Below are 69,792 nucleotides of genomic sequence, written 5' to 3'. Positions count from 1 at the left end.
CGCTCCACTTTTTCCCTTTCAAAGATTCAAAGTTCATCCAATACTCAATACTCAAATACTCAAATCTTTATTGCATTTCACAGTGTACATTAGGTCTTAAATATATAATTGGATCACCATGAACCCTGTCGGGCACAACAACAATGGAGAGGAGGAATTTAAAAAATAATTATTATTATTGTATTAAACTAGATTCTTAAATATTATTAATTAGAATAAATATTAAATTATTGTATCCAGTGTATTATTATATTATAAGTAATATAATATTACTGTAATATATATTTAATTATAGGTTATGTAATTTGTTTTAATATTATATTTTTGTAGGGTTGAGTTTTTCGGCTGACAAGCGGGGTGATGGGCTCCAAATAACAACACCTTGTGTGATGCAAAAATGGGGTACTTTATTGGAAAGTACGGCAGTAGGTACAAAAATAGCGGGTGCGGGCGTCTCCCGTCCGTAGACCAATTCCCGCAAGGACGTTGGACACAGACGCGGGAGAATCGCTGGCAATTTGTAATTAGGCGTTCGGAAGTCCCAATCTGTGATTCCCCGAAAGAACGTCACAGTCGGATGCAACCTTGGCTTTTTACTTACGCCTCACAATACTTACTTTATTCAACATAATCGTCGGAAGGTCTATAAGGGAAAAAAAATCTGGACACCGCGGTGTAGAAATCGACTCTCAATGTGCTAGTGGCATCTAGCGGTGAGCGGCGCAAACATTTCCTAGACTGAATAGATCTTGCAATAAGCACGGTGATCCGCGGTGGCTTGGTAATGCAGGCGAACGCCACGAGATGGCGCTAGTAGTATTGATTGATAAATGTGACGTTGTTACAATATTTGTTTTAGATATTTAATTTTGTGTATTCTATTTGATATTTTTATCTTCTAAAAATTCCTTTATAGTGTAATAGCATTTTTTTATTAGTATATTTTTGAAATCGTTTTGAAAGTGTTTATTATCTTTTATATTTCTTAAGTAATCTGGCAGTTTGTTGTATATTTTAATGGACATTACTAATGGGCTAGAAGAGTGGTGTTTCATTATGGAGGCCGGTAGTGCTAATTTATTTCTATCGCGAAGTTGATATTTGTTAATGTTACCATCTCGTTTAGTATACAGATTCGGGTACTTGCGAACGAACTTGCATATCTCTAATATGAAGATACAGGGTAGTGTTAAGATTCGATGGAATTCAAAATGAGGTTTACAACTATCAGTGCTTTCTATGTTGACCAAAATTCGTATAAGTTTTTTTTGCATCGTTAGTAAACTGGGAGCTTCGGTGCTACTTCCCCATAGAATGACGCCGTAGCTGAGCCACGAGTATGCGTAGGCGTAGTAGGTAGTGATCGCAGTGGCTAAGTCAGTGGTTTTCTTTATTTCACGAAATGCGTATGTAAAGCTACTTAGTTTGCGGCGTATTTTTTCTATATGAGACTTCCAGTTTACATTGGTATCAATAATTATACCTAGCAGTGTATGTTCATTTACATTTATTAATTCAAAGTTGTTGTTGTCAATATTTAATGTTAAATTTAAATTCAATGGTGTTTTCTGGGATGGGTGAAAGGACATTATTTGCGTTTTCGACAAGTTTATTTCTAAGTTGTGTTCGGATAGCCAGTTTTTTGTTTTGTACAGAATATTACTAAGTATTTCGTTTATGTTTGTAGAATCTTGACTTTTGAAAAGAATAGATATATCATCCGCAAACATCACACAATATTCATTCAGAGCTTCGGCAAAGTCATTGATATAAATCAAAAATAATAAACACCCCAACACGCTACCTTGGGGTATTGAAGCGTTTACACTTATTGTATCAGATTTGATTCTTTCAATGTTTTTGTTTTGATTATTAAAGTGTTCAATTTCTATTGTTTGCTTTCTATTATGAAGGTATGATATCAACAAATCATGACAAGTACCCCTAATTCCTATATCATAGAGTTTATTTAATAATATATTATATTGCACTTTATCATAAGCTTTTGTCATGTCTATTAATATCCCAATTGCGTATTTCCTATCGTTAATCCGTTCATATCTTTCGGCCTAACACGGCCTAACGGCCTAAAAGTTGTTGTAAATGTAACATGAATAAATTAAAATAAATCCACACACTAGCGTATAGTAGACCTGTGAGCGATAGCTACACACGTTTTAATCTGTTATTTTTAGTGAGAACTTGTCCGACCAGACTGGCGGTACAACAGCTAAGCCTCCCCTCCTGCATATGACGAAACTTATAATCCTCTTACCTCAGCTTAGGGTGCTCCCAAATTAGTCCGGTTTTTTGCGGGCACTGGCACACGGGCAATCTGAAAGAGAGACATCTGTTCAGTCTTAGCCACGAAGCACATGCCACTATAAGGTCAAAGTTTAGCCGACTTTCAGCATGCAATAAGTAAAGCCTTTTTATGAAAAGACTGCACAAATATTGCAAAACAAGCTGTTACTTTATTGTATGGAAATTGCATTGATAACAAAGATATAAACCAGACTTGGATAGCTAAGTTGGAGTTGAAACAATCGGCTTGATTCGAGTCTGAATATTTCAGGCTGTTTAAGTAAAATGTCAGTAAGTAGAGTTTACACAAAAATATATTTCCATTGTGTGACTAAAGTAACCTGAACTTATATTATGGAAGCGTTTTCAGCGTAATTATTATCGCAAATATTACTCAAAATAAAGAAAATAAATAACACCAAAATCTAAGCATTCACAAACTAATTCAACTCTCGTATCGTATGAAAGCGGCCTTAGTAAAACACTAGCAATTAAAACAAATTCCTCCCCTACACTAATCCGGCCTGCTTATTCACATGTTATATTCGGCTGTTCCTTCAGGATTACCGTAAGCTTCACTAATTGGAGCGGGTTCTGTGCGAGCCAGAGGGAGAGTGATTTTTTGACGAACGGCGATAGCGTTAAAGCAAATCAATATCGCTCATGCACGCGGAGCTTAGCACGGTGTGAGCGAGTGGCAATCAAGTAATGAAATGTTAATGTTAAAGGTCGTGGTCACAAACTAAACCGACGGCTTGCGAGATATATTTGAAAAAAAAACACAATCAATAGTGTTTTTTCAAAATAGCATGACGTACCTCAATTGGAAATTAGCATGACGTACCTTAATTGGAAATTAAACCTCTACTTCCTCCTTCAGTCCAACTCTCTAATCGTTACAGCACAATCATTGCTAATCCACATTATATTTAACGAAACAGATGGCAAACATGACCAAAATGTAGTATTTCGTAATATTCTGGTTAGTTTCAATACAATTCGAATGTCAAATTATTAAAATTAAATGCTCCTTTCAATTAATACCTATTTTGCAATGACTGACTATTCAAAATATAAATAGAGAACATTTCATTTACAAAGCTACATAACGTTAGTCTCATTGTCCACTTGGTGCTAAGCTAAAGCGAAGCGAATTGTAAGAATTTAACCCTTAAATTGGCACTCATTGAACCCTTGCTTCAAAAATGGTCAAATTTGGGATTTAGGTATTGTTTTGATAGGTTAAGAAAATAATGATTTCTTTTTGAAAAAATTTCAATTAGTATAGAAGTTATGACATGTCACTCAAAACGGACATTGCCAATTATTTAGCATTACATCCATGTCACTTAGGGCGGACATTGCCAGTTTAGGAAAACAAACGTAAAACAACTTTTATTAATAACAATACAGGAATCCCTGATAATCAGCCTCTGGCTAATCCAGCGCCTTTTGCAATCCATCCGGACTATTTACTGTTGATTTTACATAAATTTATCAAAAAATACCCAGACATATAAAAAGAGAAACTGACTGCCTGATATATCAACATAAAACCCAAACCGGTGGGTATAAAGACACAAATTTTGGCATGTAGGTTCCTTATTAGGGTCTAGGGTGTTATGAGAAAGGATTTTTCCAAAATTACCCCCTAAGGGGGTGAAATGGGGGTCCAAAGTTTGTAGGGCGAAACAAAATTAGTTGCACTATTTAATTCGAAACTTCACAGGAGTACTCCTATGGATAAATTAATAAACACGTGTTTCAGGTTATTTCAGAATGCAACCCCTAAAAGGGGGAAATGGGGTAAAAATGACTAAAAATCAACATGAGTATTTATTACTGATACATGGCGTTGTCCGTTTTAAGTGACATAACATTTGTAACCTTGAAATGAATGAAAAAAAATCGATATTTTTTTACGGTTTTGGCAATAATCGTCAGTTTTATTCGTTAATATTCTAAAATCAGTCAATAAAGCACAAGAACAAGTGTATTACCCACAGTGTTGCCATGTTTATCAACAGCGAAAACTTGACCTTGCTGTTGCAGTTATTCAACTGTCTTAATTTTTAAAACTCGCGGTTTTTTATGGAACTACTGCCCCGTGTTTCACATAAAATATCATGCTTTTTATAAAATATCCCTTGAAAGTCGATAAATTGCTTTAATTTAGATTCTGTAGGCAATTGTTTGACATGTCCTTTATAACGGACAGAAACCATTTAAGGGTTAATAAATCAGGAAAAACTGGAATTGCAAAATCTATTTTCTTTAGCGGACCTTTCAGTAGGAAAGAGCCTTTTTAAAACAACCCAAAACCAAATCGCCACTAGTTCGGATCTTAGACCTTGCCTTTTAGCAGTTGAATTATTATAATACATTTATTGTAAACTAAGTTTAAACGACTAAAATATAAATTCAATAGACAAAATCCCTAATGTTACAACAAAAGCATTTTCAAAAGTACAAAAATTATACCCTTTAACTACGCACAGCACGCCAATGGTGGTTGCAAAAGGATGGATCAACACCTTTTGTTGTGAATGGCTTTCTCCATAGCCTAAGTGGAAAACCAGCCTTAACAGTAATAGGCAATAGGTACGGTATTTAGTAATGAATATTGCTAATCATCCGAATTAATTTCATAAATAATGAAAAACACAGAATGTTCAGTGCCACAGCGTATTTTGTACTATAAAATATGTGTAAGTATTGTGTTTTGCAGATTTGAATAGAAGTTATGTATATGCAAAGCTATGAATTCACGCTTACTTCTTTTTAATTCTGCTATTGGGTGGTAAATTTTGTAAAATACTATGTCATAATAACTGTCTGCGAGATGAATCCGTTCAGTGATTTGACCTTTAAAGTGATGACAACACTCAGTAACAATTTGTCTTACTTAGACTACAGATTTACTACTTCGAAATCAAACTTGTCGTTTTTTTTTCTTATTATATTTTATAACCAAAATGACCCAGTCCACATAGAATTTAAACCATAATTTAAGGTTTATTAACGAGCAAACTTACCCTTTCTACACCGAACACGATCCGGGTATAATCCGCACAATTTAGCACTCATTAGAGACGCGCGCCTAGGAAGGATTCTTGCAATTAATCAAGCTACAGATTTTAATTAATGAGTTTACATGCTAACGCTTCTTTACTCATTATGGTTTATGTTTCTAGTTACAGGCGATTTAGAAAAAAAACTGGTAAAAGTCACTATCAGAATATGGCTTTCCTTTCTTATTTATTTTGGATAAACTATACTTCTGGTTGATATTTCTAGCAACGCAAAAAATCCTTTTAAATAATCATCACCGTAGTTAGGGTGTTTCCTACTTCAGTACAAGCTATGGCTCGACCAAGGCCATACAAAATATTGATGTTGATAATATGAAATTTAAGTTCAAAAAGTTCTATAGTTTTAACGCGTCTTAGTAAGCACAATATGAGACGCCTTTAAAAAAATATGTAATTGAATAACTAGATGCGGCATTTAGTTTTAGGACACCTTTAAATTAGAGATTAGTAAACGCTGCAGTGCGTTGCTAATGTGCTGCTAGTTTTCATACAAATTGTAGGAGCGCAGCGCCACTACATATTTTGCGTTTGTCACGGTGGTGGCGCCGCAACTGCGCTTCTAGAAATTGTATGAAAAATAGCAAGCACGCCACAGTGACGAAACTGAAGCCCTTCCTTGCGCCTTTAATTTGAAGGAGCATAATTACATAAATAAACTAGCTTTTGTAGCAACTAGTCACATAAATAAAAGCCTTCGCCTGTAACACACACCACTCAGCACTTCTACACACGTGTTCCCGATGACGCTCATAAAAAGCTATATTTGTTCAGGAAAATCGCTTTATCGCAATCAGTGTTGGAACGGCAATCGTGTCGGCTGTTATAATTATTTTTATGGCTTATGCCGACGTTTTCATCTATGCGGAATTCATAAAATATTATTTTGAGGTTCTATGGCGCGCAAATAACGCCATTAATCAGGAATAAACTTCTCGAATGGAGTCAATGTGTTGGCAAACTGCTGGATAGACCGACGACCTCAAGAAGAAGTAATACTTAACATTATAAAGCAGTGTGGCAGGTAGTTGCTGAATGAAAAAGGGATACCTAACACTTTTTTGTAGCTTAGCGCTCTATGGTAGATGCCTTAATGCAGTACACTGCCATGATGATGATCTGCGTAAACGTGACGTAAACGTGGGATTCAAAAACGTGTCCTACATTTTTGTTTTATCGCTTGGGTAATAGAATAAACCCCTAGTGTAAGACTTAATAAACCATCATTAGGTGTCGATATGTTGGAATATGGTAGGTAAACTGATGATGACGATACTTAAAAACTACCAACTGAAATGATGATGCAAATAAATGCTTTACTATCTACGGAATCTGTCTATCCATCCAGCCCAATGTAAAGAAACTAGCAAAATAAGGATCTTATTTTTATACAAAAACTAGCTTTCCGCCCGCGGCTTCGCCCGCGTGGAATTTTGTCTGTCACAGAAAAACTTTATCGCGCGCGTCCCTGTTTCAAAAACCGGGATAAAAACTATTCTATGTTCTTTCCCGGGACTCAAACTATCTCTATGCCAAATTTCATCAAAATCGGTTGCGAGGTTTAAGCGGGAAAGCGTAACAGACAGACAGACAGAGTTACTTTCGCATTTATAATATTAGTTGGGATAAAGTTTATTTTCCAGCAAAAGAGTGCAACCCCACTGATGACTTTCTGACGAGCTCATAGCATGTCTTTAATGTCCACGAACTATGGGGTGTGTGATATTTTTAGTGCAACAGTTATTTGTTAACTTTATAATGTTTGTTTGGTTAAAACGAGCATTTTTATGCGGGATAATAAACTTTGTAGTTGTTTAATGACGTTGAGAACAACAATTACTGTTAATATTATTTGGATGATTTTTCCAATAAAAATTATCGTTTTAATAATTAAAACCAAACGCAGCCCAAAACTAAGCAAGGCCTATACAAATACAATACAAAGTATAAAAATAATAGACTCTGCTTTTTAAATGTCATTGTTCATCATTCAAACATTTGCTCCCAGTGGGGTCCAAACTAGCAACTGGCGTTGTACCTATTTCAGTACACGTACCTATTCATGAAGGAGCCATCAAATTACTATACATTGACATACATTTTCCGTGCAACTCAAATTCAAGATCGAACTCATTCTACTCAAAAAGTTGGGTTTACAACTTAACTACGTGTAACTAAAACCAAGTAAGCCTCGTTAACCCCACTGATGGGCAAAGGCCTAGAAATGGGGCAATTACATCATAAACATAGATCCGAGCCCTATTGGAAATAGCCAAAACAGTAGTGCCATTTGCAAATATCTTCATTCCAGTCAGTTCATTTAGCATTTACGTTGTGGTTTCTCAAGTACCTAGTTATTTCTATATCGTAGTAGAGAAATTTTTGTCAAAATTAAGTAGGGATGATGACTGGGTAATGAAATCGAATTTGTATTTAGTCCGTCAGACAGATAATTAGAAAATATTAGACTAATATTTTTTATTTTTTTCCATAATCGAATAATTACAGTATTTTATTGAGTTGAAATGTCGCTTGACATCACTTTTGAGTAAAAATTCTACTCGAGCGTGACGTATCGTGCCATTTCAACTCGATGTAGCACTGTTATTATTTAATTACGAAAGAAAATAAAAAATATGAGTCTAATATTTTCTTATTATCTGTCTGACGGACAAATAATTGAAATTTTGTCATCTAGCCTATTGCACATTATAAGCACTGTCGACCTTCCCACTTCCACTACTGCCCTTAGAGCATCAACCAGCTACTCCTGGCCTGGACCTACCGAATAGGCGAAAAATCGCCAGAGGAGGATGGTATCTACTAGTAGTTGAAGACTTTGTCCCTATACTAGTTTAGTTGATTTACTTAGCTTATTTTAGTACTTAGTTAGACCTCTTCTTTTCACCTAGGTATTCGTCTTTTTTAGAAAAAGTATTTTTCACAAAAAATTACTGTTTATAAGCATTCTATTGACTCTGAACTTACTGTAAATATTTTGTTCGTGTTACGCCAAGCATGGCTAGTAAAACACTCATTACGGGACAAACAAACACAGTTTATAACAAATAAATTCAGTTTATTGCCGACACAATAAATCTATGCAATAATAAGCGCCTAGTTAAATGTTTATAGCGCTGCAATTTGAAGGAATGTAAAATAAAGTTAATATACTGCTCATAACTCGATCAGTAAGCAAAGTTAGGAGCTTAAATAAATCTAAAAGATGTATCAAAGGGAACTGATATTTGCTGAGCTTTTTATGAGCTTTATCACTATTTTAATTTATTTCAAAATACAAAGTGCATTATAATGAACTGTTAGATCTGCTGCAAAATTAACTCGCAAAAGTACGACTTTTTACCCGAAGTAGACGAAGGAAGGTTATTTCATCAAGTCGCTGCAATATTCTTCAGGTCGTCAGTCCATTGAGCAAATGGGCGTCTTAAGCTACGTTTGCCGAGGCGTGGTTTTCATTAAATTTTCATGAATCTCCTATATTTTAAGTAACTAGAGTGCATTCGATTGCACCTAAATCAACATTATTATGACCTCGATAACCAGCGTGAAATTTCCCGGCAAGTATATTAAATTTTGCGGGAATTTCGAGGCCAGACCTACTCGATCGTTTTTAGGTCATGTAGCAATAAGGGTAGTCTACTTAACAACCTTTGAAATTATTAGTTTTCGGGTGAATAAATGCATAATAAACTAAGCTTTGCTAGAATAAAGAGGCTCAAAATTCACCCTTATGTAACCTTTACATATTCGCTTGAGGAATTTAACAATTTCCATTAAAATTCGTATGTTTCTAATATTTAGTTCTGAGTGATGTTTTATAAATATTATTTACTCAAAAAATAAAATAGAAAGACACGGATCTTTAGTCTATTTTCTAAATGGAACGCGAAAGTTTAAAATTTTAAGATTACATTATGTATGTTTTTCTTAGGTAATATCATATTTCATCCATATTTATGTACAAGTACCATACAGTCGTCAAAAATATATTCAGGTAAACACGTTTGATCAGGAGTATGATTTGAAAGATGAATGATAGGGAAACAGGTGATAGTTTAGTAGGAAGATACTACCTACTGATTTCGGATCCTACGTAGGTACTTTTTACAATAGTTTGATGTGTTGTCGACTGTCTGTACCCAAATAATGTTATGTAAATACAATAAAGGCAACAAAATGGCGTCCCATAACCGGTCCGAACCGGTCCGATCAACGGGCAAGGATGATTGACGACAAAGGCTCAGGTGCGAGCGCATAATGTGATATAAAGAATAATAATTCCGGGATGAACGTAGATGGATGTCCGAGGGGGTGACAAATCACTTTCGTGGACGATAAAAACCTTTTTGGGGGTGTAATGTAACGTGGGGCTTAGTGCTCGCTTTGTATCGATCGGTGTATAACTGTGTAACTTGCAAATAAACACGACGCAGTTGCGTGCGTTTCAAGAATTGGATCTTTTTTACCCGACTGCGCCAGTAGGAGGGTAATGTTTTTAAATGCAGAACAAGGCGTATTTCACCGCAATCAAACTTGATGTTAAGTGAGGTGCAGTTTAGGATGGTACATAACTTCCTCGTAAACCACTCACACCTTGAAGAGGTATTGTATCTGTAGTTGGTTATTTATTTAATCGCAGTATTTACTCGTAAACAACTGAAGTTACAATTCTGTCAGCAGACTTAAAACGTCTGAATAAGCTGGTTGAGCTGAAAGTTTTAGTTCTTTTTCAAGTCACGTAATCACACTACGTTGCAGAAAATGCTCTTTTTCCAAACAAAATGAAATATTCTTAGCAAACTGAGAAAAATTACACAAAGCGATTCAAAATATGAGCACCCAGAGGAGTCCAATTCAGTTCCTCCAGGTTAAGGGAGTTGAACTGTCCAGCTAAGGCATAAATAAAATTATTTTAAGGGTCCAACATCAACACCTACTTGTAACAAAGAACAGACTAAGGCTGGGTTGCACCATCTTACTTTAACTTTGACAAACGTCAAAAACCTGTCAAATTCCATACAAAAGCACCGGTTATCGTCATAGTTACGGTTAAAGTTTGATGGTGCAACCTAAGTACAGTACAAAAAGCTAAACATTTGTGGCTTCTTACATCGTTGTAATATGGGTTATTATCATCATCTTACGCGGTTTAGATTTTTTCATACAAATGTTTTTTCCCGTTAACTCCCGTTCCCGTGAGAATTTTGCAATATCCTGTTGTAACTAAGCTTTAAGTTTACTAAGATACCTGCATGCCAAATTTCAAGCGTCTTACTTAAGCGGTTTAGATTTTTTCATACAAATGTATTTTCCCGCTAATTCCCGTTCCCGTGGGAATTCCTAAGTATACTATAACCTGCCCAGGAGTATGAAGAATGATTGTACCAAGTTTCGTTAAAATCCGTCGAGTAGATTTTGTTTCTATAAGGAACATACAGACAGACAGACAAAAATTTTACTGATTGCATTTTTGGCATCAGTATCGATCACTAATCATCCCCTGATAGTTATTTTGAAAATATATTTCATGTACAGAATTGACCTCTCTACAGATTTATTATAAGTATAGATAACCAAATTCTGTAAACAATAGCAAAACACGCCATACATTAGCGCGGCGCGGCCTAACTTTGAGCCATGATTTAGAGGCCCATAAATAATAAGTATCCAATTAATGCTGCAGTTTTAGGTGGTTCGTTTTTAACCGATCCAGTTATGGGGAAAGTCGGGGTCAATAACATGGTTTGTGAGGGCAAATTTACTACCTTGTTTACTGTTTAAGTTGTAGAGAATTTGGAAGTTGAATACTGTTAAGGGCCTCTTGAATGGGAATAGTTTAGTGTAATCGAAAGATCGGAGGAAGACTGTATAGTAGGTATACCTATCGTACTTCAGTAAAGTTAGAATGGAGTATTACTATTCTGAGAAGTGAACAAACTTAATTCAAATATGGTTTAATGGTCAAACCGAATTATGTAAATACGATTTCCACATAATCTTAGGCAGGTATTAAACTTATAAAAAGTTAAAACGGGAAGAACTCTGGTTTAAAATGACATTTCTATACTAAATGTCAATTTAAACAGAGTTCACCAGAGTCTGACTTTTGGTAATAAAGCGGAAATTGTTTATTGGAACTAGTATAACACAAAGGGTGTTAGTCAAGAAAAATATTCAATCACAAATAAAGGTAAAAAGAGAAGGAATAATTGCAAACGTAACCAATGTCCAAAACTTTCGAATTCGTAGAAAATCATCGTGCAAAACGTCGTACATCGGACTTAATAATGTGGCTTCTTTCTGTAGCTGTAATAATTACTGTAAGTTTATAAATCTGCAATGATCTGATGTCATTAAATACTTAATACTTTAATTAATTCTTCATACCTTCAACAAGTTCCAAAGTACTAGTTTCCATTTAAAACCTCCAAAGTTAATTACAATATTAAATTAACCTGTCAGCTCTCAAGCTGCACGTCATAATACATACCGAACTGTCCAAGCTCATTCCAACTTGACTACAGGCCTTGACTTAGGGTTGACAATTTTGATATTCATTCGAGCTTATAAAGATGTCATGTTGAAACAACTTACTTTCAAACAAAATTTTAAAATCGAATTGCCTAAGGTGTGAATCGAATCCACTTCCCTTCACTTGCCGGGTGACTGCTCTTCCATCTGAACTACTTTTAAATATTTAATCAACCTGTCGAATGATTTCAAATCGAAACGTGTAGGTAAGTATTAAGAAACCTAGGTACACAGAAAAAAAATGCCGCGAGAAAAACTGACTGAATGAACAGTACCGTAGCTACACAGTACCGTAGCTACACAGTACCGTAGCTACACAGTACCGTAGCTAGACAGTACCGTAGCTACACAGTGCAGTAGCTAGACAGTACCGTAGCTACACAGTACCGTAGTTACTCGGTACTGTACCTATACATTGCCGTAGCTAGACAGTGCCATAGCTACACAGTGCCGTAGCTACACAGTACCGTAGCTACACAGTGTCGTAGCTAGACAGTACCGTAGCTAGACAGTACCGTAGTTACACAGTACCGTAGCTGGACAGTACCGTAGCTAGACAGTGCCGTAGCTAGACAGTGCCGTAGCTAGACAGTACCGTAGCTACACAGTACCGTAGCTACACAGTGCCGTAGCTACACAGTACCGTAGCTACACAGTGCCGTAGATACACAGTACCGTAGTTACACGGTACTGTACCTACACAGTGCCGTAGCTAGACAGTGCCATAGCTACACAGTGCCGTAGCTACACAGTGCCGTAGCTACACAGTGCCGTAGCTAGACAGTGCCGTAGCTACACAGTGCCGTAGATACACAGTACCGTAGTTACTCGGTACTGTACCTACACAGTGCCGTAGCTAGACAGTGCCATAGCTACACAGTGCCGTAGCTACACAGTACCGTAGCTGGACAGTACCGTAGCTACACAGTTCCGTAGCTAGACAGTACCGTAGTTACACAGTACCGTAGCTGGACAGTACCGTAGCTACACAGTTCCGTAGCTAGACAGTACCGTAGCTACACAGTACCGTAGCTAGACAGTACCGTAGCTACACAGTGCCGTAGCTACACAGTGCCGTAGCTACACAGTGCCGTAGCTACACAGTGCCGTAGCTACACAGTGCCGTAGCTAGACAGTGCCGTAGCTACACAGTGCCGTAGATACACAGTACCGTAGTTACTCGGTACTGTACCTACACAGTGCCGTAGCTAGACAGTGCCATAGCTACACAGTGCCGTAGCTACACAGTGCCGTAGCTAGACAGTGCCGTAGCTACACAGTGCCGTAGCTAGACAGTGCCGTAGCTACACAGTTCCGTAGATACACAGTACCGTAGTTACTCGGTACTGTACCTACACAGTGCCGTAGCTAGACAGTGCCATAGCTACACAGTGCCGTAGCTACACAGTGCCGTAGCTACACAGTGCCGTAGCTAGACAGTGCCGTAGCTAGACAGTGCCGTAGCTAGACAGTGCCGTAGCTACACAGTACCGTAGCTACACAGCACCGTAGCTACACAGTACCGTAGCTACACAGTACCGTAGCTACACAGTGCCGTAGCTACACAGTACCGTAGCTACACAGTGTCGTAGCTAGACAGTACCGTAGCTAGACAGTACCGTAGCTACACAGTGCCGTAGCTAGACAGTACCGTAGCTACAAGTACTGTAGCTACACAGTACCTAGGGCTAGGGCATTTCCAACAGTGCATAGGCACAGGGGGCATTGTAGTGGGATGTAGAAAAGACCTAACTGACTGAAAACATGCGCGCAGTCAAAGAAGCTGGCACAGGCTTTTAAGACTAGTTACGGTACATGAATATTACGTAGTGTAGGGTGTGTAACATTAGACTAAAACTGTCATAACAGTTTCACAAAACAGATGCGACATTTTAAATTCATTAATTGACTCTACATCCATCAAAATCCAAAGATTAAAAGTCTGTCAACCCTATTTCAATCTCAAAATTGAGGCGTTACAAACAAACTTGAATAGCCTGGAAGCTTAGGGTTGCCAAATGAAGAAATGTGACCGGTGGAGCAGTGGTAATATAAAAAGTTTTCTAGTAAATTTAAATCATTGCTATTCAGGGAGCCACTTTTATTTGTTACCGCCCGCCTTTTGGACTTTATTTATGTGGATAGAAATGAGTCTGCCATAGAACCTCGGTTTCAGGTTATTTTTTAGATCCAACCAAGCAGTTTCAGGTTATTTTTTATATCCAACCAAGCAGTTGTTTTCCAGATGATTGGCAACACTTACTGTAAAATCACTTTTTTATATTTGTTCCCAGTTTTTTGAGGCTTGAATTCACTTAATTTTTTAAGAGAGAAATAGGATTCCGTACTTCCTAGGGCAAGCTATATTTGAGACGTATAATAAGTCCACAAAAGGGCCTACGTACTAATCAATATTTTTACTTTTAATTTGTGTCCAAGGATACATTAAAATTAAGGTCTGGTTGTACAGCGACAGAAACCTATGGCGGCTCATTAACTCTGAAATCATAGTTTGTATAACCCACACGATAGAAGAATGGTTTCAAATCACACCCGCAGTCGAATTGTTCAAGTTACAAATTATGCAGAAATCATAGTTTCTTACAGGTCAAAAAACTAAAGCCCGGTCTGTGAACACGTAGAATTTTGTCCAATGACCCCAAGCTACCCATCCTTATCGCTCGCGGGTAATTATATTGCTGTCGCGACTGTGCGACGGGTGCCCGCAGTGAGTGTGTGAGCGCTCACAGACCAGACTTATACAAGTTATTACAGTCAAATCAATGAGAACCTTACGAATCTTCAGTGCCACCCCTCGCCATTTGCCGAGCACCTTCGACTTTGTTTTAAATTCAAAATTGCAGAAGTCAGGCTATTCTCATTCCTCTCTCGTCCAGCCGCTTCGCGACTGTTGTTTAGGGGTCCGCTGCGAAAGAGTTTTGGGTCGCAGGAAATTAATAAATGGTTCACTGATCAGCTTAACTGGTTGTATGGATTTTGAGGCAACATTAGTTTTTGCGACAGTAAGGCGAGGGCGTATGAAGTTAATATCTTATGCAGTTATTTTGCAACAGAAAATATAATCCACTGATGACTAGTCTATTCGCTAACAAGAGAAATTAAATCTCTTAATGAATGACACTAAAGGTGAGGTTTTGAAGGTTAAAAATCGTTCGATTAAGTTAAAATTCAGAACTCTGTTCAATGTCATTCATTCATTAAGGCTGTAAATGCTTAGATATAATTTTATCGAACTGCTTTGATAAAGTCGCGAAGAAAAGCCTATTTGAGTAACTTGTACTCCACACATAGGGCATAGAGATTAGAAACATAAACAGCTCTTCTCACAATAAATTATGTACCACCTGTATTCTGCCACCTATATTTTACAAAATAAATGGTTCGATTTGATTTGAAATAATTTCGATAGAGAACCCTTCACAATTACCTTCCTAGTAACACTTTAACCGGTTGTTTGCTCGTACTCGGTTTATTTGGACCGATTCAACCGTATCAATTCAAAAGTGGCGCATTTGTACCGATCTCCGTTCGGAAATAGCACTGATCAGGTTAATTCGTTTCGTTGTTCTAATTAACGTTGGGAAACGCTTAAGTAAGAGGCAAGTGTCACTTTGTAAGAGCGAAACTTTTGTTCAGTGTCCACAGGCTTAAGTTTTTCTAGATAAGTTACAGTTACAGCCTACTTAGGCTGAATTCGTCTGGAAGATTTCATCAAACTTGTCCAGTAGTTACTTCTTGCGAGAAGAAGTAAATGAATGTTTTTATCTATCTAATCAACATCACGTAACCATTACGTTCATATTTCTTACCAAGATCGTGTCGCGCTTTATTTTCCTTGTGTGGAAAGATATTATAAGAAAGAGAGAGATAAAATAAATAATTTAATAAATGAAATCTAAGAAGCATAGTAGTGCAAATAATGACTTCAGTCTCAATCAGAAACAGCCGGCACTACGAAATTCAAAAGCAAGAGGCATTCCAAGAGCCATAAATTAGGGCGACTGCATACGCCACGACAAACCGCTGCCGGGGCGAGGTCACGACATTTCTCGGGCCGCGACATCGTGACGGATGGCGGGATTAGCGAGCGTGCCAACGCACCCTGACGAGATCTCACTGTTGTTTGGGAATAAAAATAAGTTAGATGTATTAGGTTAAGCTTCGCTGAAAAACAAAACTATAGAAAGGATCAGCTAGTTTATAAATGGAGCCAAAGAATAGATAAGTATATCTATTCTTTGGCGATACAACAGTTTTTAGGGTCTACGATTTTATTAGATATGTTTATTACAAAGATCTATTTCATCGCACTTGTTAATTGGTAGATAGTAATCTACCGTATTGATTAAACAGTAATTTACGGTTGGGCACAGTTAATTACCAAAATCATTGTACTTATCGAGTTATATGTTAACGTTTAAGCGATGCCAAATATTTAACATCGAATTTGCAAATTTTGTACGGAAAATATAATAAGTATTTGGAACACACTTAAAAGCAGCATAAAGAATGTGCCACAAGAACATGCCCTAAAGCCATGAAACAACACAATGTAGAAAATACCGAATTAAAAAGGTACCTACAACAAAATACCATGTTACAAATGTGTCGCACTAAGCGAGGCAATTTTTCCAGGGCTCGGCCGCGCGATCAAGACCGATGCGTGGATTACTGTCGCCGCGTCGCTCGCGTGTTCACGGCCTTAATTTTGACGGAGTGACGTCACGCACGAACTTATGCGAGCGTTTTGTCTTAGCGGATAAGTACACATTTAATATCTTACATTTTGGTGCTACTGCCGAGAAATAATTTTAAAGAAAAGAATAAGAGATTTTTAAATTATTGCTGTTGATCTACTAAAACAACGCAGCCGAAACTACTAAAATTGTGCAGTAAACAAGAGGACACAGGACAAGGACACAGTTCTGAATATTTTAACTTAGGAAGTAAAAGTTAAGTAACTTTATTAGTTGACTAGCTATAGCTAAGTACTGTATTTACTTTAGCATACTATTATTTATTAATTACAACTTTACAACACTCAACATCCCGACCCTGTGACATAACTGGATCAACAAAGTGGTATAACTAAAAAACTAAATAACTTTGCACTTCTGTTGCATTAAAAATATTACCTACATTTATTCCCGCGAGTGGCGAAGCTTAATCAAATAATGGCGATAACTGCAGTTACATCTCAAAGAAAAACAAAAACGCAACGAAACAATTCGCTGCTTATTTCATACAAAAACATTAACACAGATGTTAAATAGTTCTGTACAACAACAAATTCGTATCCGAATTACAAAAGCAAACACATGCAACGGGACGTGGGAAAATAAAAAAAAAGCGGCTCGCTTGCACCTGGTAAATACCGGTTTTTACCAGATTAAGTCGGAACGAGCAGGATATGCAAACAGGGGCATATGAGAATTTACCACTGCCGGGAAAAGTTGCAGTTTAAAGTGGATATTAGCGTTCAAACCGGAACTTTGAGGTATTCATTAGGGTGTTTTATGATGAGTGTGCACTAGTTCCAGTAATTACACTTCATTAGATGCACAGATATCATTTTAACACACAGTGTAAGTTGAATTAGTTCCGTTTGAATTTATCAAATTCTTACATAGAGGCGTAGTAAAGTCAAAGTCAAAATAACTTTATTTGTATAGACCAATAAATAGTACTTACAAATCGTCAAATATTTTGCTCTTAAGAAGCCTCTACATGTCTCATTTATTAATCTTTTTACCCTACCAGTGCTTCGAGACCAACATTTGGCAAGTGCTAAGAAGAAGCGCCGCAAGAAACTCATTCACCGCTGTCTGCCGGTTAATATAAATAAATTGTAAAGTTTCACACAACACTCATTTCACAACATTGATGTTGATCTATACTAAAATATATTATCAGATGAGTTTAAGAGAATGAAGAAGATGCATCTAAAATACTATCATCCCAAACAATAAATAAGTCAATATCTTGATGACTTATGATTTTGGGGTCCTGGATTTGATTGCATTTTGGACTCAATTTGGGACCAAACTTGGAATCTTTGCACAAACCGATCGGCATCGACCTACTTAGTAACCTATGGACACCTACCTTATGGTTTAAAGTTAAAGGTAAACCTCTCAATCGCTCGTGGAACTAAAACCATGGCCATAATGGTTATCCACTGTCCATTTACACTTTAAGGTCATGTGCATATCGCGCTATCGATACCCTCATTATCATCCATGTTTACCGACTCCATTAGTTAAAATTAAGCGGTGCGGAGCTTTTAATACACTAATTAATACCTCCATTCGTTTTAATTATGAGATAATATTGCAGTGTTTTACTTTTTGTATCGCTGATCGTCGGATGTTTTGTTCAGTTCAGAGGTCCTAGTGTGAGTTTTTATTAAACGCGCTCACTAATGAGCGCGTCAAAAAATGACATTACTGTATGACGGATTGCACAGCGCCCCTAGCGGGAAACGTTCAAAAACTAAAATTTTCATACATTTTTTAAACGCGCTCACGAGTGAGCGAGTGTAAACTCACACTCATCCTACAGTTAAAACATAATGTTGCATGTTTTTTGTTGTTTGCTTAGTGTGAGACCGCACTACTGACAGACCTAGTGGTTTGCATACCTGATTACAAATTACAACGCAAGATACGGGTTCGAATCTCACCAGGGCAAATAATAATATTAGTGTGATAGAGGTAAAATTGCTAATTAAAATATGGTGGTCAATTGAAATTGTTATCAAATAGATGATTACAACATAAAATAATAGGTAATATTCAACACCAAATAACCCTCCTAAAATAAACGACTTGTTTACCTGTATTTTCCTAAACCACAAAACAAATACCAAATATAAATGGCATCGGTTGACATAATGAAGCACAGGGCCGGATTGCGGCGCGCTTGCACTTAATTAGCTTTGTTTAATTTGCAGGCGGTCAAATAAAGCAATTTGCGAGTTTACTGCAAAATACGCGTGTGTACAACCGTTCAAATAACCCACCAATCATTTCGATCCTTATTAACAACGCAGTAAGGTCCGTAAATAACGATGATGTCAATTTGACTGCGTTATTGCACACGCATGGGCGATCAAGTGTTAAATGACGTGTGGCGCCATCTGTTGGAGCAGAACGCAATGATTGATGCTGACTTCGTCGATAGATGGCGCAGTGTGTCGCTTGAATTGCGCTCATGAGATTTTAATTACTCGGCACGTTATGTACTCGAATGTTTTACGGCTTTGTGCTGTTATTTATAGTGTAAGGTGAATCATACATAATGTAGAATACTTTTTATGTATTTAAACCATGTTGAAGACGCAAGATAAACGATTATCATGTCTGAAAAAATTGGGTAATTAGTGAATTCATCAGACTCCTGAAATAAAAATAGTGAAAAACTATTCATGTAAAACAATTTCAGCTTTTGTTACTGAACTCATAGCTTAGGCATTTACTTTAAACGTGTAATAAATATCGAGACAAGCACACAAGAAATAAAGTATACAATCATCTACAATCGTCAAGGATACTGAATAAACGTGAAATCCCCGGTTATGTACAAAGAAAACCTTGAACCAAATAGAAACCATAACTTGTCAAAGCGAGAAGTGAAACACAACAAAAACATTTGCTTCGCACTTAAACCGACTCTACGGACACTTGTGTTCCTTTTATGACCGGGGAAACTCGCAACAATTACCAATGGAAATGAAAAAAGGGGGGAAAAATAAAATCAAACATCCTTCGGCAATTGTTGGCAGTAAAATCCGGGTATGCGAACACGGAAAGGCTTTTAGCTGGATTTTTATGAGGCAACTCATATCCGAGGTGTTTGATGGTCACATTATCATAATATGCTGTTTGGTTTCGCTGTAGTATTATTATTAGGTCGCGCGTTTACGTTGGCATAGCTTAAAGTCCCGGTGTGAAAATTAGTTGTGCACATTTTTACGTACACGTGAAATTTAAAATACACAGTGCAACTGCAACGGACTTCATGCTTTTTTTGAAAAAAAAAAAAATTTACTTGGTAAACTGTCATACGTCTTATAATAATGCTATTATTGGGGGTGAATCCATTGTGAATCTCAAAGTGAATATGAGCACTGACGCAAATCTATCAGAGCTTAACAATCAGAAGCTGTAACACTACATTTTTATCATCAGAAGCGAAGAAATACTTATTACTTACTTTTAAAAAAGTGTTAAAAACTATTACAAAGTCAAAGTGAATCTACACTCATTTTCCAAGAAGCATTCATGAAGCAATGTACGTCTACTTTATGTAAATTACATACATAATACACGGCATTTCTGTCATGAATAAAGCTAAAAATACGTTCCCTCAGCTCGCGCCAGTATTCGTAGCAAATAACACTGTCTTGCTACGGCTGTCGTAGTACGTAGCGTGTAGCACTTCGTAGCTACGAGTATAATGAACTAAGGCGTAGTTGCGCAGACAAGAGTGTGCTTAATGTGGTGGTACCGTTAGACAAAGGTAGATTGCAATACAAATAAACATTTCATTATTATAATTACGTAAGCTTCTATTATTTGACTATCATCATCATCATCATCATCTCAGCCATAGGACGTCCACTGCTGAACATAGGCCTCCCCAAATGCTTTCCATGTTGCCCGGTTGGTAATGGCCTACGTCCAGCTACAATACTAATCCTACTAATATTATAAATGCGAAAGTTTGGATGTCTGGATGTTTGTTACTCTTTCACGCAAAACTACTGAACGGATTTTGTTGAAACTTTACAGTATTATTTTTTGAATAACATATGGGCTATAATTTATGACGATATGTGAGAAACTATATTTCACGCGGGTGAAGCCGCGGGCAAAAGCTAGTAAATAATATTTTCTGAGCACCGACAACTACTAATACACTCGCAATTTAAATCGGCACTTTGATATTTTTTAAAAGTTGCAGTTAATTCATCAAAGCGCTGAAAAAGCGCCCGTCATGCATTTCTAACCGATATTTCAATCCAATATCGGTCTCGATTATTCAATCCCGATTGTATCCGATTAATCGATCGCTCTACTCGGTAACGTTGCAGGCATGTTGTGAAAAGTTTATTTACAAGTTACAAAGTTAACTAAAATTGATTTGAAAGACAATATAATAGAAAAACCTTTAATTGGTAGAAAAGTTTCGTGGATTTTTTTTTTACATGAACTTGAATTATATATAAGGATTTCTTTCCAGTCACATGGCCTAATAACCATGGCCGATTCCATCCGTAATGTTAATTTATGCTTATAATACGAGTATAAGATATTATGGTATAGATCCTCTACTAGACCATTTTTAATATAAAAAGTTACATTCTGACTACTTTAATTTTGGAGCAATTTTGTAATTAAATCTGTCACGAATCTTACTTTATCTAGGGGACCCGTTAAACATACATGTAACCTTCACAAGTAAGGGGTTAAATAAATGAACTTTTATTGTGAATTTTATTAAAAAACCATATTTCACGCAGTGACTGCGACGCTACCCGTAATGACGGGCGGCACGTCCGATCCTAATCAGGGTTCAAACTGCTCGTTTGAATCAATATAACGATTGGTTCCATTGATGTTATGTACTAAAACGCTTTATATTTTCAACCGACTTCAAAAAAGGAGGAGGTTCTCAATTCGACCCGTATGTTTTTTTTTTTCTTTCTATGTTTGTTACGCGATAACTCCGCCAATTATGAACCGATTTGAACAAATCTTTTTTCGGCGTATAGGTAATACCTCAAGGGTGGTCCCATTTAAATTTAATAATAGAAAAAACAACCCCCAAGGGTGGAAAATTGGGGATGAACTTTTTTATACGCAATATCTCCGCCGATTATAAATCAATTTGAACGATTATTTTTTTGTTGAATAGGTATTATCAAAAGGGTGGTTTCATGCGAATTTTAAGAAAATATTTCACCCCCAAGGGTGGAAAATTGGGGATGAACTTTTTTATACGCAATATTTTTAATTTTTAGTTCTTTTTTGTGTTCACGCATTTGAAGTCGGTTTTATTTTTTTTTAAAGTTATCATAGAACCCTTTCAGCTTATTCCTTCGTATTCAATTTGAGAAATACATTCTTGTGCTTGTTAGTTTTGTGTGTAAACGTGACGCAACTATCTAATATCTTTGCATCTAAATCTGAAATGTCACATAATAGCTAGTCAGCGTCAAATAATTAGTGACACCCAAAGTGACCAAAAGTTAATAACACACAACCTTATTTCAATTGTAATAAAGACGTGTTGCGATCGTTTGCTCACTGTCACGAACTATTTGACGCTAACTGTACACCAATCAAAGAATATCTCAACGTAGAACAATGTCGAATACACAATCGAGTCCGGTATCGGTAATAAATGATCGATTGCACGACAAATCGAGTCAGTGTAATTAATTTTGCACCGCACTGTACTCATTGCCGTAATCAGTGGCAGTGGTAGAGGAATAAACCGGCAGGGCTATTTCGAAACGCTGTTTGCCTATTTTCGGGTCTATCTGTCTCCATCGCTCATGCTGGCACCTCGCTTTGCATGAGAGGGATAGCATTCGAAATTTCGGATCACGTTTTTCGGAGTAACCCCCCGGATAGTTGCGAATTCGAGCCGGAAACTCGCGCGCAGTGTAATCAGATCAACGTGAGCTGTGGAAGTGAAAAAATGGTGGAAGAATTTTTGGGACAACAAAATAATAAAGATGTGTGATGCCACTAGTCGTAAATTGAAATGCAAATGGGTATGATTGGTCAAGCGCGCTAGAGTTTGGTCGCTGTTCATAGAAAACCTTATGTAAATCACACTAAAAATAACCCATAAGCTCACTATATTTCCTGTGATTGTTATTAAATACTACAGTTTTTCTACGGAAAGGGAGCAAACATTATACCTGTTTGCGCTTACATTGCAATACGAGTAGGTGTAATATCTGGAAATAGATTTCAGATTCCAAAAATTGTTTTATAATATTGTGTTGTGTAATACAATTTTCCGAGAATTTTCTAATCTGGGACTAAATAAACATTTCCATGGAGGCGCGTGTTAAGAAATTATACCAAAACACATGCATAGTCACGATTTAAGTAGTATGGGAGACCTAAGTGCGTTGTAACAGAGGACAGTTGTAACATTGTCGATTTTTTTTAAAACTTATTCACTATTATCGAGCTCGAAAAGTGCGCGTTTTTGGTTCAAATCATGAGCTAACAAATACGCGCTGTTGCGAGCTCGCTGATAGTCAATCATCATCATTTCAGTCACATGACGTCCAACTGCTGAACATAGGCCTCCCCCAATGACTTCCACATCGTACGGTTGATAGCGGCCTGCATCCAGCGCCTTCCTGCTACTTTTATCAGATCGTCGGTCCATCTTGTGGGTGGAAGTTATAGTTAATAGGTTTCCAAAAATCGACAATGTCTCAACTCTCCTCTGTTATAATTCACCTCGATCTTTCTACCTTATTGTGAAAAATATCGTATCCCCGTCCCGAAGTGAAACCGATCCCGAGTTATCGCTAAAAGGTTCCATTAAAACGACAAAAATAACGCATCACGTTACAACATTATGTAAAACAGAATGGAATTATAAACAGGACACTTTTAAAAGCTTCGTGTACATATTGGAAAAGCTTAGCCTCGAGTTTTACATTTAATATCTCTTTTAAAATCGGTTTTAGGGTTCCATAACCAAAGGGTAAAAACGAGACCCTATTACTAACCCCCTTACTAATAAAAAGTTACACGCTTGTTTAACACGGTTTAAAGTAACGTCACTTTAAAACATTGTTTAACTAGCGTGTAATTTATATTAGTTAGAGGGTAAGACTCCACTGTCCGTCTGCCTGTGACCAGGCTGAATCTTATAAACCTTGATAGCCAGACAGTTGACATTTTTACAGATGATGTACATATTTCTGTTATTATAACAACAAATACTCAAACAGAATAAGATATGTACATATTTAAAAAATGAGGCCCCATACAATAAAAGTGAATTTTTAGCTCGAAAATTCTAATTTCAGGAACAAACTTCTATACCGACAAGTTTATACGGAACCCTCGTTGCGACAGTCCGACTCGGACTTGCCCGGTTTTTATTCCCACTTGTGAATTTTGTTGATTGATTTAATTGTCGCCCTTTGAACTGGAAGCGGGTCGTAAAACTTGTCAATCGCAATCGGTTACAGCAGTTGATTTAAGTTGCTGTTAATTATTTTTGCCAGCGAGCTGTGAACGGCAAAACATTTTTCAGATAAGCTTTTTGGTCTAGTTTACTATTTCAGTATTAAGCCATTAATTATTTAGCGAACATGGAGGGTGACCTAAGAGACCTACGTATAACTATAAATTACTGTTATTTTTAAGAAGGTATTTTTGTTAAAGTCCCCATAGCTCCTCGTACTAAGCTAAATGTCACGAGTGAGCTCACCATAATAGTCGAGCGGCGGCGGGGACCGAACCCGCGTTTCCCAGATCACGAGTCGGCCAGTCCAACCCCTTCACAGTTCGGATATCGTGGCTTCAAATTTCCTACTTAAAGTCTTGAAGATTTATTTATTTATAATTTTCATAAAATTTATTTATCTGTTGGATAATAACGTTAAGTGTAAAGGCATCTAATATAGGTAAATCAGTTTATGATTAGGTTACAATCATAAAACAGTTCTCAATTTTATCAACATCTACTCCTAGTTACTACTCCAACCTAAATTTATTAACATGCGCCACTGGTTGCTTGCTAATCTATAATATTTATAAAAGAAAGTCGTGTTAGTTACTCCACTTATAACTCAAGAACGGCTGAACCGATTTAGCTGAAAATTGTCAGGGAGGTAGTTTAGAGCCAGGAGAAGGACATAGGATACTTTTTATCCCGTTATTTATTGCCATTAAGGCGGAACAAAGTTCGCCGGGTCAGCTAGTTTACTAATATTTGGTGATGGTGGTTTTCAAGATTTTACATTATTTTAAGCAGTACCACAGAATAATAATAAGTACTACGTACAGAAGTTTTACTTCGCGAAGGTATTTAAAAAAATGTATGCTCAATGTCATTTACAATATGGTGTAATTTAGCCTGTCTCAAGAGTCAAGCACCATTTTGTTGACAAACGTCAGTGATCGGCACTGCGCCGAAGCTATAGGGCTGACTTCGGTAAAATGATATGACGTGAGGTGCCAAACTGCGGAAAATGTCGGAGGAAATACATGATTTAGCATGAATTATCATGAATAATATTAACTACTTATTTACCTCTCAGTGTCTTGAGGCAACTTAAAAAAGTAAATTCTGTGTTTTTATTATTATTTAGGCAGTTAAATACTGCACAGTATTTAATACACCATTTTCTTTATTTTCTTCCATCATACACAAGAATACGCGTGCGTGAGTCAATTTTCGCTCGTATGTGAGGCCTTGTCAAATAGTATCCTGTAGGTGAGATGAACAGGCCTGGCAGTAAGTAGGGGAGAGTTCGGTATATTGTACCGCCAGGTAAATTGTACCACCCTCATATTTCGTAAAGTATTTATTGAATGTCTGTAATTGCAACACTCAGCGATACACAACTAAAATCAATTAATATCGGCCATGTGGTTTTTACCGTAACAATTAACACGTGTGTTTTATTTTGAAAAGTATTTTTTCATTGTTTTCAAGTAACTTTTGACAATACATGTTTAGTTTGTAATTTTGTTAAATTTAATCACAGGGTGTTTCTAATATATTATTTAGAAGCGTAAATTAGTGTGGATTACAATTATTTGAAACATTTTTCGGTATTTATAAGCTATATTTTTTACCGATTTTTTTAAAGCACTATCACCTAGTCGGCTAAATTGTACCACATCAAGTTGTATGGAACTTTACCAAAGGATTTTGAATTTTTTTTTAGTAAATCATATTTTGTAATTATAATAGCGTAGTTATGTTTGACTAACAATAAATGAAAGCAAAAGACTGGCAAAGTAGATTAGGTACAAGTGTGCGTTACGATAATTGGAATTACAAAACTTGTACTCAAAATCGTGATAACGTGTAAAACAATATCGATTGTCTATGTTATTAACTACTGTTCCTTTTCGTTTCCTAATTTGTTAAGAATGTATCGTATAATATTTTGCCATAGTTTTTTTATAAGCTTGAAATTTATTGAAATCCAATTTAGTAACCCTGTGGTACAAATTATCGAACCGGTTGGCTAAATTGGACCGAAGCTCTGAACTCGTACTTTGTTGATTTGTGCTAAATATACAACAATGATGTTAATTAATACTTATGAAATAGTAAGTTGAATAATGTATCTTTTATTATATACCATGGACATTAGCAAAAACAAAAGTAAACTATGTGTAAAATAGGATTGAAAAAAACTGGTCCAAATTAGCGGACTCTCCCTTACTAAGTATTTCCAAAAGGAAGTAAAGCTTAACAACAAACTGATAATAAATCCGCCCGCATGAGAAAAGAACTCGCAAGTTTATACTTTCAACTTTTATTTACCTTTACGAAGTAATGTAATGTATTACATAGGTAACTTGCTCCCAGCGGCCGGCCCGAGTTAAAAACTCACATATTGTTTTATCTACTTTCGTCTTAACCTTTTGGTCGGACATGAGAGGCAGCGGGTGAAGGAATTTATTAATCGCTTACGGTTTAATGTTAGCCTTCCCCTAAATTTCTGGGACCCTAGTGCAGGATATGGCCTGATTAGAAAAAAGTAACAATTAAGAAAAATAATCAATGACAATATAGTTTGAAAGATTAATATTAAAACGAATTGAAATTGCATTTAAACTAAATCTAAATTAATTGTAAATTGACTTATAGACACCTACATGCAAGAGGACAGACCATCAATTGAAAATTAAACAAAACATTCGAAATTTAACACAAATAATATGGCACTATCAATCCAGCCTTCGAAATAATTCATTGAGGGATCATATCCATTCATATACTCGTAGTTCAAACTGGTATTACATATTTTTGGAAGCTCTTGGTGTTTTAATAGCAACCCGAATCTCAATATTTTCGGTATTTTTAATTGTCCACGTAAAAAGAACAAATATTTTTTCATCACAGAATATCTGTCGCTCCCACTCATGAAACCCACAAGCTATAAGGTCTCACTTGTGACACATTCATGGAGTTTTAAACAAAACTCGTTTCGGTTATAAAAGGAGGTTGATACAGTCGCACCCGACTGGAGACGACGAAAAAGCTTTTCAGGGCGTACAGTCAACATTGAATTAAAACGAGCATTTTCGTCATGTGTCTCTAAAAGTACAAACAGTATCAAGCTATGAACACCGCAGCTTAATTCTTATGCAGCTGTAACAAGTGCGATTTTACCACAAAAATACAAAGTCTGTGATACGTTTTCGACTGTACATCAAAAAAAGTTCACCAAATATTTTCGCGGCGAAGTATACACGCCTGCGGGCCACTCGCGAACACTTAAAAATTTTGTGGAACTCTTTTTTGTGTGAGATGTGTTTCGACGGACTTTTCAGAATTTCGTTGTCAAAGGAAAAATAAAAATATACGGTCATGCTATTTGAACGCACTGATTTACCGGTGTCTATGAAACTTCAAAAGATTAAAGATAGCTCTCTCTTTTAGACCAAAACTCTGAAAAAGTTAGTACTACAAGAAAAGCTGTGTACAGTAAATGTTGTGTCAAAGCCGGAGCCTTATCATTCTGTTAATAACTAACGGCCGACCGCGACTTCGTGCGCGTGGATCCCGTTTTACCCATTTAGGGGTGGAATTTAGTAAAATCCTTTCTTAGCGGATGCCTACGTCATAACATTTACCTGCAAGCCAAATATCAGCCCGATCCGTCCAGTGGTTTGGGCTGTGCGTGGAGTCAGTCAGTCAATCACCGTTGAGTTATATATCTATACTTCTATACTAATATTATAAAGCTGAAGTTGTGGAACATGACGCTCAACCACCATAAGGAGTTAGAGCATTTAATTTACACAATCTTGGTTTGTCTATATATACTGGGCAGGGTAAAAAACTTCGTCACCGCGATGCAGGATTGTATGCGCGGTGGAGTTTGCCATAGTAAGATCGTAACAGCGCCATCTGTTGGTACGGTTTGTAGTGGCGCAATTTATTAATCACAGTTTGTTTATTTGGTTGAACGCGCTAATCTCAGGAACTACTGGACCAATTTGAAAAATTCTTTTTGTGTTGGATAGTCCGTTAATCCCTGAAGGCTTTAGGCTATATATCATCACGCTAAGACCACTAGGAGCGGAGCACCAATGAAGAATGTTTCAAATCAGTGATTTTTTTCCTTTTGAGAGCTGACGCTGCGTAAACGGTTAAAGTTTCGCATAAATTATGTATGATAGGATTTTCCCCTTTAAAAGTTCTACAAAAAAGTCCGCTACAGCATATGTCTATCTTTTATGGTTGGCTCACTGTAACCTTTTTGTCTGGATGTCTGGATGTTTGTTCCTCTTTCACGCAAAAACTAATAAACGGATTTTGTTGAAACTTTACAGTATTATTATTTATAACCCAGGCTAATATATAGGCTACAATTTATGACGATATGTGACAAACTAAATTTCAATAAATAGTTAAGAGGTGAGAAATATCCTTAAAAACGCCATCTATCGACGTGCTTTTGACGGTCGTAAACATTCATGAGAGCGAAGCCGTGAAACGTATCATTAGTCCTAATTAGGAACTAAATATTACATTTATAGAACTGTTCATAATATTTAAAATTTAGTCATTATAGATATTTTATGTAATTGAATAATTCACTGTGTTTAAACGAGCAAATCAAAGTCTAAATTAGTGACCGCCATCTATCGACGTGCTTTTGACGGTCGTTAACATTCATGAGAGCGAAGCCGTAAAAAGTATCATTAGAATTTTATGTAATTGAATCATTCACTGTGTTTAAACGATCAAATAGTATTCAAACATTTATATAATAACGTTAAAAACCATTTAAAAATCCTATGAGAACTTTTTCGACTTCTACACGGACGAAGTCGCGGGCAAAAGCTATTTGTAAAATCATCATCATCATCATCATCATTTCAGCCATAGGACGTCCACTGCTGAACATAGGCCTTTGTAAAATAATTAGACTAAATTATTAAAAGTGCCTACCCAAAGTCATTAGTCCACGCGGACGAAGTCGCGGGCACAGCTAGTTTTTTATAAAATGGCCTAAGTCCCATTTAGGGCCTCATTTGCCATCTCCGAGTAAAGTGTCAAGTAGGCTATTTTCGTTGCTCAAAGTCACGAGTACTAAGCAATTTATCGAATTTCACCATCTCTAAATAACGCTAAAATACATTTTATTTTACTTACTAAGAAAATCTGGTTACTGGTAATCAGGAAGTAACTAATTGGAACTTTGCTCGGAGATGGCGAAAGAGGCCCTTAAGAAATAATGTAGCTATCACCAGGTGTTCAAAATGAAATGTAATTAAGTTCCAGAGTTAATTAAAAGAACGCCCAATAATTTTCTCCTGCTTTAATATTAGCAATATTTAAGTTCAGAAACGACAACAAAACACTAAAGTTTGTACTATGAATAAAGACGATACCGAAGTAAAAGTTAATAATGGTAAATCAAAACTCGGTAGGTGATTGTTAAGCGAAGAAATTGCTAAGAAACTTAACAATGCTTGTTCAAAACTTCGGAAATTTGTCTTTCTTTCAATTCAAATGTTAGCCTAGAGTTTGTTCGACGCATTAATTACGAATTGTCAAAGTTATTGGCCCGACTTAAGGAGGGTAGAAATAGAATTTTATTCATAACTTGCAAACGTGCGAAATGCTTTGAAAACATTCTTCTCTCTATCTTTCTCGCTCTCTCTCTAAAGCTAAAAGTTTTCCTCTCTCAGTCCACATTCCCCGAATCCTGGCAAAAAAAACGTTGTAATCAAACGAGTACAAATCATTTGTTGTTACCATTAACGATGAGCTACCCCATGTCAAAGCCCATATAAACGTTAATTGTGCCGTCCCGCTCTCACTGTGTTTCGCTTTTTAGGTTGTGAACACATTATAATTTCTTCTCTAAGATTATTTTCTAATCCCAATACAGCCCAGTATACTCTGACGTGTTTTTCCGTTGCGTTCTGCGTTAACGAAACGACGTCTATTGCTACAATGGTCTTTCTCAAGGATTTCCATAACGACTGCCAGTATCCTGGCCTTTCTTTTCATCAGGTCGTAGGTTTACCGAATGGGAGGCCAGCCTACTTCTACGTCTTCAGATGCGTGGTGTATTATTTTTCCCAACGGCCATCACTTCACAAACATTACTATAAGGTCTCACAGTACGCGTGAACGCACAGGGTCAAATACGAACCAATCACAGAGCTCTGTTCAACGCTGTGCGTCCGATTTGCTGTTTCACTTAAGCAAGCTTCGTTTGAGACCTTATGGCCAGATCTTGTGTCATCACTTCCTTACAATATATTATCGGCTGGCATTGAGAAGAAGTTTAGTGAATAAAGTCTATACTTAACGCATAAGTGTGGTTGAAGCCTATTGATCATCGGGCAGCTCACCATAACGTGCGTCGAATGCGAGATCGGCGGCGTGCGCAATAATTACTGGCATATAACGAGCGTCAGTGATACTACAATACGGGTAAGGCCGCGGCCTTGAATGAGCGGACTTGACAGCACAATGTTTATAAAAATATGCTATAACGAAGCTGGCTGCAGAAAACAGCAGCTGCCGATATATTTATCACTGCACGTGTAGTGACTGAACTACTTGTTTCTACTTTACCTATATTGCAAACACCGCTGTAATTTTCTGAAACTCACTTCGGAATATCATTCACTTTAAGAATATTCCAATTTTCAAATACAAATTAATTTTCATATGATAATAAAAACAATTTATAATTTATACAAATAGATTTGATAGCATTTTGCAGATGTATAGGATAATTAAAAATCTTCATTAACGAATATTGTATTTTCAATCATGTAATTAACAATATAGTAGTTTGTCTATTACACGCATAAATATGTTAATTGCTATAGTAGAAATTATTTATTAAACATCCACAATGTAAACGCTCCCATACGAACCGCGGACCGACTGATCATTTGTCTAACTGACGAAATCATACAGGCTGCATAGATTCATGTCAGCATTCAGGTTACATTCGTCATCGTATATTCAGCTTTAACACAATCCCACAAGTTCGTTTATTCTATGACAGTGCTTATTGCGATGTTGAATATAACCGGTAGTATTGTTACAATGAAACTAATATTCAGTTAATACTGTAAAGCGAAACTGAACAATATTATTTCGACATAGAATAACCTGCAACTAATTAAAAATCAATTGCAAAACATAATTATGATAGAATATTATAATGAGTTAAATGTTGTATTATCAAATGATTTGCCTGAAAATGAGGAAACCAATTTGACTGTTTTTTGTTTGTTACATAAAATTTTCAGGACAAAATTTGAATGTAAGAAAGTTGGTAGATCCACGGGGAAAGCCGAAAATATACATGGTATTTTTGTGTGAAAATAAATGACAATAGGTATTGGTAACAAACAATGCTACAGCTAACGAGTAAGCTAGTTGATATTAAAAAAACTGTTTTGTAGTAAGCTCTAAGGGTAGATTCGACCAAACAAGAGTAAATATTAATCTCAGAATAAATCGTCAGTTTTGACATATTTTCCATACTGGAACGGTCAATGTGCCAGTTATACCAGAAGTTATTCTCGGATAAAAATTTGGTCGAATCGGACCTAAGTTAATTTCTATTACATACTAGCTAGTAACGTTTATTAACAAAAAGTTAAGCTGTTATGCAACAAATATTTTTTCAGTGTGAGAAAGTTTGGAACCTTATTAATATACAAAAAAGCTTGTATAAAAGATCCTCCATGAATAAAATACGTAATGACGTGAATGGAACTCACGTAAAAAGTCGAATGAAGCAACTTCGTATGAATGGCCTTAACGACTCATTCACATGATATTATGCGCGTGCATATATAAAAAGTACGTAATGATTAGTGTGACCATACATGCTGTTGCGAACAGGACAGTCCAGGTGAAAAATTAAGTTCTTAAAACTTCAGCCGAACCAACGCGTGCAGATCGCCATCGCCTGCGTCCTGTCATTGGCCTATGGTGATCAGTGTGCTTACCATGAGTTTACGCTAGGTGTACTCGCTAGCGACTGCGTAAAAAAATGACATTTAAATGTATGACATATTGTGCAGCGCCCCTAGCGGCTACTTTCAAGAAATAAAATCTTCATATAATTTTTTTACGTATTCGCTAGCGAGCTCACCTAACGTAAACTCATGGTAAGCACACTGAACGCGTTGGTTTGGCTGAAGATTTAGTGCAATTGTAATGGTGATATAATATGAGTATACATAAGACATTTTGAACTAATTAAGCATTGAAGAATCGCTAGAGTTTATAACTGAAAAACTAGTAACTTAACAGTAAGTCTATTTCCTGAAAATTAAAAACCATGTAATTTAGAAACAAATAAATATAAAACTAGCTGTGCCCGCGACTTCGTACGCGTGAAAACCCGTTTTCGCAACATTTTTCATTGTTGCTCTGCTCCTATTGATCGTAGCGTGATGTTATAGCCTATAGCCTTCCTCGATAAATGGGCTATCTAACACTGAAAGAATTTTTCAAATCGGACCAGTAGTTCCGGAGATTAGCGCATTCAAGTAAACAAACAAACAAACAAACTCTTCAGCTTTATAATATTAGTATAGATATGAACGATTGAACAGTGCGATAATTTATTAGCACTTTTCATTATTCGAATTATTTTATCCTGTTTAAACTTTAAGAAGTGATGGTCACCTTAGTAATAGCGCCTCTTTTTACAAAAAAAGAAAGTTGTAAAATAAATATCCGAAACCGGTACAAATCAAATTTGAAATTATTTATATTACTTATAGTCATTGTTAAGTTATTTACCAGTTTTATGGATGTTATTTACCCAAAAGCAGTAATAAACATGTTTTCTAAAAGCTTTCAGATACTTTGATCGAATTATTATTAAAATTATTCAGTTTTGATCACAATAAGCATAAACTGGATGGGTCATAATCATAATTAATTCTACCAAATTACATTCAAAGATCAATCACGCAAAGTGCAGACTGGACTATGCTTACAATTCAATTTTGAAGAGCATCCAAAGTTTTAATCACTGGCGCTGTAGAATCACTTTTCAAGCCTCAAAAATGCACGCGCCGCGTCCATGCTGAAGAGTGTAATGAGCGGGCGCGCTGCAAGAGGTCAAAGGACTAGCACATCTGTATTCGTTACTTATTGATTATTTTTGCTGTACTTGGTATATGCAATTTTAATCACTTAAAACAAAACTCAGATTTTATTGATTGTATATTAAACTGACTGAACATACCTTGTCTTTGACCTTTAGGCTGAGTTGCACCACCTAACTTTGACCGTAACTTATAAACGTAAGTTATAACGCTAACCGGTGTTTTTGTGTGGAGTTTGACAGATTTTTGACGTTTGTAAAAATTAAAGCATAACAGTCGAAGAAAAGGCTATGGTTTCTGCATCTTATTCTGGATTTTTAATGCATAATAAAGCATCTGATATCAAGTCTAGGATGATAAATCCTTCCCTATAAGTGCCTATTCACTCTCGCCTTGGAGAAGCACGGATTAGGTATAGTGTTCGGGAAAAACGTACCGGAAAACGCAGCGTGGGATGCCACGCTGTATATTCCCTCATAATGGTAGCAGGAAGGCGCCGGATGCAGACTGCTACCAACCGAGCAATGTAGAAATCATTAGGGGAGGCCTATGTTCAGCAGTGGACGTCCTGTTGCTAAAATTACGATAATGTTGATGAAATACTTATACCTACACGGACAAAAGTAGTTATCATGACCAATCCAATATTATCTAAGTTCGGTAAATTAGGACTATTATTTTATGTAACTGTGTGTCCTAATAGAGCCAAGAATAAACCGGTTAATTCCCCAGTACTTGGCTGGTTATTAACCTATAATGTAAACACGGTAAGTGCTGCGATGGTCGTTACACTATAGATCGGTTCCGGTCGGCAAACTACCGCCAACGTTGACACGGTGTAATCACCGCGTTTATTACCGACATAATGTAATGAATATTGCCTATAGTTTGCTTAATACCCTGTCACCGGTTTTTACCGATAAAATCTGTAAATAGGGTATTAAGCAATTACCGTTATTGGAAAATGTGTGTGCTTTTAAGCTGGTTATGGGCGGACGACATTTTTCAAAAATAGCGCTTGCAAATGATAACTACACATAATTGTGGTTAATTGAGTTTTCAGTCGCTATAGACCAATGGGAACTAATTCAAATAGTTTATTCAGTACATAGGCAGTTTCCTGGATAAAATCTGTAAATAGGGTACTAAGCAATTACCGTTATTGGAAAATATGTGTGCTATTAAGCTGGTTATGGATGGACGACTTTTTTTTTTAAATACAATGATATGCCCCTAAATGAACGAAAAAATCAAATTGAGTAAAGTGGCTATCGAACCTAGCTCACCCAGCTTAGCTCTTAACGCTAATACACATTAACGTAATTCTATTATTCTTCTCAGTCAATGTGAAGATCAATTAAAGTTATACTTTTAGAGTTTTGGGCCCAATAATTTTGACCAAATCCTCCATTGACTCTGGTAAATTAGAGAGGGTCACTCTCTTGCAGTGAAAACTAAATGATGATGATGATTAAATTTTAGAACGGAGCTCAAATCTTGATCCAAATTCGTAGCTCAGATTTAAGTCTTTTATTGGACGTATAATAAAACCAATTACCGCCAAGAATTAATGAGTATTGAGTAGAGATGACATCTTCTTGAGAGAAGATTTACTTTAAGTGTAATTTAAAAAAAAAACATTAATTTTGATTTTAGGTCAGGCAACCACAACGTTAATAACTACGCAATGGTCACTACACGTTCTATTATTCGCAGAATAATATAACCTAATCCCAGAGACAATAACGGGCAAAGCAGGGGAAATAATAGAAATAATCAGGGCGCCGTTCGGTGGGAGTGTACCACTCTGTATGCTAATGAGCGATCCGCTGCGACGGGCTACGTCTAATTTCCAGAAAACAACGTTTCCGAACAAAGATCATGCGTTGGACAGATGTTCCAAACAACTTAGGTATTATCCTTTTTACCTACCCAGATTTCTGAATTCATTTTTGCTTGAGCGTACTCATTTCCGCATTCAAAACCGATTAGAATTCTAAATCGATAGTGTTTTAAAATTCTGAGAACGACATTGGGCTGTGAAATAATTTAGGTACGTCTGTTAGTTTCAGGCTTTATTTTTCCTAGAACAGACGACACCACGAGCCACCAGTCTGCTTGACACCATGGCTGTGCAACATAGCTGAAACGTCAGGCTAGTTCATGTAGACTGCACATAATATAAATGTCACGTTTGCATTTCGTTGCTCTCAGTTTCAAATGTAATGGAACGCGAGATTTTAAAATCTTATACTAAGTAACATCAGAAAAAATATTTTTTCTCCGTCGTTCGTTCTTTTGTTTGTTCCAGACAAAAGACGTCCTCTGCTAGAAAAAATGCCGACTCCAAGGACACAACAAGCATTTCTGCGCTGCCCACAATCGTCTGTACTAGATATATGAAATTGATATCTTTTAAATACGCCAACTTTTAAGTTGACAGTCCTAAGCCTGTTGAAGTATGAAGGGAGGAATTATTATTCAATTTAAAAAAAAATGTATTTTAAAGTCATATTACGTGGATTAGTCCGCACTAGTCGCGTCAAGTATGCTTAATTACTACGTACTAGGTGGAATAGGTATTTGGATCGAGTATTAATAAATACTAGGAATAGGTGCACCTAGTATCAAATTTACCTAGTATAACCCATCTCTAGTCTGTACCTCGTCAGTCGACCGATTTTGTCTCCATACAACTTTAAAATTACTGTTTCTTTTACATGCGCTCTCAGAGGCAACTCTTATGTAGGTAGAATACAACATATCCTTTCCTATATATTCCATAGCTTTATAATCAACCGTTAATGGCGCCGAGATGTGCGGAGCTCCCGGCGACTTCCAATCCCGTAGGTTAGCTGCTGCGATTATTTTTATTGGCGAGCTACTTTCTTGATGGCTGCGTCAGCTTGTTAGCTTACCTGCTTAGCTTGTCTGTAATATTGAAACGAAATGGCGGATTAATATTTTTCAGGGGTCGTGGCGCATCAGAACACAATCGGCTTCATGCATATACGCCGGTATTCACAAAAAATACAAGTCTCAGTGCGCGTGGAGGCACAGGGTGACACACGAACTAATTACAGAGCTCGTAAAGCACTTTCAGGATCAGTAACCAGTTTCTTGATATCTTGTATAGTTTAGAAATAATCGAGTGAGATCACTTATCGTTTCCACCTTGTATAGCAGGGAAGCGCTGGACGCAGACCGCTACCAATCGATCAACATGGAAAGCATTGGGGGAGGCCTATGTTCAGCAGTGGACGTCCTATGGCTGAAATGATGATGATGATGATGATGATTCAACGCTGTCTGTTCGATTTGCTGCTTCACTTAAGCAAGTATCGTTTGTGAATAGTTGTTATAGAATAAGTTTGCGTTAGTATTGGTAACGTTTGAATTAGAGTGTTACTTATATCTTACCATGATGGCTTCTGAGATTTCCATTGTAAATTTATGAAACCGATTCTATTTTGATACTCCACGACACAACGCGTCAGACAAAGTATGTTAATTATAAATCCGACATAGTGTAACAAAGACCTGAAATGAAATATTTTTATCATAGTAACATAAGAATTTAATTTCAAGAGTGTTTCAGAATACTTTAAGAGTCACAGTTATTTTTCTATTAAATTCTAGGTAAGTATATTCGTTCGTTTCAGCCAAATGATGACCACGATGTTTGTTTATCTTGATGAATAATAATCTACTTTTCTAAATCACTTAGAACATTAAACCGAATCGTAATTTTTTGTGACCTTGTCCATTTTTCCACCCCAATATTTAGACTACCTCCCAACCCTTACCTTTTAAGTTCGACCTAATAACAATTTCCTTGGGTACCCTTTCGCCTTCGCAAACTGAGTTTCCCTCATTAAAAATGACTGCTAAGAAATTACCCATTTTCTGAGCTTAATGTAGTCTCAACTATAGTGTAGGTACTATAGTTGAGACTATAGTACAACAAGACTATACATTTTGTTGCAAATTAGCTCTTTTAATGGTTTAAATGCATTGTTCTAAAGAATAGTGATACACATCACTAGCTGGATATGTTGCCCCGAAGTTGTGGTAGGGCCAGCTATATTGAGACGTGTATAGTGCCCTAAAAATATTGTGAATTTAATAGATAAACAGATGTACTTAAAGAACTTAATTCAGTAACGAACTAACTGCTTATTCTCAAAATTGCCAAGTAATCGTCCAACTATATAATAAACTAAGTAAATTATGCCTATTTAGCACATAATTACTGTCATTGAGTTTTCAGCTGTCTAGAACAATAGCTGCTAATTTCACAATCTATCGTAGAATTAACGATTAATGTTAATGGGCCCTGTTTGAGTTGGTATACAGGGTTAGTTTAGAAACACGTCATGGTTTTATGTATGAGAAAGCTCGACTATTTCTATGCAATTAATTGTATACGTAAATAAATGATATTACATATGTTCATATAATTTTCAAGCACCTCAAATCTGAGACTGGTGTTCATGCCTGAATACTCTTGCAGAGGGATATTTAGCAACAAATTGTAATCAAATATGATGTATAATGGACATTTTTGTTACACCTATTCAAATGGGTATATACCATGCCCAACATTCCTATTAATATGCTGAACATCTGTTTTTTTTTATCCACAACAAGGAAGCTCTTGGCCTGTATCTCACCTGATGGTAAGTTATGATCAGGCCGAAGGTGAAAGCGAGCTTCACCCGGAATCCTCAACCACGGAGGAACTGGCTATTTTACCTCTAACTGCCGGAACACAACAATGCTGTTAACATTGTTGTTATGGCGACAAACTTAGGTAAGATGGTGGTAGCTAGCCATAAAATCTGTACATAAAATCACAAGAAGTGAGTATCAAATTATTGTAACTCATAAGAAAAATGCAAGCAATAACATCTCAAAGCTAAATAGCAATAAAGGCGATATTTCCATAATAAAACGCGACGTTACCTACGTGCGTTAGCGCGCATTATCGCAGCTGCAATTATAATGGAACACGGCGAAATGCACGAGTTAGTCTTAACATTCAAAAACGAGGAGCAACTGCACTTTTGTTGAACAAAGCACTTGGAAATTACTGTGGAATCTCGAACGGAAATGAAAAATATTGTGATAATAACACATACATACATACATATAAGACGAGGGCAACATTTCTGTACACTGCGCAAGTATTAAGTCATGATGGCTAGCGTATTACGCTCACCAGTTAGCCCCATCGATGAGTTACAAGACTTTCTACATCAAGGATGCGCAAACGCCAGCAACCTAATAAAAATTGCAAAATTATAACATCCTGCACCTTTATTCAGTCGTTTTTATTTTCTGAGGCACGCTTTTAGTTTATAATCTGCCCGAGTAGCCCCTGATCCCAGTAGGTATTCATGTGCTTCCCTGCTCTACATAAGGCATCCTGGTGACAATATGACAGTCTTCCTACTGCTTCAACGCTTACTAATTTTCGTCACTGTTTGACCAAGAACCAGTCACAAGTCTTTAAACTGTGCATTGGCGCCAACTGGTAGGCGAAAATTTTATTGGTCCTCATTCTCTGCGCTTCACATGTGGCATTGCACAGTGAATTTAGATAAATGACATCCATATCCAACCCGTCAAGCCAGCGTAAGAAGTGTAGACCAGAGCCTACATTTGCCCCAGGAAAAAAAGGTTCGTGCTCCTATAGTCACGCGCTTAGTAGTGTTGTACTTTAAGAGGCAAACCAATGAATCGGAAATACTTTGAGTTCCAAACTTTTTCTCACTAGAACAACAGAAGTAAGGGATGCGGGCGTATCGAAAATAAAACCGGTGTCTTGCTGGAAACACTCGCCTTATACATTTTTAGCGATCCGCCAGAGCGAGGCAACAAAACGCTGTTATTTGCTTTGTACAGTTTTGCACTCTTACCTCTCTAGTGGGTCTGCTATTGCGTTGCTATAGCACTATTTGTAAATCGTGACTTGCATCGGTTCGTTTTTAGAAATGTTCGTTTATTCCTAAAAAAAGGGATATTTATATGTAAAGGACACTACAAGATTTGAATACCGTTAAAATGGTTGAACTCTACATAATTTACGTGGGATTTATACATACGTACGTATCTTCTTCTTGTCGTGTCGACAACAAACCTACACAGTGTCAGCCCAAAACTCTGCTATAAGAGTGGCGTTGTCAGTAGCATTCATTAAATATTTATGTATAATTATTATTATGCTTTATATTTTGTTTAAAAGAGATATTAAGGACATGGTCATGGCCAATCAGATATACTATAGCATGCCTTAGTTGTCCAAAAAACAAAGACTAAGAGGAGAAAAAAGTTAAGAGAGGATCAAAAAGATTTTTTCAAATTTCTACGGAACCCTAAAATAAAGTTTGAAGATGCAGTTATTTTTTTCGTCCCCTACATCCCCAGGATCTTTCTTACTCTTTGTCTCACTCTAATAAGAAATAGTTTACGCAAAGTTCGACCTTAGTTACTTGTTTGTTGTCGAAGGAAGATAGTTATGAACTGAAAAACTTTCATAGTTAGTATTTGAAAGAGTTCATTCAAGTTTTTGAACGATTGTCGAAGAATAAACGAGAAAAGAACTTAGATTTTCCTTTTATGTTTCTGGAAATTCTGTTTATGAAGTTAGCTGTGATATTTCTCCAAAAATATTTAGTTTATGTGACCCATGACTGGTTTAGTATGCATTCAAAAAATATTTTACACATAGAGTGTGACTAACTTTGCAATAGATCCGAACAAAAAAGGGGGGCTTAAAATTTACATGGCAAACCATCGTTTTAAAGGTTACTTAAGGTTGTAAATTTTAATAAATAAAAACACGGTTTTGTATTCTTTTAAGTTCCAGCGCTAAAGAGCGGTTAAAGTCAGTCGTAAAAGTTAGTAAATATTTTATTTGGCGACCGTAATGTATAACAAAAAGTACTATTATTACATTCACAGCAGAAGGGAAAAATATAACAAAGCCAACGTCAACCATAGGGCTTCACAATCAAATAACCCCCACCCCCGTTAAGGCCCAAACGTCATAATTCTATTTAAACAAAACAAAAGAGCGTAGAAAAAATAAACAAAAGCCGGCCGAGACGCACATTTACAATTCAAGAAGGTTTGAAACTTCCTTAATTGATTGTTTCAGAGTCCCTTAAGCCTGTTTCTGAGAGAAAAAAATAAAAGAACTTTTTCAATCAAGCGGTCGTAGGACCAAAGAGGTTCGCTCCTCTGCCTCCCAATTAATTAATTGATACGGAGTGAAACGAATTAATTACTGGACTCGATAATGAACTGTGAAGTCGTGTTTTAAGTGTAGGTATTCGAGTCCTATTCGTAGACTGCCAATAATTTCTCTGCTTTTCTTTCTATTCAATTGAGAGCGGTAAATATCGTTCATTTATTTACTAAAAATCAAAAACATTTTCATGGCGGGTCACATAGAGACTATTTAGGACAAAATTTACTCTTTATTGATTACCTATTTTCTTTAGTTTCCTCTATTTATTTGAACCAAAATAAAATTATGAATGTGAAAGTTTATAAAGATGGATGGATGTTTTTCTTTCACGTTTAAAACACTGAAACGATTGAGATGGGTAGGTACACACAATTTTTAGACCCAGATAAAATAAGGATAGTTTTTATCTTGGTTTTCAGAAGAGAGACACGCGTGCGATTATCATTTTCTATAACTGAACAGACCAAAAATCATACTCATCAAAGCTTTGATTTTTGATTGACATTACCAAATACGTTAAATAAAAAATCGGTATCATTTCAATAACTAATTCAAAAATGTTGAAAATTATAACATCACAAAGAATGTTCACACCGGGCGCTCTACAATGTACAGCGATAATTTTAATACCGGGTCCAATTAGCGATACGCGCACGTGGCAAAGGAAAAGAAGCTCCACTACATTTTACTTTATGTAACTACTAGCGGCCGCCCGCGACTTCGTACGCGTGGATCCCGTTTAACCCCCTTAGGGGTGGAGTTTCGTAAAATCCTTTCTTAGCGGATGCCTATGTCATAACATCTACCTGCATGCCAAATTTCAGTCCGATCCGTCCAGTGGTTTGGGCTGTGCGTTGATAGATCACTATGTCAGTCAGTCAGTCAGACAGTCACCTTAGAGTTTTATATAATTTAGATACCTTTAACACTTTGACTTGAACTTTGAGTTAGGTTACTATTGCTTTTAGGAGATCGAAATTAAAACATTGGGCTAGCCAGCTGCTGCTTTACCCCTGGTGCGTTATTTCAACGCTATTTTTACGGATTTGAAATATGGTCGGTCACACAAATTTAGTACTTTTAGTGGAAATCGCGGCTGAAAAAAGCTAACTTTTGTGATTCTTGTAACAAATTCATGAATACATAGGAGGTATGTATGACTCTTAGAGTCTTAATACATAATTTTTAAGTCAACTAGATAAACTTCATCATTATGCACTTACAAAAAAGAATCCATATCTATTTATACCATATCTATTTATTTCTTAATGTTTGATAACGAAATCAAAATTTTTAATTATCATATTAAAATATGCAAAGCATACAGAGTGAGACTACCAAATATAATTTTATTTTGTGCGCCTCATAGTTTTCAGTCGTTAAACATCGCGTAATTAACAAAATGGAAACAAAGTAGCCATTCATTTACTAATTGCTTTTAGATATTTTTGCAGTCGTTAGAATTAATTGCTTTTGATTCGGCGTTTTCTTCCCACGTTTTAACCTTTTCCTTTTTCATTTAGTTTTAATGGCAAGGCCGTCTTGTCTGCGATAAAAAGTAATGTAAAACGAGATTAAAAAAATCCACAACGAGGAAGCTCTTGGCCTGTATCTCACCTGATGGTAAGTGACGATCAGGCCGAAGGTGGAAGCGAGTTTCACCCGGAATCCTCAACCACGGAGGAACTGGCTATCTTACCTCTAACTGCCGGAACACAACAATGCTGTTAACATTGTTGTTATGGCGACAGAGCTACCTCTTCTATAAATTGTGTTGTTGTACATAAGTATATTGTGAACCTACAGGATTGTGACGCTTGCCTCCAAGCCATGTGTGATGATCACGACCACTCTGCCTAGAGTGTAGCGAAGAAGAAGAAGACGTTTAGCATATCCTTTAGAACTGGTCTTTGAGACAAAAAGTTCGAGTGGTAACAACGGACCAAAAGAGTATTGTAGGCGGCCTCACTCGGTGAACAGACGATCTTGCTAGTGAGTGTTATGCTCCTGAATTCAGGGGGCGCAGGCCTGGCCACTGTGGAAATCTTTAGATGAGGTTCTTTGTACGTCTTTCAAACAAATAAACAAAGTTTTGTTTATTGGAATAAAACGTGTGCATTGACCTTAGTGCGTGCAATAAAATATGGCCCAAACCATATCGCTAAAGATAGGTATGTAAAGGAGATGCTTGGAATGGTTTAACACAAAATAATCTCTCAACAGCCTCAAACGACTTGTTCTGTATAATCATTGTCCCAATTTAACATCAACAAAACCTGATATAACTGTGTGCCGTACTAATGAGCGCTTGTGACAAAAACTACTCGTATCACAAAACATCTTGAGGCAAAAAGTGCTCCCTGACGAATGCCCGCCATCCTTTACACGGCCACAAAGGAACCACGGCATTGTGTTTCGAGTATTACGAGCGAGGATAGGCGGTGGGCCAAGTGATAGGCTGAGGAGTGAGGTTGGAAATTGAGAGGAAAATAAAGCAAGGACAACCAACGGTAGGTATAGTCACCTTACAAGCAAATGAGGCTGAGATGTACCACCTTAACTTTAACCGTAACAAACGTCAAAAGTCTGACAAACTCCATTCAAAAACACAGGAAAAGAAGCTGAGCTAGTCTTACCACCTTAACTTTAACCGTAACAAAAGTCTGTCAAACTCCATACAAAGAACACCGGTTAACGTTATAGTTACTGTGGTGCACGTGCATAGTGCAACTCATAGGTTTCGACTGTTCGAGTTGAAAACAAGAATGCATAGCATAACGGTCGATTCACACATATCCGTGAAGTCACAGTTCCAACACTATACCAACACAGTGATGAGAGTAAAGTGGCATCTTACAGACGTATGAAATAGACGTCAGCTGTATTGCCCCTTTACGTTTTCGAAGAATACAACATAAAAGAAATACACAGGAAAAGAAGACGTACCCTGTAAACTCCCCGGCACATTTTGTCTGATCAATTCGTTATTCAAAATGAAATCCAACTGTCAACCCGAGATTTTATCGCGGTATACCAACCGGCTAAATGATTTGTGGCCGTTCCCTGGAGTTTTAGTGTTTAAATAAACAGCCCACGTATAAAAAGTGACTTCAAGTAACTTAAAAATCCTTGTCCCCGTTTATTTTTTCCAAGGTTTCAAGCTCTTTTGCCTTCCACCATCCCCTAAGTCGGCTGTGCCGCCGTCTCCGCGCGCATTGATGTCTAACCATGCAAATTATGAGGTGTGCACACGCGCTGCGCCAACGTGCGACTGTTTGCACTCGCCTTTATACCAAAGGTAAGAAGTAAGGACTTTAGGAAGTCGTTTTTAATCTAAAATAATAGACGTTCTTTAGCATTTCTCGTGAGTGGTTGGCATATTTAGAACTGGTTCGTGTGTTTATTCTTTGAGTAATTATGTTGTAATATGGGACTTTTAAAAATATTTTAGGAATAGTATTACAACATTTTCATCGTGTGAGGTGTAAACCGAACTAATATGCAGGCTTATCAAAACGTTATAAAAAAAAAACCGACTCCAAAAAACCTACACTAAAAAGTAGAAAAATACGCTGAAAAAAGATTTGTTCAAATCGGTTCATCATTGGCAGAGTTATCGCGTAACAAACATAGAAAAAAAAAACATACGGGTCGAATTGAGAAGCTCCTCCTTTTTTTGAAGTCGGTTGAAAATACACACCATTTACCTAACTGTTGAATAAAATGCTCGACAAACTTCGAACAAATTTAGAATCGAGCATAAACGTAATCTAGTTGAAAATTGATTGTTGATTCTGATGCAACTGTTGTTGACTTCATCTCTAATTGCAATTTTTAACCAAGCAATTTTTAAGCTTCCCTCAACTACCTGGTGGTGACCCATCACACAAAAGAATAGCTGCGGAAAACTTAAATTGTTGTAAGCCAATTGTTTTTTCTCAAATATGTAAAGCTAAAAATCAACTATGTCTTCATTAAGTAGGTACAATCAGTTCGCGATACACGATCCAATGTAACAAAACTAAATACGTGTTGCGAACGTGTTGGCCACTTTGGTTGTCACAAACTATTTGACGCTGACTGTACTACATCAACGACAAAATTGTTATTCTATGAGCTCTAAACTTTATTCTGGAGTATTTCAAAAGAATAGACCGCGAAACAATATTTATTTTTCGAATCCACGACTTAAACCCACGAGTAGTTCGAAGAATAAATAAAGGTAGCGACGGGTCTATTGTTTGGCTTCAGAATTTCAGACATTGTTGCGGAATGGAAATGTTTTGTGAAACATTATCCTTTAAATGCATTCTCTTCGTAATTCAAAACAAACACTGAATATTTGTTATTGTAAAATTATATTACAGACGTTTTAAAACTAATCCGTTTGCAGAATTAACTTAAATACGCTAACGGTGCGCTCTGTCTATTAACTTCAAAATTGTGTTATGTGAAGACATTAGTCAAAATTGTTTAAAGATATTTAACCCTTAATTACGCGCATAAAGAATCTTACATAACTGCTCGCATGGGGTCACAGATGACCCCAAATTGTATGAGTAGTTTTTAATACATACTGAAATTTTATAAGTTCATTTAGAACTATATTATTATAAAAATGCTTTATTTATCATTTAATGTCTATAGGTAATAACATGAATTTCTCACTAATTATACAAAAACAAGCTAAATTAAAATAATTGTCAATAATTAACAATTTGTACTTAGGTATACTGAGATCATAGGTAATATTAGTATTTTTTAGGAACTCTCGGAATCATTCTTGTTACACTGTTGACAGTATATTTCAGAGTGATCATTGCACACAAATCTTGTACATTTCTTGCATTTTCGATTCACTTGATTGTGCGGAGGATTGCTCGATCTCATTAGCGCTATCATGATCACTTTTTGTTATTTCATCTAACTCTGGTTCAGAACTCGACCCTCCAACTTCTTCTTCATCAGAAACATCTTCCAACCATTGCACAATTTGCTATTTTTTCCTATCTCTACTAACTCTGAAAAAAAAAAGACAAAGTAGTAGTAAAACTGAATTTATCAATATTTTTATTGTTTAGAGCTGTAAAAACACATTTATAACAAACATTTATTAACTGAATATACAATAACACAAATATTATTCATAATACACAAAATAAATACATAAAACAAAAAACTTACCTCTTCCAAAAAAGTTACGTAATTACTCGCATGGGGTCACCACTCAAGAGCGCAGCGACGCATCCTTCCACTCCCGTGAATTAGTCGCTATCAAAATACAAACTAAGACGTGTTTTATGAAGCTACTGGGGGCGCGGAGAAAATCGGGCCGCGCCAAGTGCTTCATTTTTGAATCCGAAAATGCTTTGACCCCATGCGACTAATTAAGGGTTAATTTTAGAGTCCTAGTACCTATTAAGTATAATGCGTACTGCAATATTGGAAGATAGTCAATCCACAAAATGATAAAGGAAGGGTCGACTTCTTTAACAATTATGATAAATGTAAATTAATCATCAATACCTACCAACTGAAAGAAAAGAAAGAAAGAAACATTTAGTACGAATATCATTTAGTTAAGGACAAAGAAAGTATACGGAATAAAAGGCAGAAATAGCACATAAATATTACAAGGAAATATAAAGTGAACTGAGCAGTGCTTGCTACCCTGTCGCAACATCGATGCCCATCGCAATGGGACTCCACTCAGCATATTTATGCCGTGGCCCACGGTGGGAAAAGCCACGATGCTGGTTTTCAGTGTGCCCCATTGCGTTCCACTATCATCTTCCATTGTACCTACTTGTATAAAAGAAAGGAAACTTTTAGATAATGAGACTTGTCTAGATGAAAAAAAAAACAAGAAAAGAAGCCTCTATTCTATGCATATTACTCATATTTTATTCCATTCTCCACCAGCCAGTTTTCCATAAGAAAAACTTGCCCGTGGTCATCGAAGCGGCAAACAAAGACAAGCGTTCCGCGTTTTATTTCAGCGAGGAACCCTAAAAGCTCTAAAGGATTTGCCACACTGGATGCCCGGATAGGAAAAATATGATGATAGATCATATCTTATCACCAAGTAGTGATATTAAAGTCGTATACATAAGTAACGCTTTTCCAATGATACACATTTCTACTAAAGTAATATCATTCATTTCAGCCAAATGACGTCCACTGCTGGACAAAGGCCTCCCCCAAAGCTTTCCATAATGAACGGTCCAGCGCTGCCCGCATCCAGGTTCTTTCCGCGACCTTTACCAGATCGTTTTCTGTCCCAACGGCCATCGTCTCTGCGAGCTATGTTCCCCGTACCACTTGACTAAAGTAAAATATCTTATGACTTTTTATATCATCGATAATACAGATTAGTTGTGTGTCGTTTTGCTAGCTGCGTGCTGCGGTCAGGTCAAAATGAACGCAGCCGCATCATGTATGAACACATTGTCGGTCTCTAATATACATTTTGTATTGATGCAATCTGACCGTGCGGGCACAAGTAAAGAACGCAAACCGCACTGCTGACAGATTGCCTTGACACGATCGTTGACAGATTGTCTTTTTTTGCGTTAAGCGGCTATTCTGGTTCTATGAAGTTCCGGTATCACTACGACCGGTACCGATCTATTGTGATCGCTACTATTTTCCTTGCAGTTCGCCTCCGAGTCCTGCATCCATTGGGTAGTGCAGTATCTTTTGGGGGGCGATATGTTTTACATCTTGTGGGCTTAGGATGTGTTTGCCCAGGTGTAAGCTCCGCTTGCGCATCAAAGATCCGCAGTGCGTGAGAATATGTAGTGGCGTTTCATCTGCCTCGTGGCATCTTGATAGATTGTCTTGCCCGGGCCACTGATCGTTGCCCTGACCAACAATGCTGTCCATGCGGGCTGCGTTCACTTTGACTTGACTGCAGAACGCATCCAGTGTGGCAAATCCTTAAAAGCTCTAAAGCTAGCGCACACAATACAGCGGAAACCTCACCGTCAGTCCCTCTCCTCTTATTTGCGTTTTCATAACGTACTGCGACTATACGTTGGGTACAATGTCACAATTTCTGCTCAAATGAAACTACACGGGGATTTGTTTCGAGCGTTTAAGAGCCGGTCAAACTTTTTTATAAACCATTGGTACATTGTTTGCAACTCTCGCTTGGGTTTTGTTCGTAAAAACATGTCAAGTCTAGCTTAAAAGCTCGGGAGTTTCCAATGCCTCAATAAAAAGAAGAACACTTCCATCCTGTACTTTGAAACAAAACAAGTTTTCAACTTTTTGCTTGATTAGAAAAAACCTAGGCAGATACCAAAGCATTAGTGTAAACTAATTACTGATTACATTATAAAATTATAAACTAACTTATGCCCGCGGCTCCGTTCTGTTTCAGAACAATACCTAAGCTTTCCTCATGAATTTCTATTCTTTATGTTGTGTACATACGTGTGATCAATTTAGGATACATTACACAATAGAAATTAAATAAAGTCCCGGTCCGGTCCCACACCAATTTAGTTCTCGTGTGTTTCCAAACCAAGGCTAGACGTTATCATATTTGAAATATCTTACTAAAACGCGAGTATTTTAATAATTCCACTGTTTTATTTTACGAACTTGAGATGGTTTGTAATGTGGTTAGATGTTACAATGTCAGTCTGCTTGTATTTTGTATTAAATTTATAATAATAATAATAATAATAAATCATTCTTTATTCAAGTTACTAGGACTCAGTTTGTTAATAACAATTGCACTTAAAAACTATGTTAGTTGAGTTGAAACAGATGTAAAATTGAATTTAGATTTAGATTTAGAATTGAAATAAGTATTATAATAAATTATACTCATTTCAATTCCAAATCCACAAGTGTGAGGTTATGCATACATGAGTCATCTCCGCTTCACTCCATAGGCTGTGTCACAGCAATGCCTCACGTACACACAATCCAACCTGCTTGCAATCATGGTCAGGATGCTGTTGCCACTACTCCGGACCCTGCGCACCAGGGATGCACATTTTTTGCGCATTGTGGTAAAAAAGCAGTTGACCCGTGCCTCTGCAAACATCCCTGACGCACTACAGAAGCGGGGCAGTCCCAACAGCACCCTGAATGCATTATTGTACTGCACCCTTAGGGCATTGAAGGTTTTTTGAGTGTATCTAACCCACAGGCTACACGTGTAGAAGGAGGTGCAATATGCTCTAAAAAGAGCAATCTTGACATCCGCTGTACAGCGCGCAAACCTGCGAGCCAGCATGTTCGCTCTCACCGACAATGCCCGCCGTTCTCTTTCTATATCCTCATCATCCTTGAGGCCAGGGGTCAATACGTGACCAAGATATTTAAATTTATGCACTCTCTTCAGTTCAGAGTTATTAAGGAAGACCGGTGGTAATACATCGTGACGTCTACCCCTGGCCTCAAAGACCATGAGTTGGCTCTTTAAAACATTATAAAGTAGACCATGGGTCCCCGCATACTCCTCACATTTGGCCACCAATTTTCTCAGACCACACACAGACGCGCTCAGCAGCACCATATCATCCGCGTAGCTTAAGTTATTGACGCAAACTCCATCTATATGACAGCCGATTCTGGTGCTGCTGAGCTCGCCTATGAGGTCATCCCGCGGTCGTCACCAGTTTGGTTTTGAATTGGAGCGGTTTTACTTATACCCTCGAGATTTTTTATGTTTATGCTTCTATATTGAAGACAGTTTTCGTTGCTTATAATCTCGTCACAAGTCTTGTTTTCATAACTTTGCAATAATGACTCGTCCAGATGCGAAAGCCCCATAGGGCCACTGTTACAATACGCACCTCTCTTCATGTTAACTTTAACAGCAGAAAAAGGCGGCGAGCGTTCTTTGACTTTAAGAAATTCGTTCTTAAAATCCTCAAATTGATTTATAGTCACACATGATGATTTTAAAGTCTCGATCTCTGTTTGTACCCGTACTAAATCCTTGAGGAGTTTTGAAACATCCAGGTGATCGAACGTAATTGGAGGCAGTTTCTCCAAATCACGGGCCACAAATATCGGTAGCACATCCTGATCAGTAGCTTTAAAAAAGCTTATAATATCATACAGCTCACGGTTCTCCTTTCCTTTTCCTTTACGTATTTTTCGCTTGAGTTCGGATGGTACAGCTTGAAACAACAATATGTTGGAATTTTCGATCTGCTCAGTAGTAAAAAACGATGAACATATTTTCACAAGGCTTTCTTCGTCCGATATTGATATTTTGTTTTGTATGTAGGACAATAATTCGTCAATGACAATATTACAACTGTTGCATTTCACACACGACATTTTTACTTTTACACGGATCCCCGAGTGGCGATTTATGCAGTTTCACCAAATGTGTAATACTTTTTATGAGCTTTTGAAAACGTTGTCTCTAGATAAAGTTTGTATAAAAACAGCTATGTCAATGACTTGTCAAGTACATTTTTAACTCAACTGACTCAAATTATTTTCTCCATAAATATAAAAAAAAAGTCCACTTACAAGGTAGACCGACGACATCGTAAAGGTAGCAGGGAAGTGCTGGACGCAGGCCGCTATCAATAGATCAACGTGGAAAGCATTGGGGAGGCCTATGTTCAGCAGTGGACGTCCTATGGCTGAAATGATGATGATGATGATGATCTAAAAAAAAATTAGGCGACCTCGACCTACTTTATTTATTATTCTAAACATCAAGCTAACAGAATACAATAATACGAGTACAACATAATAATTTATGTTAAAACTTTTAAAACCATATAAATTATTTCAGCATTGAAATCATTTCCTACATTTCCCACTAATGGGCAAGTTTGTGTAAAAATGTCCCCGCTGCAGCGCCAAAAGACCGCCTCCTTTATATTTCAGACGCGCCGTCGGGAGCGAACGTTCGCGGAGTAATGCGAATCTCTTGAAAAGGAGCTCGGGACATCTGTGGTGGGGACACACGGCCGGTAAGAATAGGCAACAAGACAGTGATATTTTTTTAAGTTTGTTGTTAACGATTCTGTCACTTTCAAGTTTTAGCTTAAAACTCATGGTGGACTCTCCCGGCAGCATATTCCTAAAGGCTCACGATTCTATTGTTTTTCTTTAATCTCGTGGAGCTCGTGGACCCGTTGGGAATCAACTTATTAACTTTTTTTTTAAAACAATACGGAATGCCGTACACTAAGTATGCATTCTAATTGCATAATAAAATAATTGGGATTGTTACAACCTTTTTATGTGGTAAGGAAATGATAAATCATTACCTACACAAGGATGTAGAAAAAGTAGCAAAAATGAAAAAGAAAATGCAACTTTAAAGGAAAAAGACAATGAATACCGAAGGCAAGGATATTGAAGCACACAGTCTATAAATATTTCATGAAAGCAAAAAACAAGGGTTTCGGTTTCTTTGTGTTTATGATATTTGATTACTCACATATCAAGTGCTTACGCACTGGTTATTGTTTTATTAATTACTTTATATTCTTAATTTCGGTTAGGTATGTAGGTCTATTTTTACTCGTTATGTCTATTAAATCAATATAAAAGAATTTCTACACTTTCCATCCTACTCTACTGTGTGTGACGTCTATCTGAGACGGGTCCCAGGACGTTGGGTTTGCTTTAATATAATTAGCTCAACTAACTCAAGAAGCGAGTTTAAATTATGTATGCCTACAATTATTAGTCCTGTCTCGTCGCTACATTGTCTCCTGCATTTTGGAGTATAAATGGTTTTAATTTCGGAGATATCTCTGGAGAAGACGGGAATGTCTCAGGGCTATCTTTTGAATTAGTTATGACTTGTCATATTGCATAAAGAATAGAGAAAAACGGGTCTCTACGCGACATTTTTTATTATATGAGTTATGTATAATGTACTTACAGCTTTAATATTATAAATAACTTAAAAAAATCGAACTGCCTAAGGCGGGAATCGAATCCGCTGCCTTTCGCTTGCCGTGCGACTGGTCTTCCATCTGAACTACGACTTATTACTTAGACACTGGATGAACCAGTCGAAATTTTCAAGTGTAATAAGCTGTCTTAACGTTTAGGCTGCTATGCTACAGCCGTGGTCACAAGCAGACCCGTGTTTCTCTATTTTAATTGAAATGAAATGCAAAAGTTTGAAATCTTGCATAAATAATGTTGAGTTGGACATGAAACTTGGCGGTTGATTATGTTATACGACATAACTAAATGGCACAGTGATTCGGTGAATTAAGTGATGGGTATCAAGTTCGATTCCAAGACGAATCCAATAGCAAAAAAAAGGGGACACCACCCGATCAAATAAAATATTTTCAATGGAAAACTCTTAATGAATATTGTAGTAACCAATATCATTATCATTTGGTCTATTTTATTTCTTAGTTAAAGCACAGAAGCACGATTTATAATTTCTTTATGACAACCCCGTAACTTGATTTGTCTTTGAATTTGCCTCTAAATTGAAGGTCCCATTACAAAAACGATATTTACGAAGTTAAATCCAAACGATTGATTGTATTTGATTAATCAATTCGTTTGTTGTTTGAAAGCTCTGATCAAAAGCTCAGTTCGTTTGACTTTCGGAATAACGCTTTTGTTTTAATTAGTCCAATTTCGTGAATCGTGGATACACTTTAGGAATGATAGTTGTCTAATTAAGCATTCTTGAATGATATTAGTTTAGTAATTACTCGTTAGTTCATTTCAGCCGAAAGACGTCCACTGGTGGACAAAGCCCTCCCCCAAGGTTTTCCACAAAGACCGGTCCTGCGCCGCTAGCATCCAGGCACCTCCCGCGACCCTCACCAGATCGTCGGTCCACCTAGTAGGAGACCTGCCCACGCTACGTCTTCCGGCTCATGGTCGCCACTCAAGAACTTTCCTGCCCCAGCGGCCATCAGCTCTACGAGCTATGAGCCCCGCCCACTGCCACTTGATTTTAGCGATTCTGCGGGCTAACTACTCGTACTTAACTGAATATCTACTTATATATTTTTATGCGTAAGTACCTGCTTATGTCTAACGTTTAACTCAGTCAGTGCCAAATGACGTCCACTGCTGGACAAAGGCTTCCTCCAAGGTTTTCCACAATGCACGGTCCTGCGCTGCCCGCATATAGGCTCTTCCCGCGACCTTTACCAGATCGTCGGTCCACCTAGTAGGAGGCCTGCCCACGCTACGTCTACCAGCCCGTGGTCGCCACTCGAGAACTTTTCTGCCCCAACGGCCAACGTCTCTACGAGCTATGTGCCCCGCCCACTGCCACTTGATTTTAGCAATTCTGCGAGCTATGTCGGTCACTTTGGTTCTTCTGCGGATCTCCTCATTTCTGATTCGATCACGCAGGGAAACTCCAAGCATGGCCCGCTCCATCGCCCTTTGGGTGACCTTGAGCCTTCTTATGAGGCCCATAGTAAGCGACCACGTTTCAGATCCATATACTATCACTGGCAACACACACTACTCGAAGACTTTTGTCTTGAGACATTGCGGTATTTCGGATGTGAGTATATCGCGTAGCTTCCCGAATCAAAGCGAGCATACGTTTATATAAAGGAGATCTGAAGTCTCGCTAACGTTTGACGTTACGAAAACACCCTCGCATGCCGCTCCCATACCTCAGGTACTTAGTTTAGCACTAGACCAATAGCAGGTATCGTCTGTCAGGAGAAATGTATCAACAATTTTTTCCGGTAAAAAGGCAACTTAGGCCCAGTTTTTTGATCCGTAGGTAAAATAACCAATAGTCAAATTTGACAGATGTCAATTGACAAGTAGTTAATTAACAGGAAAAAATGTTTTTCGAACAATGGTTAGCTTGACTTTTAGTACCCACATTTTTTAACTATTTGTCTTACATTTTGTTAATATTTAACCATTAGTAGCAAAATTTCACTATTTGTTATTTTAACTATTAATCAAAAAATGGGCCTTAGTAATACCAAAGTACATATTATTTTTATACAATTCATCAAGGTCTAAACGTCTCTAACAAGAGTTTTTCTCAGAAACACTCAATGGCTACGCTTATTATATAGTATGACACAAAGAAGTTAGAAGACACAAAGCCAAATGTGTCACGTAAGTCTGAAGAAATATTCGAGTATCCAATAAAAAGGCTTGATAATGAGCGTACCTGTTTAAATTACAACCATTCTTATCTATTTAATAGTAAAAAAACTAAAACCCAACTACGACAAAAAACGACGCTGAAAAAGTATAAAACAAGATTTTCAGAATACTGAACTGAACAAAGTTGCTAATGTAGTTGCTAGTAATTTTCATGTTTGGAAAACCGCAGTCACACGTTGTCAAAGTGCTACGGTAGGTAGGTATATGTAACGTGTGACTACGCCTACGCCGTGTGAACGAAGTGGAATAAAGCAATTTCAACTGGCCAATAGATTAGACTTAAGGACGAAGCACACTTATCTGCCCGGAAACGGATCGTGACCGTTTCAACTCGAGGCGGTTAGTATTCCTTGTATGAAATACCGCAAAGCACACTTATCCGCACCGTAACATGAACGCCTGGCCTCGCGGCGAAAGACGATTCGGTGTTGATCCCTTTGCGGGTTGATAAGTGTGCTATGACCTTTAGGAAGCGCCAGTCTGTTGCAAAGGTGTAAGACGAACTACTCCAGCTTGTGCATTTTTAATCTCGCGCTCGACGACGCTTCATTTGTCTGACTCAGCCTGAAGCCATCTTGAAAATTGGTTTGTGTGTTATGTACATTTGCGTGGAGGAAAAACTGCAAACAAATTGTTTTAAGAGGTAACACGCTCCAATTTGCACCAATATATAGGCTCAAACGTGAGATAAAACAAAGTCATGACTCGAAAACTCCATCATAGATCTATTAGGATACAATGCTTTCATCATCATCATTTCAGCCATAGGACGTCCACTGTTGAATATGAGCTTCCTCTAATGATTTCCACAATGACCGGTTGGTAGCGGCCTGCATCCAGCGCGCAATGCTTTATTATTATTATTATTTTTTGATAATATTTAAATCAAGATTAAAGTTAAGGGAAATAATAATAGAGGGCTAGACGTACTAATACAAAAGATATTGGAGGCAATGTGTCGTGCACGCGATGCTAGATCCAATGTGTATTACATACAGTAGTATAAAAATAGCCAAGGGGCCAAGGTTGGACTTAAAACATTATAACTACTATACTGTGAGGACGTGACGTGAGTACATTATGTTACTCATATAAAAATGTCGCGTTGAGACCTGTGTTTCCCTATTAAGTTAAGATCTCTTGTTGTGTTATTGCACTTATTTCTTTCAATGTTCGGACAATAAGCACATCAAGCTGTTGTATCTTATGCAATTTTGTAATATGTATTCGTTCGTTTCAGCCAAATGACGTCCACTGCTGGACAAAGGCCTCCCCCAAGGTTTTCCACAATGAACGGTCCTGCGCTGCCCGCATCCAGGCTCTTCCCGCGACCTTTACCAGATCTCGTAGAGACGATGGCCGTTGGGGCAGGAAAGTTCTCGAGTGGCGACCACGGGCTGGAAGACGTAGCGTTGGCAGGCCTCCTACTAGGTGGACCGACGATCTGGTAAATATGTATTATTTTGCTCAAAATTGTATACGATGCTGACTGTACGAGTATAACGCCGTATGCACCTTCGAAGAAGTTTGTGGTACACTCGGCGACTATAAATCCTTCCACATTCAATAAGCTGGAACACGGATTTTTGCTTGAGCCTCGTTTGAAAGTACGTAGAATAAGTTGGCGGTTCGTTCGTTTCAGCAAATGACGTCCACTGCTGGTTGGTGGTACGAAAAACAAATTTGAAACCTTATCAGAAATATTAGGAGCAAAGGGCCAAGAAACTTTGGCTCAGTAGGTAAAATAAAGCTAAAAACATAAACTGTTTCTTTTGATTTTTAGTAGGTATAAGTCTTGAATCTGTTTTAAGTTCCAAAACTAATATTGCTTAGTTACCTATTAAATTTTTAGCGTTAAGAGTCGCATCTCAAACTATTTTAATATTGCTAACTAATATTGCTATTTTATAATCTCACATCTGAAAAAATTCAGAGGTCAATTCTATGAACGATATCGATACCTTGATCAAAACTGACCTAGGGTTCTGATCCGCAATAATTTAAGTAACTATGAGAATTATAAATAATAATAATATAAAAATACTTTATTTTTCACCAAAAACAAATACAATTTGTTAATTACAAATTAATTATTACATTTGTTGGCGCTATTTAGGTGAACTGGAGCCTAAACTAGGATAATCCTGTATTTCAGGACTCCAGGTATCTTACCCGCGGTACGGGTGTTGAAGTATTTAAGTATTTTATTGTAACGTAAGGATACAAATAATGAAAAATTAGCGAAAAACCAAAATCAAGAGTTCGTAACTAAATATTACTAACGTGTGTGTGTGCGTGTGTGTGTGTGCGTGTGTGTGTGTGTGTGTGTGTGCGTGTGTTGTGTTGTGTATGTTGTGTTGTGTGTGTGAGAGTGTGAAGGGGATGGAGATGAAGGATGTGCCTGAAGGTTATTTTGTGATGTTCGTGTTGAAATTAGTTTAAGACAGTCAAGAGTGATTCCGTCATGATATAATTTGAGTTTAGCAAATAATTTGTTATTATACGTTTGGCTTCAAATAAGGTTTTCGGGTAAAAATTCAGAATCAAGTATTTTTCCAAAATTACTAAACTAAAAATCACAAACAAAGGAACCATAAAAGCCTAAACGAGCCTCCACCGGCCACGGTCTTCCCTCGGGACAAGCGAACCCTCTTCCCGGTTACCAAAGTGCGCATATCATCTTCCCTACAAAGGTGTATGGGAATATGAAAAGGGTGACCGATAATAATTTTGACATGTCTTGGGTTACCTGGGAAGGGATAAAAGACGCACATGTAAGTACGGGATCAGAATACAAAGTGGCATAAATAGTGGGTGTATTTATAAATAGAATACCCATGTTTTGGGGGCTCTCTTTGTAAACAAACAATGAATGTGAACTATTCTAAGTTTTAGGCTGAGTTGCACCACCTAACTTTGACCGTAACTATAACGATAACTGGCGTATTTTGTATGGAGTTTGACAGATTTTTGACGTTTGTTAAAGTCAAAGTAAGATGGTGCCACCCAGCCTTAGTCGTTTACTTCAGTTTTACATACGTGACAGATGAGCGAGGTGAACAAAGTTTAAACTTTAAACAAAAACATATTAATTGTTTTACAAAATGGCAACGTTTCGTTCAAGATATATATCTTCAAATAAATACCTATATCTCTTCAAAGGAAAAAAGGAGATACGTTTTTGACAGTACGTCCAAATTGTAAAGTGTCTTGTCTAGTCGCTCACTTCATTTAGATGGGTACTACACTTTCTTGAAAAAAATTAATAAGATAAGTACCAGTAACATTTTCTATGTTACCCTTTTGCCAAAAATTTGTGACCTGCGAATTGTTTCCATTTAAACTTCATTGCTTCCACAAAACTGATATGAAAAACACAATAAAATGTTAACAAGTCCCATTTTAAAGCCCGAGGACAGCTAAACTGCATGTAAATATGCATGAATATGAACAGTAATGGAACACAAATAAAAACTATAATGCAATATCGTTGCTGCAACTAAAATAGATGTCAGCGAGCATCCGTGAACGCTGAACAATTCAAAGATGCCTCGAATATCCAAGACTGGATGAATGTTTCACCGAAGTTCTTAGAATGAAAGAGTTTTAGACTAAACGTGCAAGACGAAATCCCCGAGTGCTTATTTTATCAGTCAGATATGAAATAGATTTTATTATTAATCAAAGAAAGAACTAATTATAGATGACAAAGATAAAGACAAAGTGGAAACATCAAGTCAAACAAGATAAAATAAATTGAAAGTAATGAAACAGAAAACAGCTACAACAAAATTAATTTAACTATAATGTGTGTGTCCATGTCCAATGTCCAAGGACCTCACTAAGCAAAAGCCGTGTTCTGCGAAGTACAATATTATAAACTCTACTATTAAACGCTGAGTGAAGTGCACAAAAAAAAACTTTCAATTACATTTCTAAACAACATTTAAGTCTTGATATCAAGTGATGCTATAAAAGTGTAACCACAAAGTTCCTGCAAAGACACGCAAACACACCTCGCTCTTGCTCGCATTTTTCTGTTCCCCTGTTCAAATCAGTTCCTCACATTACGCTCCTGTGTAAATGCAGCCAGGTCGGCTTGCAGCGGAGTTGCAAAGTTGTATTGTTGCAAAGTCGGGGTAGAATCGCCGAGGGCCCGCCCTCCCGCCTCCGTATCGCATTTTCCAATTTCACAATCCATATTTTCCAAGTTTGCTTTCAAATAATACCCGCTATTGTTGGAAATATCTCTTTGATTCTTTATAAAAATGCGGGTCAGATTTGATATTGTATTGAATAATAAATAATAAGCAGACGAATCGCGAAATCCTCGGAAGCTTCATAAGAGATTTTCTCGGAAAAATTGAGGGTGCAGAACTTGAAGAACTTTGAAAGAGTGGCTGAAATAAGAATATTTTATCTCCAACCAACCAAATTTAATGCAAAAATGCTATGCACAGTTTGATATTTCCCAAAACTCAGGCCGAAATTATAAAAAGAAAATACATTAAGTTATTTTGTAAAATAAAATCTTATTTAATAAAGTCAGCCGTTTGGTGTAGTGGTTCAGAGCGGACTACTATGCCGAGAGGTCCCGGGTTCGATTCCCGGCCGGGCAGAAATTGAAATGATGAATTTTAATTTCTGTGACGGGTCTGGGTGTTACTATGTATAATATTTATGTATTTAAGAAAAAAGTATATAAGTAGTATATCCGTTAAGCTAGCACCCATAACACAAGCATTAAGTTGCTTACTTTGGGGCTAGCTGGCGCTGTGTGAAATTGTCCAAAGATTTATATTAAAAAAATGTATATTTTATAATTTAATCTTATTTAGTAAAACACACGCAATAGCAACTGCCCTGTGACCTGCTAGAAACATAATTTTTCCTTTCTCAATTTTAATTTCAGGCAACACTGAATGAAATTATTTCTTCATTTTAATCACAATGACGTGCGCCACTTTAAAACTTATGAGTAACAAAATTCGCATCATAATTAAATAAACTTCCACGTACTCCATCCCCGAGTGCTTTAAGTCTGGAAGTGTAATCTAACTGAAGTTCTGAAACACTACAACTACCCACAAGTCTGGGCATTGTGCAAGTTCGACAGATGTCTCGAACTGGCTCGTAACTCGCGCCGGGACGCCTAAAACGGGACGTCCCGAAGTAGTTTAGGAGCTAAATAATACACAAAGCATATCAACCGCAATATACCGTGCATCTTATGTAGTTTTGAATAGGTAGGTGTAATCTACTTTTTGCTTTCTGCTGTTGAATTTTGCTTTTGCTGATCTTATGAAGTCTTATGAACATCGAAGTCAATAGATGCGTTTTAGCTACAATATATTACAATTATAGCTGATTAAAGTGAACATGAAATCAAATCCCATGCCTTAAACTGTCAAAGCGCAATTGATCTGATTGAATGATGTCAGACTCCTTTACGACTTATTAAGCTTGACACTTGGGTTGCTGTGACCTTAAATAACAAATCGACGTGATACAGAATAGAAGAAGTGACATATTAGCTATGATCTACTATTACTTATCCTGTTTTATTATTTATTGAAAGTCACTATTCAGGCCGGGTCCTACGAAAGTGGTAAAATTAAACCATTATACTGTACTATGACTTTTAGCTCCAAGTCTATCTTCCTAAACACTACAGGAAAGTGCACCGACACCCTTTGTATCGCGTCTGAGTACAGACGACTGCGCATCAAGTAGCTCTTAATTTCTGAAAACACAGAAACTAATAAAAACTGCTAATTTTCAACCATTAATTGACACAAAGAAGTTTATTTTTATTTTTATTTTATTTTATTTCGTTTTATTCAGAAAACAAACAGCTTACAAGTACACAAATTGCATAGATACAATGCAAGTAGTTGGTCAAAGCCTATAGTTTTCACCTCTATTTAATGCAAGCTAACTCTACATTTACCCTACAATTCCTCGCAAGATGAAACTGTAACCCATCAGACACAGGGGAATTCAAAAACCCTATTTATCGACTATCTGTTGGACACTATGTTGGTATCCTCCCAGGAAAAGTGGGAACTGTCAAAACTTACAAGACACAAAAACTAAACTCGCGAAGATAATCCAGAGTACGTTAGTGGGGCACAAAGGGCCCAACTTGCGTAGTTAAAACTTTTGATGGCGTTTTTGGGGTCCTGTCCAACAACTATTCTCACTTTTAAACTCTTTTATCTGTCCATTGATATGTCAAACGTTGCTCAGGAACTTTCTGGTGGCAGCTTTGTTTAGTGGCAGTGTAGGTATTGGCATTTCGGAGAACAATAATGTATTTCTTTCAAGGTTACGAAGCAGGTTAATGTAATTAGGTATTCGCATGAAATTCACATAGTAAATAATGTAAATTACTTATTTATGAAGAATTTTCATTTTCATAAAATTAAGGGATGCCCTAACTCAAATAAATGCTATCTAAATAATTATATTTGCACAATAAAATCTTATTGAAGCTTATTATTTTTGTATAAGCCCTACAAATACGTTAGGATTTTGGCGAACATCCCAGCCCGGCTGGACTATTTAAATTAAAAATAGCTGGAAATGTGTGAAATATTTCCAACGGAAGCATAACTTCAGATAATAACATCCGTGGCCCAGTACTTACTGGGTTTACATCCCTTAAGTTATAATATATTTCATATCCATCTAAGGATCAAGCCATAATAAAGCTTAACTTGAGTTATGGAAGGTCACTCCACAATCTACTGGAGATAAAAGTTGTTATTATACTCATAAAACGCACTTATATCAGTGAGAAGTTCCAAGATTTATAGCGCTCTTAAACAAAACTTAAATAAGAACACGCTTAAAATGAATATAAATCGTTTAATCACTTTCACAATTTTGTCTTTAAAATTCTAGATATAACTGAAAAGTGTGTTTAAGATACCTGAGTTTAAAAGAAAAAGTAATAAAAAAAAATAATATGAACTTGTATTTAGAACCTAAAGTTTGAATGGATGTTAAAGACTTTTTAAGACATAATATATCAAGACTGAGATTAAAGAATTCTAATTACTTAGAATATTACAGGCATAAAGAATCTTAATTTTTGAAAAAAAAACCAGTTCACACTATTACTTCAATGTTTACACCATTGCGTTATTTGCGTTTCTTTCAAGAAACGTGTTTTGGTAAATTAGCATAGGTTTGCTTGTTACCTCATAAACTTTGTATTAACAATAAAGATATGTTTCTTCATTCAAGATAAAAATAAACTCCCGTATTTATTTTTTTCACCGGAAAACTTCAGGCGATTTCTACAACTCATCTGACAGTATTCTCTGGTGTTGCCAGTAATAAATTAACACTTCATATTCTCCCAGCATTTGAGGAGCCAATAAAGTAGCGTCCCCGGACGTTTGAGTCGCAGATTTGTGTTCGAGCGAGACAAATGGTTAGACTCACTCGCGCAAGCAAATTTTGAGGGGAGATGTGCTTCGCATCCAAATTGGCATCGTTTAACTTTATCTCAGATTAAAGTGGCTTGGGATTTTTTTAGATGACATCTTCGGAATGATAGGTTAAATTGGCAATTTTTGTAGAAGATACACTTTATGAATATTTTTGATATTACCGTATAGCCTATTATGACTCTGAAAGTATCAAACGATACGTATACTTAGAGAAATACTTTGCGCAAACAATTTTGACACAATTTGACCGCAATCACACCTGGTGTTATGTGAGGCAGTCTACAATGGTACATACCTGCCTAATATATGTCTGTTCTCTCTCGTCTTGAAGAAGAAAAAATATCAGCAGGTAGCGAATTTCAGTCTCTTGCTGTAAAATAGTTAAAAGTTCCCATAGTTAAAAAAATATTTAGTTTTGTATTACATTAAGCATTGTCACTGGCTTACGAGTATGCGAGAAAGGAATAAAATAATTATGTATTTCGTTCACTTTCAAATTCTTAGCTGATCCTTTTCTATTTCCCCTTATTTTCTTTTTCAGTTTCCTGCCTACCTTACTTGTGGTTGACGCACAAAACGTGCATGCCATAATAATTAGAAAAAAAACATTATTTTGAAATACAATAATAGTATAATATTGTGTTGTTTAAGATCACATTCCTAAATGGAAAGATAAAAAGTTTTCCCCAGTCCCCACAATTAAAAAGTCCCGTAAATTTTCCAAGCAGGTAACATCGAATTGCTTTTGCTTATCTCCCGAATTAAAAGTTAACGATCTCTATCCCTTGTCACGCTTAAATCGGCCCCGACGTCTAATTTGGGTAACAATAATTAGATTCGTGATTACAGGTTCTAATGAATTAAGTCTTAAAGTACCTAAATCAATTTAAAGCTAATAAAATAACTAAGTACTTTTTGAATCTATGGCCAGTGGCCACTGCCTGGTTGTGGAACGAAAGATTTAACCAGGGTTGCACCATCTTACTTTAATTATAACAAACGTCAAAAGCCTGTCAAACTCCATGCAAAAAACACCGTAGGTACACATAATTTTGACGGTTTGTTTCGTCTGCTTCTTGGTAAGAGATAAAAGCCTTTTTCTTTAAACCTAGACATTTCTCGTTGACAAATATATTGGGACTAGTTGAGATTGTATAACTTTTTAACGGTTGGAAAACCTCCAATGGCAGTTATCCCCCGAATTAAAAGTTAGCAATCTCTATCCCTTGTCACGCGTAAATCGGCCCAGACATCCAATTTGGCACGATACGTGGAGGAAAAAATTGAAAATAAATTGATCCCGCATCCCTGGCGTGACGCGCGCAATCGTTTAGAAGGAATGGAGTTACGCACGAACGTGGGTAGTTCCGGATTTATCACCTTAGATGGGACATGCAAAGGATTGTGAACATCGGTGTTTATGGGTCTATTGTGGGAATAGAGATTTTTTAAGTGTTTGTTGTGGGAAGAAAAAAGTTTAATAAGAAAGTAACCAACGTTCGGGAAAGATGTTACGCTCTTAAGTATTACCGCTAAACCAATTTTAAAAAGTTTTTGTATACATAGAAATGGGTAACCTAGGAGGAGGACACAGGCGTCTTTTGTAGGAAAAATAAAAGAGAAAGAAATACTAAGCAGGTGAAATATAGGACTCTAACCCAAAGCAGTCAAACCTTTCACATCCACATTTCTTTTCCCGTCTTTCCCTATTCTATATCTGTGGCTGTTTGAAAATATTCACCCCGTACAAAAGTGTCACATTTCGTTTCTTCGAAAAAATTAAGGGTAAATGAGGAATTTTGCGAGCGCAATATTAGGTTTGAAACGCGAGTGCTTTTCTGCTCTTTCTGGGTGTAATTTAATGGTCCTATAGCGTTTGGGAGGAGCGTGTATGACAATAAAAGTCAATTTGTTGGTGTTGAAAATAAAAAAGAGTTTTGTTGAAATTGAGACCTACTTTTTTACCAATTAATTTTGGGGACTGTTTCTCAATAAAGTTCAATACAATTTATGTTTATACTAGGTCCTACCTATGTAGAGTTAGAAATCAGGTATGTTCACTCAGTTCCAAACAGTTTCTGCATCTCAATCTACGTTTGTTTACAAAACATCAACATAGTGTGTGGTTGTATCACTGTTACTCCTAGTGCATAGCTCCGATTTCTCGAGCGTCAAAATTGCATGAAGTAATGATTGCTTTCAAAATTTTATAATTCCATTTGCCGCAGTGTAACTTTACAGCACCAAAAGAACTGTAAAAATTTAATTCAAACTTCCATATTTACGGCCATTAAAACCGAATCGGGGAAAAATGTGAAGCGATTGGCAACACTTGTGTGCCCGGGGCCGCGTGTAATGAGCAATTAGAAGTGTGTGCGGCCCTAACGCGCGGGATGGCGGGAAAATGAATGACACTGATTGGCCAATTTGAATTCGGAAGCTTTTCGACATGACATTACTTTTATTTTTTTGTAGCCAGCCAGTTTTATTTCAAATGATGAAAAAAAATAGTACGAAAGAATAACGACACATCAACAACATTCACTAGATTTGTGTTTTTTACACGAGTTGGGTAAACAACATTATCATTACCAAGTTTATGATATCTTATACCTAGGACATAAGTCCTCGATAACTGACTGATAGAGAACAACCACAAATGGAAATGTATTTAATTTCATACTACCATTAAAAGGGTATTCCCCTATCTATTTCTCAAAACAAAACGAAACCAAACTCAATTAAATACCCGGCGTAATAGCGGCGTAGTGGCGGTGGCAAATTAGTGCCACAACTAAATGCATAAATTAATTTAAACTTCGCATACGAGGTGAGGCCTTTGTTGGTAAACGCTCCAATACCGATACAGCTTGTTCCTGAACTTTCTAAGTGGATTATTATGTAAGATAACTTAAATTTACACGCGAAGTACCTAACCGCAAATGGGTTTTCCATTGAAGCTCAGCGGTCATTAAGAACCTTACATAAACATTTTTAAAAAAAACTCTGAGAAGAGACGATTTAGGTGTTTTTTTAATTAGTCAATGTCTTCAAAATGATTTTAGAAGGTAGGTAAGTATGAGCTACCCCTATTCTTCAGCAATGAGGGTTTTCGCGATTGAAAAATCCGCCAGATGGCGGGACGCGGACGAGGGGTCCGACCGCTGCGTGATTGGTGGATTTTGACATATCTGTCAATGTCATGTCAAAAATAACCAATCACGCAGCATCTGGACCCCGCGTCCACGTATCGCCATCTGGTGGATCCTTCAATCGCGAAAACCCTCATTGCAATGACTGCTGAATGTCAAGTCAAAGAATGAAGTCAAAGGGCAATATTTCCCGCTTTCTTCATACATTCACTGCTCTATACCTTTTTAGATTTTGTGTGTGGTGTAATAGTAATAAAATAAATAGAATAAACTTTTGCACAAAATAAAAATTTATTTGTGTCAAAAAGGACACCGCTCAGTATTATCTCGTCAACTAAGTGCATAACTGGGCACTGTTTGTTCAGCGGGTCATTTTTCATATTTTCTTCAAAAAAATAATAATCGCCATAACAAATGGCCAATAATTAAAAAAATATGGTGCTCATATTCGGAATTCCACGAAATAAAGCCGGCCGAAAACCGCGCGACATTTGACGAGCGGTCCGCGGCGACAACAAATTCAATCAACACGGTGACAACGCGCTTCATATTCCGCCGCCCCTTGGGGGCCTGTTTCATTACACCACAATTTCGCGCGTTGTAGAAATTGTACTCGTCACAGCACTCGATAGATGCGCTATGGTTTTGCATTCGCCGGCCAGCCGAATTTGAATCGTGTTTGTATTGGGAGACAGTTGGGTTTGGCATGGCAGGGGGATGGAAGCATACGGTGTTGCTTTTCAGGAATTTTGGGCTAAAAAATATACCATGTTCGTAGAGTCCGAGCATATTTGAGGAAAACTAACAAAGAAAGACATGTTGGCAAAAATATCATATTATGTACTTCTGTTCAAAACCTATTATGATGGTGTCGCACTTCATTGAAGCTAAGCTTTAATGTACACACACCGGCAGATTTAGAGGAACGGAAAAAAAAGCATCAATATCATCATTATTTTAGGAAAAAAATGCCTAATTATGACATTATTTTTTAATTTAATTCTAAATATGAAAAAAATAATTGCCAACAGTATATTTTTTTAATTATTTTGTTTAAATTACCCCATCAACAGTTTCGTTGAGTGTTTTGAATTGAATGAAGCTTTTGCTAATTTGGATTTCTTTTACGTGAAAGATGTTTTTTTCTGAGAATATTGTTGTGTAAGCATTCAGTTACTTATAAGGGTTTATTATGCCCAGCTTAGCACCGTCAGAAATCATTAAGGCAGATGAAATGAGAAGTAACGGCCATGCATACAAATCGGCTGCCGTAAGACGTCGTTGATCAGTATCGACCACCCATGGCAGTAACCAACGGTACAGATTGATCATTTCTGTCGTTAGGAGGAGGGTTCAAGTCAGAAAAAGGCGTACTTCGCGACGGGATGACCGTTTTTTACAACTTCGAGTTTTCAGAAAGTCGCGGTTACCTGCTGTTCAAGCCAGAAATAACCTTAAAGACACTCGAGGAGTAAGAGTGACTGAGCCCACAGTTCACAGGAGATTTACTGAAGTTGGTATAGGGTCGTGCATACCCGAGAAAGCTCCAACTTGTGACACAGCACCGAAAAAACATATTGAACTTTTCACGTGAATATCGTGATTGGGTCTTGAACGACTGGAGGCATGATCTCTTCACTTATGAGTGCAGAGTTCTCTTAAACCAGATCGATGGAAGATAGCGAATATGGAGACACAAAGAGAACGTAACATTTAGTCTTAATTTTGAAAATATCGTGGTTTATGGAGGTAGCTTAATTCTGGTGTGGGGAAGGATTTTTTTGGGAGCTCGCACGGAGTTAGTGGTGGGTGATGGAGGAAATACGACTTCTGAATGGTACACTAGGAACATTTTAGAAGAACATGATGTGCCATTTACTCCATTTATTGTGGACTCCTTTAGTTTAATTCACGATAATGTTCGTTTTCACAGTGCTCGCTCAGTACAGGCACATCTAAACCATTTGGATATACCCATGATGCAGTGGCTGGCAAGATCCCTAGACAAGAATCCTATAGAGCATGTCTTGGACTTTCTTAAAAGATGTGTTAAACTCAGAATACCACCGGTGGTGTTGAGAAACGCGTTACTAGAGGAATGGCAGACATTGCCCCAAAATACCCTTCATATCATTAACTGCAGCATGCTCAGATGAATGGAAACCATCATCAGAGCAAGAGGGGGAAATACCCATCATTAATTCATTCATTTGGATAGTGATAAGCTACCCTAATTTTTAATCTGGCCACAATTTCTAATTTTTGTTCAAAACTGAAAAATTGAAATTTCGTTTCGATGATTTTTTATTAAATAAAAACGACTAAATATTTAAAAAATATATGTTATTTTATTTTATTTTAATTATCTCTTTATTTTGTATAATAAATATTTCATAGATCAGTAGTAATTTTCCTTATTTTCATACTTTTTTTTGCGTTCCGCTAAATCTGCCGGTGTGTGTAGTAAGTTTTAAAAAAAAGTGTCATTGTTAAAAATCACCAAAACCAAAAAATTATAATGGATCTTGTCAAGAAAATATGAATGTTTCAGAAAAGTTTTTATTTCTTTGACAGCCATGATTTCGATCGCTCAACACATATTGTAGAATTTTTGTGATTTTGTGACGCCAAAATCCATAATAGACAAATCCGTGTGCGTCTCATACTCGCCTTTGTCAATAATGATTGACTGACAGACTAAAGTGAAATCAAAAGATTCGAAGGTTTATGAAAGACGTTCAAAGGTGGATTCTTCGAAATCATTCCTTTGAAGGCTTTTAGGGTGTCTGAAATTCACGTAGACTAAGTCACAGGCTTGACGTGTAAAGGATTTGCCACACTGTATGCGTTCTGCGGTCTGCGGTCAGGTCAAATTGAACGCATCTGGGGGCACGGTAGTGCCCCCACCAAGTCGAGCACAGCATGAAAACACGTGTAAATTAAATTATTTAGTGCGATGGCCAAGTCAATATATTTATGTAAAACTTTAAAGATTTCCTGGCCTGGACTTGGTATTACATGGATCTCACAACTTTTTACCGTAGAACAACTGAGTTGCGAGACTTGGTTTTTTTGACAAGTATTGTTTTTGATGGGATCATGTATTCACAACATTGTCGGTCACTGCAATATATCAGCGGTCCGGGCAAGACTTTGTCAGCGGTCGTGACAAGGCAATATGTCGACGGTGCGGTTTGCGTTCTTTGCTCGTGCCCGAACGGTCAGATCGCATCGATACAAAATGTATAGAGACCGACAATGTTGTTCATCATCATCATAATCATCATTTTAGCCACAGGACGTCCACTGCTGAACATAAGCCTCCCCCAATGACTTTACATCGCAATTGCGATTGCATCCAGCACCTTCCTGCTACCTTTATCAGGTCGTCGCTCCACCTTGTGGGATGTTGTTCATACATGATGCGATCTGCGTTCACTCTGACCTGACCGCACACCGCATCCAGTGTAGCAATTCCTTGAAGGTCGTTATTATTCAGGCCGTACCAACCAAGCCCGTCATAAGAACTCGGGAACAAGACAAAAGAAATAGCGCGTGACGGGAATACCGCCATTGATTGTCCAAATCAGGTGTATTCTTCACAATCACCGGGTCTTGCTTAGCATGTCATTTACATCGGCCATTTGCGTGCCGTTGTGTGAATCCTCGTGTAAAACGAAATACTACACTATCCCCCTTACTAATAAAACTTACACGCTCGTTGAACAGTGTTTTAAAGTGACGTTTAGCATGGAAATGTAATTTTAAAACAGTGTAAGGGGGTATAAGTCTTACTCATAACTCAATCATGCCCGTATTCACAAACATGACTATGAAGACTCACAGTGCGCATGGTGACACATGAACCAATCACAGAGCTCTATTCAACGCTGTGCGTTCGATTTGCTGCTTCACTTAAGCAATCATCGTTTGTGAATACGGCCGTCAGTGTCTGAGGTATGGGAGCGGCACGGGAGCACGGTAATACTATCTATACAGTATTCCAACTCGGCCATATTTTTGAAAAAAATGTCAACAGCCGCGCGGTACGTCACCGTATGACAACATGCGATAGGGCTGCTTACCTACAGTACCCATTCTAATAAAATGACATCTGTCTACTTAGAATTTCTATCTAGTTTTGTGATTGTAATTTTTTTTATTCAGACAAACAAAATACTTTGTGAATGGAATAGGATAAAAATGTGTGTTGTATGTGATTAGTAGATTTAATTTAAAAAATATACTAAAATAATTTTGAATCTACTAATCATAATGAGTACTTAATGACCTGTTACTTTAATTTCAGGCGGGCGAAATCGTTGGCAAAAGCTGGTTTTATACAATATAGTATAATTTTCATTTCAAATCAAACTGACTGAAAATTACAATTTCTGACAGTTAATGACTAGTTTTTGACAAAGATCGTAAATGACGGTCAGTCAAAATCACCTTAGTCATTTTCAACACTAGGCCATCGCCGTCCGTTCGGCAAATTCGCGACACCCCTAACTTTTGGATTTCGACCACGTCCCGAGATTTAAAAATTCGAAGGAAAGCTCGCGTTTCGTCGGTTTATATGAAGTTACAATACTGTATGATATTATTACCGTGACGGGAGGGTGTTTTTTGTTACATCAAATGTCAGCGAGACTACAGATTTGTATGCTCTGTCACGTCACGTCTTATGTCAAAATCGTATTCGTACCTCAGGCACTGACGGATTTAAGCGCTAAACCTGTAGTAGTACGCGTCAATAGACCGATTTTATAGCATAGTAGAACAAAAAATGTTCAGTCACAGATCAGCTTTTTCCAATTTCAGTAAAAATCAGGCCATTCATACAAATATGGACAGTATGGTACCAAAATTATTTCAGTCCACGACCTTACACGACACATACTTTTTATATTTTATTGGTAGCCTTAGAAAAAGCCTATTTTGGGTTGGAGTATAGGAAACGGGGCGCTATGGGGCACGAGACTTAGAAAATTTTCGACGGCTGAGAATATAGCCGAATTTTCGAAGGCATTTTGTATGGAGCCGAGACTTGTAAAATTTTCGAAAATTTACTTAGGAAAAAATGTCTCACACTTGACCGTTTTCTGAGGTCGGAATATTATGGGCCTGGGTGCCGGACGGGGTTTTTAAGGGGGTTCAAAATTTCATTATTTTTTCGATCTTCTGCAATATTATTACGTTATAAAATATGCAATGCTGATGCGTGCAGTCGCAATACGTAAACAATTTTAATTATTGTAAAAACATACCTGCACTATTCCAATGCGCCAACTCCAACACCACAGCTTCAAACTGAAGTTAATAAACACAACACTTAACACTCACAAAAACCACAAACTTCACATTTAATAGTATTTTACAGAATTTTAATTTAATTTTATAACCACAACAACGACACTTGACATGACACTGACAGATTATATCACATGAGACAAAATTGCGTCACAAATGAACGTTGCATTCAAGTTTAATACTTTAAAA

The 69,792-nt window shown here is 37.1% G+C and overlaps 2 protein-coding genes across 2 annotated transcripts; both read right to left on the bottom strand.

The window, feature by feature from the left end:
• Nucleotides 1-48,441: 48,441 nt before the first annotated feature.
• On the bottom strand, nt 48,442-49,092 carry LOC114361970 (uncharacterized). Its single transcript, XM_028317203.1, has one exon. It carries the CDS (start codon nt 49,090-49,092, stop codon nt 48,442-48,444), a length of 651 nt encoding a protein of 216 aa, XP_028173004.1.
• Nucleotides 49,093-49,166: 74 nt separating this feature from the next.
• LOC114361969 (uncharacterized) lies at nt 49,167-49,871 on the bottom strand. Its single transcript, XM_028317202.1, has one exon. The coding sequence runs from the start codon at nt 49,863-49,865 to the stop codon at nt 49,167-49,169; it is 699 nt and encodes a 232-aa protein (XP_028173003.1). The 5' UTR covers nt 49,866-49,871.
• Between the last annotated feature and the right edge of the window lie 19,921 nt (nt 49,872-69,792).

Source organism: Ostrinia furnacalis, unplaced genomic scaffold, assembly GCF_004193835.3.
Source record: "Ostrinia furnacalis isolate ACB-3 unplaced genomic scaffold, ASM419383v2 OfSCF6076, whole genome shotgun sequence".
Lineage (NCBI taxonomy): Eukaryota > Metazoa > Arthropoda > Insecta > Lepidoptera > Crambidae > Ostrinia > Ostrinia furnacalis.
The sequence above is the reverse complement of the archived record's forward strand: the minus strand, read 5'-3'. Positions and strand labels throughout refer to the sequence as shown.

What these genes read in the sequence shown, in the direction of transcription:
- LOC114361970 (XM_028317203.1), bottom strand. Translation starts at nt 49,092, where the DNA reads ATGGTGCTGCTGAGCGCGTCTGTGTGTGGTCTGAGAAAATTGGTGGCC.
- LOC114361969 (XM_028317202.1), bottom strand. Translation starts at nt 49,865, where the DNA reads ATGTCGTGTGTGAAATGCAACAGTTGTAATATTGTCATTGACGAATTA.